General features: G+C 33.9%; 4 protein-coding genes across 5 annotated transcripts; all 4 read right to left on the bottom strand.

Annotated features, from left to right (window-relative positions):
* Nucleotides 1-28,929: 28,929 nt before the first annotated feature.
* LOC132281004 (uncharacterized) lies at nt 28,930-34,082 on the bottom strand. Its single transcript, XM_059782746.1, has 3 exons — nt 33,527-34,082; nt 32,338-33,100; nt 28,930-30,522 (listed from the first exon to the last, which is right to left on the bottom strand). Exons 1-3 carry the CDS (start codon nt 33,628-33,630, stop codon nt 29,218-29,220), a joined length of 2,172 nt encoding a protein of 723 aa, XP_059638729.1. The 5' UTR covers nt 33,631-34,082; the 3' UTR covers nt 28,930-29,217.
* A 7,361-nt stretch (nt 34,083-41,443) lies between these two features.
* On the bottom strand, nt 41,444-48,151 carry LOC132285918 (glyceraldehyde-3-phosphate dehydrogenase 2, cytosolic). Its single transcript, XM_059788155.1, has 11 exons — nt 47,795-48,151; nt 47,584-47,684; nt 46,624-46,739; nt 46,437-46,536; nt 46,208-46,354; nt 46,041-46,101; nt 45,864-45,961; nt 44,112-44,254; nt 43,735-43,818; nt 43,309-43,398; nt 41,444-41,731 (listed from the first exon to the last, which is right to left on the bottom strand). The coding sequence occupies exons 1-11, from the start codon at nt 47,820-47,822 to the stop codon at nt 41,686-41,688; spliced, it is 1,014 nt and encodes a 337-aa protein (XP_059644138.1). The 5' UTR covers nt 47,823-48,151; the 3' UTR covers nt 41,444-41,685.
* An 800-nt stretch (nt 48,152-48,951) lies between these two features.
* On the bottom strand, nt 48,952-55,806 carry LOC132285917 (trihelix transcription factor GT-1-like). The gene is made up of 5 exons (XM_059788154.1): nt 54,942-55,806; nt 53,953-53,991; nt 51,651-51,782; nt 49,547-49,774; nt 48,952-49,435 (listed from the first exon to the last, which is right to left on the bottom strand). Exons 1-5 carry the CDS (start codon nt 55,468-55,470, stop codon nt 49,221-49,223), a joined length of 1,143 nt encoding a protein of 380 aa, XP_059644137.1. The 5' UTR covers nt 55,471-55,806; the 3' UTR covers nt 48,952-49,220.
* A 4,991-nt stretch (nt 55,807-60,797) lies between these two features.
* Nucleotides 60,798-70,647, bottom strand: LOC132282763 (plant UBX domain-containing protein 1). Of its 2 annotated transcripts, none has more exons than XM_059784546.1 (8): nt 70,464-70,647; nt 68,155-68,251; nt 67,975-68,043; nt 67,767-67,834; nt 66,061-66,190; nt 65,817-65,921; nt 61,128-61,360; nt 60,798-61,031 (listed from the first exon to the last, which is right to left on the bottom strand). In XM_059784546.1, the coding sequence occupies exons 1-7, from the start codon at nt 70,539-70,541 to the stop codon at nt 61,143-61,145; spliced, it is 765 nt and encodes a 254-aa protein (XP_059640529.1). In that variant the 5' UTR covers nt 70,542-70,647; the 3' UTR covers nt 60,798-61,031; nt 61,128-61,142. The 2 variants fall into 2 exon arrangements, with proteins under 2 accessions (XP_059640529.1, XP_059640530.1); XM_059784547.1 differs by having other exon boundaries at nt 61,128-61,348.
* Nucleotides 70,648-72,089: the final 1,442 nt, after the last annotated feature.

Genomic DNA, 72,089 nt, shown 5'->3' with positions numbered 1-72,089 from the left:
AGTAATAAAAGTTCTTTAAACAACATTATTACCAAATAAATTTAAAAACGCTTCAAATATAAAAAGTACTTTATACAATGTGTCACCAAATGCTCACCTACGTTTTATTGACAATACTTTTATAACAGTTCTACTATTAAAAGCACTGTTAACATTCTAACAGCAATCCCAAACTAACTCTTAGTATCAAAGACAATTAAGAAGGATTATTGCATCCGCCCACCCGTTAATTTGGTTTACGTAACAAATTATTCCTATGCCTAAAATTAACATTGTTTTTGCTTCACCTACACTCTACTTATTTGTCAAATCAATTACTCTTATATTATATTATTTTATTTTATTTTATTTATAAGAAGAAAGAACAACGCTAATCTTATATTTTATATCCACAGTTTTAAAACTGAAAAAAAAAAAAATAATAAAAAAAATTTATTTGCAGAACACAAAAAATAGGTTATTATCTAATTAGCAAGTGGAGTCTATCAACTCATCATTCTCACTCCATATTTTTTTTAAAATGGTAATTAAATTACTGTGTTTAATGTTTAGTGATTCATTACAATAATGACATGTGCGTAGACATTGCATATGCTTAATTAATTCCATAAACCTAGGGGTTACAAACAGTTGGCAACTTGGCATATATATATATATATACCAAATAACATTTCGACAATCAATACTCCACATGCGCTCATGAGTTAAAAGAAATCTAATTCTAATTATACTACTACTTGAGAAGTTTTCTAAGTCTTTTTGAATGAATAAGACAATACTAGGAATCATGTGTACTGCGTAACACACATAGCTACATTATATATATATATTTAAAAAGACTTAGAAAACTTCTCAAGTAGTAGTATAATTAGAATTAGATTTCTTTTAGGGAAAATTATATATAAATGGAGTCAAAGTTCCATATTTACTTAGAGGCTGAGTCAAAGTTCCATATTTCTCTAAAATGGATTGCTGAGGTGGCACATGGTTTTTTACTGTTTAGAAATTGTGGTACCTAAAATACCCTTCCACGAAGGTACTACTTTTTCTTCGAAGGTACTACTTTTTTGAACTGAAGGTACTACTTTTTGGCGTCCAGGTACCATGTTTTTTAAACACCCGCGAAGGTACTACTTTTTCTCCGAAGGTACTACTTTTTTGAACTGAAGGTACTACTTTTTTACACTGAAGGTACTACTTTTTCGTTAGGGAAGGGCATTTTAGGCACCACAATTTTCTAAACAGTAAAAAACCATGTGCCACCTCAGCAATCCATTTTAGAGAAATATGAAACTTTGACTCAGTCTCTAAGTAAATATGGAACTTTGACTCCATGTATATGTAATTTTCCCTTTCTTTTAACTCATGAGCGCATGTGGAGTATTGACTGTCGAAATATTATTTGGCTACAAGGCACGTTATATCCTACCCCGTAGTTTTCAATTTACCTTTCCAACCAAATATTAGAATTGCAGAGTGAGATAAGTTAAAAAGTGAATATTATTTTATATGAATCGAGTTAAGAGAAAGAATAGTATTTTGATTGATGTAAAATAATAATACTAAAATCTTATTTTTTAGAACTGATCTATAGTCCAAATTAGTCCGTAAATAAATCCGTCCCTATTAATATTGAATGATTTAGTATTTATATTGAATGATTTAGTATTCTAAAGTCCGATAATTCAAAATGATTTATTTAAATATGAACTAACATATAATATTTCTTACATCAATCAGTTCATAGTTCATACATGATAACACATAATTAATATGATTTATCCCACTGTCATTACTATCATTACTTCTTTTCTTTCAAAAACAACAGGCTTCCTTGATTCTCTCTCTCTTTCTTTTTTATTTTTTTTTATTTTTTTTTTATGTAAAAATACTCCCTATTCCTTTCTTATTTTTCTACATTGTGACAGAAAAATTTAATTTCAAATAATCTTTTCTAAACTGCAAACTCAAGTTGCCAATAATTCTGTAAAAATAATGATAAATATTAATTGATTTGTATTTAATTTATCTCGACAGCGCCTTCAAATTGCCATTATTTTGATAGCCTTATTAAATTATTACTCCGTATATACATTGTTTGACAAAAAGACTTTGGGCTAGCAGTTCATTTTTAGAGGTCATTCTTTCTCCTGCTAAGCTTATTAATGAACAGGGACCCCAAAAATCCATGTTAGGGGTGACCTTTAACAATAATAAGACAAAAAAATTGAAACTATTCTAATAAGTAAAAACAAATTAAACATTCATTCATACATTTACAATTGTGCTCGACGACTTTTCATATGCTCCTGATACTTCTTTTCAATATAGTTTCGATTTTCTCAACCCCACTTCCAGTTTCCATTTCTTGGATATATTCAATTTCTAATTTTTTTTTCAGTGGATTAGTTTGCAGATTTAATTTTGCTAGTTCTCAAAAAGTCAAAAGATATTTTTCATTTGCTGCTTCACCCTTTTTGGCTTTGTTTTCAATATATTTATGTATGTGTTTGCAGATTTAATTTTGCTAGAGTTCTAAAACAGTCAAGTCAAAAGACGCGTGAGAAGAGGGAGGGGGCAACAATGTTTTTTTGTTTTAACTCCAGAGGGCAAGTATTAAATTTAAAGCTAAATAATTTAATTTATTATAAAAAATAAAATATTAATATTGAAAAAATATTTATGTCGCAGATTTTTACTGGTGAGGATGTAAATATTGTACATCCTTATTTATCAAATCAAAGATGATGGTTATATCACAATTTTTGATTTGATAATGAAAAAAAACATGTTCATTTTTTATTAGTCTACGTCAATAGTGTGAATATGTACAATCTCACCGATGAGAAACTTAGTATTGTCATTAATTAAATATCAATACAATATATTTTGTTTTTGTCTTGCATTTTTGGTTTATGGAATGTTGTCCAAGTCAACGTTTATTTTCACATAAAGAGCATCAAATATGAACAGAAAGCTGCGTATATTTGGGTTGCGATATGTAAGGAATCACAATGATCGTTTCTATGAAAATGACTCAATTTTTTATTTATTTTTATTAAATTACATTTTTATGCATTACTAAGTAATTTCCAAGATAACGACTCAAACCCTTTAATAGACTAATAAATTCTACCTACACTTTGGACGTTTGGTAATATTTTACTTACACTTATTTTAAGTTTTAATATTTCATCTACTTCTTTTAAAATTTTGATTTACGTAACAAATTATTCCTATGCTAAGCAATTCACGCTATAAAATAAAATTAACCTTGTTCTTGCTTTACGTAACAAATTATTCCTATGGCTAAAATTAACCTTGTTTTTGCTTCATCTACACTCTACTTATTTGTCAAATCAATTACTCTTATATTATACGTAGTATTATTTTATTTTATTTTATTTATATGAAGCAAGAACAATGGTTAATTTTATATTTTATATCCACAGTTTTAAAACTGAAAAAATAAAAAAAATTATTTGCAGAACACAAAAAATAGGTTATTATCTAATTAGCAAGTGGAGTCTATCAACTCATCATTCTCACTCCATAATTTTTAAAAAAATGGTAATTAAGTTACTGTGTTTAAAGTTTAGTGATTCATTACGATAATGATGTTGCAGATTCAAATTTCACACAGGGCCGTCCATCTATATTGAACATGTTTGAGTTTGAGTTTGATTTTGATTTTGATACCCATTTCTCTTTTTAGGTAAAGTATCCATAGAATCTCCATATACCTTACAAGATTCTACATTATATATATATATATATTTTTTTTTTTCGCTTTTTGAAATTTTTTAAATATATATATATTAAGTGGTCAAATAGAGATGATAAGGCACGTGTGTGAGTAAGATTATTAATTGTGGTTAAAGTGTTTAGTTTTATTTTATGAAATGTTGTCTATATTGTAAAATATTATATTATTAAAATTTATTATTAGATAGCCATATGAACAAATTTGCTTATTTTATTACTAGAAGATCCCAAATCAGATACAAATTATCATCATTAAAATATATTTAACTCATTTATATTTTAGCACTCAATACAAATTCGATATCATAAACAAAATACCTGATATTAAAAAAAAAAAAAAAAAAAACCAATACAAATTGATCTTTATAAATTATTGAACTCAATGAAATTTTATAATATTTAATATTAGGGAATTAGTATATGTTTAGTGTAAGGGTAATATAATAAAATTAGTAATAAAAGTTCTTTAAACAACATTATTACCAAATAAATTTAAAAACGCTTCAAGTATAAAAAGTGAAGATTAGTTCCGTATCATTCAATGAGCATCTTGTATTTCATAAAAATTGGGGGAAATATAATCCTTACGTAAGGGCCACCCTATCCAACTTTCCGGCATTAAGATACCTTTCAAGCGTGGATGATTATCATAAAAGTACTTTATACAATGTGTCACCAAACGCTTAAGCACTGTTAACATTCTAACAGATTCTAATAGCAATAGATAAGCGTTTTACTGACAACAATTTTATAACAACTCTACTATTAAAAGCACTGTTAACATTCTAACACTACTATTAAAAGCACTGTTAACATTCTAACAGCAATCCCAAACTGATTCTTAGTATCAAAGACAAGTAGGAAGGATTATTGCATCCGCCCACCCGTTAATTTGATTTACGTAACAAATTATTCCTATGGCTAAAATTAACATTGTTCTTACTTCATCTACACTCTACTTATTTGTCAAATCAATTACTCTTATATTATATTATATTATTTTATTTTATTTATGTTGAGGCTGAAATTCGCGCAGTCCGAAGTCCGATACGATACCGTTTTCCTGCAAGGAAGAGAGGAGAAGATCGATGAGAGGAGCGGGGTACTTCCATGATAGTAGGAGAGTGAAGGGTAGCGACCCCCTCCTCTAAACAGCGTAGGCACGTAGAAAGAAGCCCGTCCTTGACGGCACCGGTGTGGTGCCTGCCAAGAGCTCTCCGACGATTAAATTAGTCACGGAGGTTTAAAAAGAATACAGGGATTAATAATAGTTTTTATGTCGTACCTTCTTTAATGGCTTGATGCCCTATTTATGGCTGTCGATTGGAATCAAAATCGTTCCGTTGATATCGATGGTTGACCTTATCTTCCTCTTGTGCGAAATCATAGGAGATTTATTACCAAATTTGTCGGGATATGATTTAATTCTTTTGACCTCCTCCAGTTATAGTAGGATTATTCTTACTTGTTGAATCACGTCAAATTTTATATTTTTCCCTATCAATTTATATGAAGAAAGAACAACACTAATCTTATATTTTATATCCACAGTTTTAAAACTGAAAAAAAAAAAAAAAAAAAAAAAAAAAAAAAAAAAAAAAAAATTTATTTGCAGAACACAAAAAAATAGGTTATTATCTAATTAGCAAGTGGAGTCTATCAACTCATCATTCTCACTCCATAATTTTTAAAAAAATGGTAATTAAATTACTGTGTTTAATGTTTAGTGATTCATTACAATAATGACGTTGTGGATTCAAATTTCACACATGGCGCGTCCATCTATATTGAACATGTTTGATTTTGATTTTGATACCCACTAATTTTTTTAGGTAAAGTATCCATAGAATCTCCACATACCTTACAAGATTCTACATTTTTTTTTTTTTTTTTGAAAATTTTGAAATATAGATATATGAAGTGGTCAAATAGAGATGATAAGGCACGTGTGCGACCATTAAATTAAAGTTGCACTTGTTCCGAATTTGAACGAGTGTGGGACTCATCATCTTAGACTAATCATAAAGTTTTTGGGACCTGTTTGGTCGTCTCTTCACCAGCAAGTGGGCTTAGAACATCTGCGCTTTGATTCGTGCTTGAGGCTATATCCTATCACTTATTTACCCACCCACTAAAGGCATTCCCCTCTTTTCTCACTCCTCCTCTCTTTCTCTCACTAAAAAGTCCGAATGTCTATATCTATCCCTCCCCCTAAGTCAATAAAGTGTACTCAATAGAATTGGCCAAACAACACACAATTGTGGAAGATTCATAGTAAGTACACAAGGACTTGGACTATATAAAAAAAAAATTAAATAAATGGTCAACACTATCTGCCATACGTCACCGTTAACTTTATTTGCAATTTTGTCGATTGTTAATATAGCGGCTTAAATCCGTCGACTCGCCCGAGCACGCCCATATTGACTCACTACACACCACCACCTCTGTCTGTGTGTTTAAAGTGTGATACGATTGGAACCACAACCCACTAGCTCTCATTCACGCATGTGTTCTTCCAAACTTATATCTGATTTTCACTTTTGCAATCATCACCCATATATGTGGAGTCAGTGGGTTCTTTGATTTTATAATTCATGTTATAGTTCTTTACTTTCACTTTAAATTCACCAATTCATTTGTCAGTTTGTTAAATAATTAATTAAACCTTTAATTAATTACTTGTATAATGAGAGATGATGATGTGTGAACTGTGAACAAATAATTTATACCCTACAACCGGTGAGAGAATCTGTAATTTAGTCAACAATTAATCCCATAGGCTTCATTTTCCATCAACTGACGTTCTTAGTTTGAAAATTTAGGATTTTTTTAATGCCACCTATAAGAATCTGAATGCTCAAATGTTCTCTATAACGGCTAGTCGACTAAAAATAAAAAAGCTATATAATGTAATTCTTTTGGGAAGTTGGTTATATATAACATAGACCAATTTGTATTAAACTCTCTATACTATTAAAAAGTTACAAAATACTCCCTCTACTCTATATATATATATATTTAGAATCAAACACCTTTAATTTATTGAAAAAGGTACAAATTATCCCCCTTTGACATACGAAAATTGATATTTTTGATGTTAAAGTAATCGGGTACCGTATACATGACACATGGGCTGATTATTTGACAACAATACATTTACGCATGACTATTTTATCCTTTACAAATTATTTTACAAATAAGGAGTTTAGAGTGTAAGTTGTATATGTAGGGGCATTTCCGCCTGTGTTGAACCACTTTAATAATGGGATAATTTCAATTTCCGTGGGCCAGTGGGGCGTAACTTGCAGCTTTTTATAAATTGAGAGTGTTTTATAACTTTTTGATAATACAGGAGTTTAATGCAATTTCGCCTATAATATATTATAATACATAGACATTTATATGTGTATTAGTTTAAGCAAAAATTATTGAAACAAAGCTAAGTTAAAAGAAGATAATGTTTTCAGAAGCTTGAGAAGAAATTTGAAGCCTGCAAGTCAATCTAACCTGTTTAAATAGTCCATAGATTATAGTATCGATATAAGTCACATCCTCCCTATATTTAAATTAGGAACATAGTTTTGTCTCCTCCAATTGGCAGTGATAGTCAACTAGAGAAATTAAACTGCTATAATCGAAACCGCTAGGAAACTACATTCAACTCTTCCCAGAAAAGGTACAAGAAGAAATTTGGTTGTTCTCAAGACACTGCTATAATAATAATTCAACCTTCTCTCAGAGCAGGTACAAATATTTCAAAATAATCTTTATCTCATGGATTAATTGGAGTATAGTACTACTAGTCTATATCATAGAAAATTAGGTCGGAAAATATCATATTTAAATGGGGCCACACCATTAATTGTATATGGAAGATTGTGATTGGATTTACCCTGATGATGTTTGCATAAAAGAATTTGATTATATATGGGGATGGTTGGTTTGGAAGTTTGTACCATACGCACATACAAATTTCCGGCCAATGGTCTAAACTATTGACCTCATGAAAATGACTTCTTATAGAGTGTTGCGAGGGGTAGAATGAAAGCTGAAAAGAATTTCCGTTTCCCTCTCCCTCTCCCTTTCCCTTTCCATTGGACATTAAAAACAGAAGTAGAAGTATGGAACAAAAATTATTTTGACATTATTTGTATGAAGTATAAATAATTTAAACTCAAACCAATATTTTCACACTTATTGTCTTCATCATTTTTTTGGTCGCATCAAACCATGTTGCATAGATTTAAGTGTGCTAGAGCAGTTAAATTTATTAGAGGAATTCTAAGGGAGAATAAAAAGTTACAAACAAATATTTAGATCTTTATGGGTGAGGACTTACATTATCCTCATCACACATCTGAACACAATTTTCTTTTGACACATCATTCTTGATTGTGAATTAGAAAAATCAAAAAGAAAAAGCAACGGAAGTCATGTGAATCAATTTTATCTTTGTATGACATTATTCCTTTTTATTTTTTATTCATCATCACATATTATAATAAGATTGTGCTACATATGTAGTGAGAATAGTGTAAATCGTCACCGATGAAAATTTAAGTATTTTTTTAAAATTACACTAATGTCTCCTCATATTTAATAAAAATACATAAACCCTCCATATCAGTCAATTTCGTGGGGAGTTGTAAGAATTAAAATATTGTCTTATGAAGATAACAATTATGCAAACAACATAATATTATTGTTACTAATATTGTTTTGTTGTCATTTGTTAGATGACAAATGCAATAGCTACTCATTGTATGTATTATTAAAGTACTTTTTTTATATCTAATATTTTGTTTACTTAAAATGTTTTATATATATATATATATATATATATATATATCTAATATTTGACCGAAGCAATGATGATTTATCTTTTTCAAAGTGGAAACAAAATAATCAAATTTATGTTTTTAAAAAATTGTTGAAGAAAATATAATTCTCGAACAATGTTTTTCCTTACAATTTTATTTTATTTTCATATCAGTTTTAACTACTTATTTAGCAAGGTTCATTTTTCTAATTTTTGAATTGTATTTTGCTCAATACATATACATAGTGATAAGGATAAAAATAATAGCCAGTTCAAAGTCAAAAGAGAAATAAGATAAGGGTAAGGGATTTATCTTACCCAAAATCTCTATGGAATCATAATACCACGTGTAACTAGAGTTACCATTCCTGTAAGAAGGGAACTATATCATCTTGGATCAGGGAGAATCTCGCTTGAAAAACTACTACCATTAATACTTCTATAAAAGAAAGGATCAGTCAACCTAAAAAGGTACGCCATAAATTTCATATTGAATCCTTATCGGATATTTAATCGTCGAGTACTAACTTGACTGTCGGAGTGCACCCGGTCGGCACCACGCCGGTCATCACTTCTCTTGTCTTGCAAGAATTGTCACAGCCTCCGGAGCGTGTAAATTTTTTGCAAGAACGAAAATTATATTATGATTGATTTATAAGTTTTTCAAATTTTAATTACATAGGGCTAGACCATTTTTTTTAAAAGTTGGATCCCCCAAATCAAAATTTCTAATTCCACCCCTTAATTTATCAAACTCAACTTACAGTAAGACATAGTTGAGTAACTTTTATTTTTCTTATATACAAAGTGATAACTTTCTTGTAATGTAGAGCATTTTCCTTCACTCTTTTTGCAAAACAATAAAATAGTAAAGAAAAATGTAATAAGACAACTTTATTGAATTATTAAATAGATACCAGTTAAATAGTGTCCAACTATATATGTCATGAACATATATATATTGTGTCCGACTTAAAAAGAGCGTCCTTTAAAAAACAAAAAAAATAAATAAATAATAAAAAAAGCATTTTTTTGGTTAATGGCTTATAGGATCTACTTTTTTATTATTATTTTTTTTTACATAATAATTTTTTATTTAAAAATTTCATTACGACAAATATCAGGAACCAAAAATAAATAAATAAATAAAAACTACTATTTTAAGCTAGGGTCACCATGATGCTATAGCCATGTCAAAAAAATCGACACGTGGAGGAAGCATAATACTAATTATGTATGATAGAGGGTATGCTTAGTTATCGGTACACTCTGGTTAGTTACTTTCCGTCTTCTATAAACCGTGTAAGTTGGGATGTGAACTCCACCAATTGTGTGGAAATTTATCTTCATATTATTATTATATGCCATTAAGGAGTAGACACGCAATCAATGAGTTGTGTGACATTTAAATAGCAAGACTTCATTTCCATTGGGAAATTTCAATGCAACTACATTCATCCATTCACATGCATTTGACTAAAGTTTTGCCGATGTTTTAAAACCCAAAAAAGTAAATAAATAAATTGATATTTTCATTTATGTTACTTTTGACTATTAATAATATAAAAATAGGACGTAATCGTCACTAATTCAGATGATATGATATTTTCTATTTAAGGAAAAAATTATTAAGAGTTCGAATATCTCAAGAGAAATGATAAATGCATGTATTTGTTTTAACTTTAGAAAAAACAAAAGAAGCTAATCTTACCTTTACAAGTAAATAATTATTACTTTTTAAATGACACAACTGCTCTTTCATTTTTTTCTCTCCTTATCTCTAATCTTTAATATTTTAAGTATTTTTGACAACACAAATAAAATAAAATAAAAATTAAATAATTTTTTTTTTTTCTTGTTATGTTGAATAAATAGCCTCTTTTGACCGGATAAAAAAATAAAAAGTAACCATTTAAAAAATTATTATCTCTTTTGACATGAAGAAAAAAAAATCCCAAAAAATATATTTATTGAATAAATTATCTTTGTTGCCAAGATTCCAAAAAATAATAATAATAAAAATTACAAAAGGAAGATGATTAAAAAAAAAGTATCTTTATTGAGTAAATTATCTATTGATAAGACTCAAAAACAAAAAAAGGTTATTTTTATCGAATAAATTATTTCTTTTGACAAGACGAATAAAAAATTACCAAAAAATAAAGTTGCCTCTTTTGACAAAAAAAAGTCAATTTTGTTGAATTAATATCTCTTTCGATTGTTAAAAAAAAGTTAGTGTGGAATAAATTATCTCTTTTGACTGCCAAAAATAAAATTATTAGTATAGAATAAATTATTTTCTTTGAGAAAACCTCCGAAAAAACAAAAAGAAAGTAAAAAAAAAAAATTTAAAGTTCTATAAAAGGTCGTTATGACATTATAAATTAAGAAATTATGTATTAATAAATTTAAGGACTTTCTTTCGATAAAGGTAGTACAATTAGAAAAAAATGGAATGCGAATACCGTCTCCCAAAACCAAAACAACATAAAAATAGGTGTTACAAACATGCATATTATAAATACATAAATATTTTCATAAGTGATCATTTTTATTTTTCAAATATATATATATATATATATCGGAGCTAGTATATGCCCAGGGAGGCACGTGCCCCTGGCCTCGCCCCGCTTATTATAATACATATACTAAATTTATATATTTTTACACGTATATATAAAAAAATTCATATAATCCCCCCGCGCCCCCTAAAATTTTTATTTTCTAAAATTATCTCTTAAATTTTTTATTCTCTTTTTTTACTCTTCAAATCATTTAATTTCCTTTAAAAAAAGTCAAATTTTCCTTTTTAAATCAAATTCCAATTTTTTTCCCTTTCAAAATTCTTTCATTTTTCATTCCTTTAAAATTTTTTTGTTAACTATTTATCTTTCTTAATTTACTCATTGGTTGACATATTATTTTGAGCAATTTTTCCTCTTTGTTTTCTGATTTATAGAATTTATATTTATCCCCCCCCCCCCCCCCCCCAAATTTAATTTTTGACTCCGCCCCTATATATATATATATATATTGTATATTTGTATGGAACCTAAGCTGTAAAAATGTTCAAAATCTCCTTCTTATTTACTGATTAATTAGTGTTATTAATATTTTTTATACAATAAGTATGTATTTTCTATAATATTAATTAAACTACAAAATCATGTTTCTAAATATATATTATTATTTTTTAAGTAATGGAATTATTAATTATCCATTACTCAACAAAGTTGCTTTTCCCAAAAAAAAAAATAAAATAAAATAAAATAAAAATAATTAATAGAGATTAATAAGTTTTAAAATATTAATTGTTGAAGGTAATGATTCATTATTCCATTTTTATTTATTTTTTAAAACCTGGTATCATCATTCCTCAAAAGCACTTTGTGTGATACATATATGCACGAAATTGCTACATGTTGGAGGACTAAGTTCAAAGCCCAAATTTCTTGCCCATGCAAATTGCATAGATTGGTCCATGCGTAATATTTATACGCCATACATAGATTGTTTTGGTTTGGTTCGAATTTAGAATGAACCGGAACCAAACTAGTTTTAATGGGTCCAAAAACATTAGAATCAAACCATTTGAACCAAACTTTGATTCTATGGTTTTGGGCTTTCTTATATAGTTATATACGGAGTATATACCAATGAAATGAAACACCAAGATGATTTCATGTCTTGTGGTGTATGGTAAGTTATATTCTCTATCAATCAAAATACATATAAATATTTATTATACGTATAAATATTATTAACAGTTTAATCGCCTATTTTTATACCATGTTATATGTATTCTTCAAAAGTAAGTGAAATGCTCACCACATGCACACAATATTCAGAAATGGACATGAGATATACTTAAAAAAACATATTTAGTAAATTAATTTTATTATATTATTGTTTCAAAATTGTTGAAATGCCTATAGGGTTGTATATTATGTTGAAATGCCTATAGGAATGATTGCCAGTATTTGAGAAGTAATGTAGAAGAATCAATGGAATGATGAGAGGCAGAGTCGTTAACATTACTATCAACAAACTGGTTCCATCAGGTTCAGGTTCAGTGTTCAAATGCTTCCCTAAAGCCTCAACTAAATCCTCTAAATGACCATCAAAAGACAAGCTAAGAGTATACCTGGCAGTTTCAGCAGTGCTTGGTAGATATGGATAATAATGGAAACGTGGATCAAAATTGTCTACCGCACAACAGTAAATCTGTTGCAGCCGGTGCACAGTACATGAACAGTAAATCGTAAATGAACAGTAAAACGCGTTAAAAAAATAATGAACAGTAAAAGCGTATAGTATATATATTTGCATACTGCCTGTTATAGATACTACCTGCTATATTATACGTATGGGCCCACCAAATAATAAGAAAAAAGGGTAAAACTTGAGTTGCATTTCAATTTCAAAAAGGCCCGCGATTTTTTTTCATTTTTTGATCTTCTTCGCCTCATTTCAGTTGCTTTCTGTCTCTCCCCTTCTCTCTCTCTCTCTCCACAATCCCAATAGAAAAGTGATCACAGAGCATATTGTGATTCATTTTTTTCTCATCACAAAATAGAAGGCTAACTTGTGAACCGGTTGAGGGGGTTCGTTTGGATTTGAAGGCAAAGTTGAGGCATGTTGTAAAGATGATCCATTTTTTTCTCTTCACGAAGTAGAAGCTTGTGGATTTGTTGATTCTCTTTTTTGGAAGTGAAGGCAAAGTTGAGGAATTTGGTAAAGACTTTAAAACAACACATTCTCTACAACTGATTGATATTGGGTATGTTTTTTGGTTTTAATTTTTGAAGTTTATTCAATGATATATCTGTTATTTTTCCCTAATAAAAGTTGAGTATAATATTTGCGATTGACTATTGATTCTAAATACTTGTATGAATTGATACAGTGAAATAAAGTAAAATATGAGATTTTGTATATATATATCATTGGGTAGGCATGTTAGAACAGAGTTGGAACATTGAAGTATTGGAAATAGGGATTGATTAGATTAACACATTGGGATGTGCAGTCAATATACTTTTTTGGATTATTCAATTCAAATTAGTTCTTTCTTTTTTGTTTTGTATAGTTATAAATGTTAGATTTTTTTTTGAAGAGGTACGTGTATCAATTTATATGTTGAAATATAAATTTCATTGATCAGGCATGTTAGAACAGAGTTGGGATTTTGTAGTGTTAGAGATTGGGATTATTCATATTGACATGTTGGGACGTGCACTTGAAACACATTTTGGGAATATTCAAGTCAAATCAATTATTCCTTTTTTTGCATTGTATAATGAAAAATGTTATAATTTATTTGAAGAGATAGGTGTATGAATTCCTATGTTGATATGAATTAAAAAAAAAAAGTGATTTTGTATATATTTCATTGCTCAGGCATGTTAGGATATAGTTGGGATCTAGTAATCTTAGAGATGGGGATTATTCACATCAGTTTTTGGAATTATTCAATTCAAATCAGTTCTTCCCTTTTTTGCATTGTATAATTTTAAATGTTAGATTTTATTTTAAGAAATACGTGTATCAATATTCATATGTTGAAATGAAGTTTAAAAAGAAAAAACACAAAAGTGATGTTGCATATATTTCATTGGTGAGGCATGTTAGAACATAGTTAGGATGTTGCTGTCTTAGACATGGAGATTATTCACATTAACCTATTGGAACGTGCTCTTCATATAGTTTTGGGGATTATTCAATTCAAATCAGTTGTTCCCTTTTTTGTATTGTATAGTTATAAATGTTATATTTTTGGAAGAGATGTTTTATGCAGTTCATTGGTGATATATGACCAAACTAAGTTGGGATGTGCAACTCTTAAGTGGTCATTGGTGTTCCTATATTTTAAATTTAAGCTCTTCCATTATTTTGTGTATTTTATATACGTACAACAAGTTAGAAAGAGGAAATTTTACTTGAATTATGTTGTAAGTTAAAAATTTTACTCCTTTCGATGGAAGATGAAATGATAGATATTGAAGACACAACAAATGTTGTAGTTATAAAGCTCCTAGTGAATCAATGGAAACTAAGGTTTAAGATGGAGTTTGATACGGAACAAGAGGCATACGAATTTTATAATGCATATGGGGGTAGAGTTGGATTTAGCATCCGGAGGGAGTATTTTAATAATAGCCGTAAAACTGGGAAACTTTTAACGAGGTTATTTACTTGTTGCAAGGAGGGTGTTAGGAAGAAGGATAGGAGGGGCAAATATACAAAGACTCCGTGAGTTGAAACAAGAACTGGTTGCGGTGCATGAATGCATATTAAATATGATGAAGCAAAGGGAAAGTACTTAGTTGATAATTTTGTAGAGAGTCACAACCATCCCTTGATAATTGATGAATGCACCCACATTATGCCGTCGCAGAGATGTATTTCTAGCGTCTAGGCCATTGATGTGGACTTGGCTTCAGATTCAAGAATTGCAGCTCGTTAATGGCAAGGCAAGCTGGTTGTAAAGAATCAGTTGGATACATTAAGCTGGACTAACAAAATTATATAAGGACCCACAGACAGAATGAGCTTCAATATGGTGAGGCAGCATGGCTCACCAATTATTTTGTCACTCATGCTTGTGATGATCCTTCATTTTTTTATGCCTTACAGTTGGATGCTGAACAAATGATAACTAATATATTCTGGGCAGTATCTAAAATGATAACTGATTATGGCCATTTTGGAGATGTTGTAACTTTCGACACTACGTACAAACGTGTACATGGCAATCATCCCTTTGCATTGTTTTTGGGCGTTAACCAACACCGGGAAACGACTGTATTCGAGGCAGCCCTTATGTATGATGAGACGGCAGATTCTTTTGTGTGGTTATCTGATACTTTTTTGAAAGCGATGTCCGAAAAGACACCAAAGACAATTTTGACTGATCAAGATGCAGCAATGGCGAAGGCTTTGATGCAGGTAACTTGAATTAAGATCTCCACTCCTTTTCATATACTGAAAATACCTGTAATGCCTAATTGATACAATCAAGTAAATAATGGAAAAATGTTTATTATTCTAATATGATTTTAGGGTTTATATTAAATGTCATGACTCAAACATGATTTTATGTTTTAGGTCATGCCTGGTACAAAACATCATCTATGTACGTGGCATCTAATGCAAAATGCACAAAAACATGTTAGGTTTTTGTTTAAACGTGATGAACGCATAAAAAATGTGATATCTAAATTAATGTTCGAAATTAAGGAGGAGGAACAATTTATGTCAGAATGGGATTCAATGCTAAGGGTGTATGATCTTGTTGGTAACACATGGCTTGAGCATTTGTTTAGCTTGAGACATGATGGGCCATAACATTCGTTAAATATATGTGGTGTGCGGGAATGCGCACTACGCAACTAAGTGAAAGTTTCAATGCTCGCTTGAAGGAATACTTATCGAGGCAACTTATTCTTCCTGATTTCTTCACCCATTTTGATAGGCTGTTGTCGGATAAGCGTTACAAGGAGTATGAAGCCGAGTACCGTTTGCTGCAGAGGCTTCCGCAAGTTAAATCAAAGTGTGACATATTACTTAAAGTGGGGGAGACATACACAAAAGTTATATTTCAGCTTTTCCAGGAAGAGTTTTTAACAGCTTGTGTGAGTGATAATGTTAATAGTTGCAGTGACATGGATAATAATGGACAACGTGTTTATAAAGTTACTAGTCGTAATGGGATGCAACGTTCTGTGACTAGAACAGTTGAGGATGAATTATCTTATTTCATGTGGTAAATTTGAAATGAATGAATTTTTGTGCAGTCATATTTTAAAAATCCTTAAGGATTGTATGAACATCACTGAATTGCCTTCTCAATATATATTAAGAAGGTGGACTAGGAAAGCTAGAGATGGGAACTTGGATGAGATTTTTGGCTGTGAAGTGTTGATGGATCCTAAACTTGAGGTAAGGCGACGACACAAGACACTTTGTTGTATTTTGACCGAAATATCTTCCATTGCATCGGAAGACAACGAGGGATACAATGATTTATTAGTAAAAGCAATGGAATGGAAAAAATCTGCCCAAAGAAGTTGTAGTCGTACTTTGGTTGGCAGTAGAAAGGCTGGTAAAATGCAGAATAATGGGGAGATAAAAAACAGTGGAATAATTCCCATGGGTATCAAGACGAAAGATACATCTAAAGGACAAATGCGTAGGCGCAAATCTCCCACTGAGAAAAATGCCAAGAAGAAGAGCAAGTGTATGAAAAGAATAGTTGAGGTATTTACCAAAAGTTTTTAGTTTACTTTTCATATTGTAGTTACATTATTGTGGTCCTTGTTTTACATTAATGTTGTGAATTTATTTGTCGTCTCTGGTTGTGTACTAAATCGAATAAAAATTGAATTTTATTGTGTTTTAGAAAGCGAATGATAGCATGGTCTCCGGAGTGGGAGGTGACAGTTGTAGTCAGACATATCGATTAGTCGATGTTAGTATTGTTACGACTATATCATATCCAACACTTAATTTTCGTGATAGTTGTGCAATTCGTTAATTTTGTTTACAAGTTTACTGTAACCTAACAGAAGTACACAATTTTTGTTGAAGGGCAATGAAAATCCAGGTCAATATGTACGTCATCAATGTTATATGCCACCGCCACCTATAATGCACAATAGGCAGGCTTCCCAACCTCCGTATAGCCCCAGTATTCATTTTCCGCAACCCATTACTCCATTAAGTAACCAGGTAATTATGTTGTTGAATCAATTGTATTGTATTAGTGGAACACGCTTTCTAGATTTAATTCCCATAATTTCTTTTCTTTTTTTTCTATAAGTAAAAATGAATTAGAAGGTGTTCAAAAGGGGAACGCATCCCAAGAGCTGTACAAGAACCACGAACAAAGACCAAAAAAGCCTAGGGATCCAAAGACCCTAAAAACTCCTCAACGGAAGAACAATCTCTCCCCATGCCCTAACTAAAAAGAGAACAAATAATAGAATACTTAAGAGCCCCAATAGGTAATTCTTCCCCAGCAAAAGATCTTCTATTGCGCTCTTTCCATAGACACCACCAAATGCATAGGGGAGTCGCCCTCCAAAAGTCACGAACTCGAGCCCCCACCATCTGTCCCCTCCAAATATCGATAAGATCTCGTGAGGTCCGAGGCATAACCCACTGAACGCCAAAAAGACCCATAATTTCTAATGAACGCTATGAAATGTTGCAGAGTTCTATTGGTGATTCAAGGTTGTTTTCATCTGAACTATTTAGTACTCCTTCTTCGTATGGCGAATCGTGCACGGCTAATTTGGGAAGTCAAATGGTATATATTTTAATATGATTTGTCAGCCAAATCAATATTATTATCTGTTATGAGTTATTTCTTTATTTTATCTAACAATTTCAATTTCTTTCCACAGTCATAAATAAAGACACCTGCTCCCAACCTCGGGCAATTGACTTCCACTGAAATGTCGCAGTTGCCAAACTCAGAGATTAGTCGTCCAATTCAACAACAATTGTTCAAATATTGAATAAGCAATGTTTATGTATTTTACTTTATCCATGTCGACTTCGTCTAATTCTCTGCCACTGTGTGGAAAAGATAATTTTAAATTACATACATCTCTAATTGGCCTAACCAGTGACTGTGGTATCTGCAGCAAGAAAACAAAGGAGGGAGCTTTTGGTTTTCTGAATTTTTGAATGAATTAGTCAGCCATAGTTAAGTGCAGTTTGGGGTTGGTACTACCTCCAAATGAGAATTGGGTTGTATGGATGAAGTTTGTATATACTTCCTAGTTTGGTAGGTTAGCATAGTTAAGTTGCATCGGAGGAATTTATATTTCTGTTATTTGCCAATTGTTGTAAACGATTTTATGTATTTGTGGATATATGCATTTGGCAATTATGATAAACTATTGGTTTTTTTGCTTTCACTTTTCACAAGTAAATGTATAGTTTTGCAAATGATGAATCCCAACATTTTCATACTGTGAATCTCAACACACAAACTTGCTGCAACCCAACATTTTCCCAAATTGTATCCCAATTTATCCCGACCAGTTGGGACAGATGTATTGTTGCATTTAATAGAATAAATGGGGGACTAAAATTTCGGCTGACTCACTATATTGTGAAATTAAGTCTTTAGTTTTGATGTTCATATATACTAAATTCAATATTCTCTCACCCACTATGATAATTACATACATCACTACTCAAACTGAATTGTGTAGATCAATGTTTTCCAGGTGGGTCATACAGATGTATTGTTGATAAGTGGTAGAGTAAAATTTCGGCCCTCTCAGTATACTGACATGGAAGTGTGACATTCATAGTTAAATCACTACTTAAACTAGATTCTCTAAAAATTTACTTGATTATAACATCACACTAACTAAACATTCGCAACAGTACATTCAATCAGGGGTTTGGTAAAAAACGAAAACACAAATTCTTCAGCAATACATAGGTGTATGAAGGTTTTCAAATATGATCCATTTTCATTATATCACAACTGTTAATGACATAATAATTTGAGTCAGTGCGTCACCAAAATTTACTAAAGTGCATCCCAAGTTTGTCCCTACTAGCATCCCAAAATTGGCAAACATTAGGACCCAAATAATTTCGTATGATGAATCCCAACATTTTCATACTGTGCATCTCAACACACAAACTTGCTGCATCCCAACACACAAACTTGCGGCATCCCAACATTTTCCCAAGTTGTATCCCAAATTATCCTGACCAGCTGGGACAGATGTATTGTTGCATTAAATAGAATAAGTGGTGGACTAAACTTTCGGCTGACTCACTATATTTTGAAATTAAGTCTTTAGTTTTGATGTTCATATATACTAAATTCAATATTCTCTTACCCACTATGATAATTACATACATCACTAGTCAATCAAACTGAATTGTGTAAATCAATGTTTTCCAGGTGGGTTATACAGATGTATTGTTAATAAGTGGCAGAGTAAACTTTCGGCCCTCTCAGTATACTGACATGGAACTCTGACGTTCATAGTTAAATCACTACTTAAACTAGATTCTCTACAAGTTTACTTGATCATAACATCACAGTAACTAAACATTTGCAACAGTACATTCAGTTAGGGGTTTGGTAAAAAACGAAAACACAAATTCATAAGAATACATAGGTGTATGAAAGTCTTCAAATATGATCCATTTTCATCATATCACAACTGTTAATGACATAATAATTTGATTCAGTGCGTCACCAAAATTTACTAAAGTGCATCCCAAGTTTGTCCATACTAGAATCCCAAAATTGGCAAACATTAGGATCCAAATAATTTCGTATGATGAATCCCAACATTTTCATACTGTGTATCTCAACACACAAAATTGTTGCATCCCAACATTTTCCCAAGTTGTATCCTAAATTATCCTCACCAGTTAGGACAGATGTATTGTTGCATTAAATAGAATAAGTGGCGGACTAATCATCAGAAGTTTCAACATTATAAAAAGATCACAATTACATCACTAATTGCTGGTCATATGTACATCGTTGGTAACATTTGCATTACATAAACCAACATGTCACACTTCCTTCAATATACATCCAAAACAGTAAAAATTAAAGTTCACAGTTAGCAAATACACCACCATAAATAACACTAAGTACTACGACAACACAGGAGTCGCCCGAGCATGAAAGCCTGAAAATGTTAGGGATAGAACTTTGTAAATGGTTAGAAATAGAAGAAAAAGTTATTAGCATGCAGTAAGTTAAAAGTAGGACAAATTCTGGACTGCAACGCAACTAACTCTGTCAAATTAAGAAAGTGTCAGTCTATACAATTCTGTTCGTCTTTCATTCAGTGAATTATCCAACAATTTCAACAGAAACTCCGAACGCATTAACTCTGGCTTTTTCTACATCATTAATTTAATTGGTATAATTATTTGTTTAATGTTCTTTCATTTAGGGGGTAAAAAAATATATTACATTATACTTACTTTCAACTTCTTGGATAATTTTTGGCATCCCATAATTCCATGAACTTCATTACGAATATACCACAAGATGTCCTAAAATATTCACAAAATGAAAAATATCTACTTAGGTAATAATAGTAAGATGCTGTGAATACTTTATAATTTAAATTTCTACTTTTGTGTAATTTAGTATACATACGCATTAGGTTGTTTCGGGATTTTCACAGGAATTCTCACTAAGTATTTTGACCACTCTTTGCCACAAGCAACCTCCACGAGCTCTTTCTGTCGTACAAACATATTCATTTTGTAAGTATAGTATATAACTATAAATAAATGATAAATGTAACACAAATATGAATGGGCGTTTACTACACATAAGGCATATTGCTTATATACGTGGGGTGTTCCTTTTGAACAAATGTAATTAATCGTCTTCTCCGAATGGTTTACCACCAACAAAAACCAGTATCTTTTTATACATGAAGGAAAACATACCTGCATCAAGGGGAACAAACGGTTAAGGGATTGTAAAAAAATTGGGGTTTTGTCACTCAATATAAAATAATACAAACAAAACCACTAACCATATCTGTACTGATAAATACAGCCGGATCAGTTTTAAAAATTATGTTGTAATCTTCCCACACCTTTTTTAGGACAACCTTGCGTTTTTCAGCTGATTTCAACACCACAACTCCATTGTTATCCATGAATTTTACAGCATTGCTATTCAGAGAGAATTTTTTGGCACATTCTCCTTGGATATTATTCAAATAATTTCCCCAAAAATTTATAACCTAATATAATAAAACAATAAATAATAGTTGCTAAAATTTTTTAAACAATAACCCTGTCATGGAGGGTAAAACAAAAATATTCAAACAAATCATCTACTCACCGCGCTAGAAACTAGGTTGGGTTCGAACAAAGTTACCATATCACATCAAAACAGGTCTTGGCCATACATCACCACCAATGTTTCACTGATAAAATGAATGACAAGTTGCTAATAAAATTTAAACATATAAGACACTTTATGCTGTCCAAAACAAATATATATATATATATATATATATATGATTTAATAATAAAATGAAACTAGTATTAAACATATAAGACACTTTATGCTGTACAAAACAATTTTTAACATTTACCAATCTTCATGGCCAGTAACTGCAACATAACTTAACATTTTGGTCTGGTCTTTTTTAAGCCGAATATTTTTACCATCTTGAATGGCCCAAGGAGAGAAGGAATATGGTCCGGGCTTTAATATCCTAGTGCCTCTTCCACACTTTTTAATATTTTCAGCAATTTCAGAGTCTGGTACTGCAACTGGAAAATGGGATGGTGTACCACTTCGCTCAAATTCTGTGTTGGGAGGGGATTCAGTTACTCTTTCATGTGCGGGAAATGTCACAGCAGGGATTGTCGCGACTGATACCTGAGTTATGATTTGAGTAGCAGTAGGAATTTGTATGAAAAAACAGTAGGTTTGAATAAAAAAAAAACCTTTTATTCTCAGTCAAATTACTAAAAAACTAATGGTCTACTGTGCCTTCTGCTGATTCTAATAGGTTAAAAAATCTTATAATGAGAAGTACGTAGTAAAAAATATCCAAAATAAATTGTTAATACGTTGAAGACCTGTCATGATCATAGGACTTTGACAGAAGGTTTCGTTATTATATAATGTCATTACTCTTACGTTTCTATTTTCTGCTATAATTTAAAAATTGGAATGATATAAACTATTTTTTAAGTTACCACAGCTAATATACAATAATAATCACAATTCAAGGTTAAATATACAATAATAATCACATAATAGGTAATAAAGAACTAAATCAAAGCAAATAAAAAGTAACGATCTTACAGGAACACTGGTGGAAACAACATCGTTCTGAACGGCCTCTTGATCCATAATTAATCTCTCTTCCTTGCTGGGCATATCGACTCCATACATCATCTTAAATAGTCCACTGATGGGTATATCCCATGTGTCGTCATCATTTAGAGGTACATGTTGTTGCTCACCAATTGTCTCCATCTCCTTCGGAACAATTTGTTCCCCCTCACATGTGTAAATGGGGGAGACAATGTTTCCTTCATGCATATATCTTCATTATTTAGAGGTGCATCTTGTTGCTCACCAATTCTGTCCATCTCCTCCCAAACCAATTGTTCTTCCTCACATGTGTCAATGGGGAAGGCAATGTTTTCCTTCGTGCATATGTCTCTTCAACATTTAGAGCTGTATCTTGTTCATCACCAATTGTGTCCATCTTCTCCCCAAGGAATTGTTCCCCCTCACATGTGTAAACGGGGGAAGCAATGTTTTCGTTCATGTATGTCTCTTTTTCATAGTCGGACGCGTCTTTCCCCTCAACTAAACCTTCCCCATCCCCATCAGCTAAACCTTCCCCATCCCATCAGCTATGCCCTCCACATTCTTCTTACCAAACACTCTTGCTCTTTTCTGTGTACGACGCTACCTCAACAAAGACTCTAGTCTGTGAAGCTTCTTTTTCGATTTCTTCGCATTTTGCATTATTTCCACCTGAATATCTTTAATGTAATGCTGCATAAAGAGACAATTGTATTAATTTTAAATTGCCAACAAAATGTATTAATAGTGCGTTAACATAATTGAATGTATTTTTACCTCCAACACGGTGTCCGAACAACTATCATTGCAAGACTCAGACTGAGAGGGGGATAACCGATGTCGAGATGGGCTAACATTAGTATTCCCACAATATGGTCTCGCCCGAATTGTGACCAACTTTTTGTATGTTATTAAAACAAAATAAATCAATCTTTAATCATGACCAAATAACATTGTCATATATTGAACTGTATATTGTACAATTAAATATACATAATACAAATTGTAGGTACATGCAAATAAATTAATTTTATTAATACCTGACCGTTTCCAAAACCTCCCATCTCATGCTCCCATCTTAATCGTTCACAGACAAGCTTTATGTCCCAAAATTCAAGGCTTTGGGTATCAATATTTTCATAATATGGGTATTGCACTTCACATCTCATTAAATACAGAAGTTGAATTTCATTTAACAAAACATATGAGACAGGATTAATATTAGCAAATAACATCACTCATAAAATGATCTAACTAGTGTAAATATATCTATTAATTTATACATGCAAGAAAATCACGCATCCAATGTACATTTGCTTCCCATCCCCATCTTCAGTAGTTTTAAACGATTTCACCAAACAATTACACACATAGGTGCACCAATTGTAAGATGTAATTGCATTCACATCGTTAACAGCTTTCCACAAGCCTACGTGTGCATGATATCATCCATTTGGAGACAGTACAACTGCACAAGTAAATAGTGCAAACGCTCTTTTGAAATCTTTGCCAGCCTCCAAATTCTTTACCCTATCCATCAGTTGGTCCACATGCATTTCTTTATCATTGCGATACCCACCTTCGTCTACCCAATCAGAATCAATATTTTTACAAATATGCACTGGGATAATGCCAACAGGTATGCGAAGAATGGACTGGACATCAATTGCATTAATGGGCAGATACACATTCTCCTCTTGAAGTCTAATCCGACATTTTTGCCTATCAAAATTTTCTACGAAGTAATTGAAGAGTTTAGTTGACAAAAATGAACATTTCAGGTTAAGCATGTTGCCAAAACCAATATCCTCAACATTTTTCCTCTTTTCCTCGTTCAGATTGGATACTACTTCAATGAATTTCGACAAAGAGCATCTATGCCACCCAGCTTTTAATTTGAATTCTTCATTCTAAATCAAAAAATTAATTATTATTAAGAATCAAATATTATATGTTTTCAAACAAAATCACATATCATATAAAATATTACCTTATCTTTTCGAATTATTTTCTTTCCCGTCTTCTTACCCATTACAACCCTAAAAGATATGGTTTTTCAATTTGCAATAAGAGGTAAAGTAAGATTAAATTTTTTTTGATGGATTGAAATTAGTCAACAGTGTCCTGCCTAAAACATTTTTCAATTACTCCAATCCTGAAACACAATGCAAAGCAAAGAAGAAATAAGTTAAGCAACAAGAATTGATTGCAAACAGTGGAATATTACAGTAGAAGTATCCTATAATTTTATAATTTTATATACATAATTTAAAACTTAATAACTGTGTCATTATTGCAGGAATTCATAAATACAATTAAAGATATGAGTGTGTGCATAAAATGTAAACGTTGCATTCTGGTCTCCTACATCGAAATTGAAAGTAAAAGTAAGGGCGGGCTACAAATGCACTCTCACAACTCACTAATTACCTTCTTAAAGAATGATATCACATAAATTCGCATTAATAATTACCTTCACATAAAGCTTGCATTTGACTTCATGTACTACCTTAATACCCTCCTCTTCAGTATTTTTTTACAGATGGGCTGGTAGGTCGTTCCCTATCATCTTCTGATAATCCAAGAGAATGTAAGTAAATAAATAAATAAATACACAAGTAAACAACAGTCGCCTATTGCAAACAATATTTTCTTATCATTTAAATATTTTACCTAAGTTTTCTAAAGTAGATCAAATCTGAATAAGTTCTCAAAACATTGCAGCTTTCAGAATTCTATGAATGTAAGGACAAAGGAATAGTCTTATAAATGTGAGGAAAAAAGGAATACTCTTCTAAAATGTGAGGAAAAAAGGAATGGTCATTTCACTAAAACGAAGTAAACTTTTACTAGTGTACATGCCACGAACCAGCATGGAGTACCACCATAAGTTTCACATTAAACTAAAAGTTACAATCAAGATCTACAAATAGGCAACAAACTAACAACCAAGGTCCAAGAGGTTACCACCCTAACAACATAGTAATTCAACAGCAAAAAAATAAATAAATAGACCAACGACCACCATTAGGTCCAGGGAAAGATTTTTCAACCCCATGTTCTGTTAAGACAAGCAAGTTTCCTGCTATATGTTAATTGTGTGTTTTTCTTTCTTTCTTTTTTCCACTGAATAATTTATAACAATTTCTAGACAAAACAATTTAGAAGTTAGTTTCTACCTTAGTTCCTTTTTTTTTTTCTTTTTTCTTTTTTACCCCTTAATTCTAAGAGATTCCCAAACTTGAATCGTTCACAAGGAGGCTTGTGCACTACAATTAAGACTAGTAAGTTCAAAACTACTTTCACTTGTTAATGGAATCCAACTACTTAGGTTTAGTGGTATATACTTATGATGTATATTAGGTTTAGTGGTGTCAGACCATTTTTTTGTCCAATTAATAAACGCATAACAAATAAGCTAATTAACAATAGAAAGAAATTGATGCTGCAGAAATCAAAACGAAAAACCAAGAATTATGAAAGTTCAATATTGTTTCACTTGTAGAAGAGAACATCATCTGAGAAAAAGTTTTTTATGTGCGTTCAATCAGACCACAAAATGTCTTTTACTAACGGATCTTGCATAAAAACACAGCAAATACGATAAACATATATATATATATATATAATCAAGACTAGTAAGTTCAAACACTACTTTCACTTGTTAATGGAATTCAACTATTTAGGTTTAGTGGGGTCAGACACTTTTTTTGTCCAATTAATAAACGCAGAACAAATAAGGTAATTAATAGTATAAAGAAATTGATGCTTCAGAAATCAAAACGAAAAGCCAAGAATGATGAAAGTGCAATACTGCTTCACTTGTAGAAACTAATTAACAATAGAAAGACAAATTACACCCAAATGACATAGCAAATACGATGTGATGAACATAAATATATATATATATATATATATATATATATATATATATATATATATAATTAATTAATTAAGAGGCATTTCAAACGAAGAAGACAGCTGGGACACCCAAATGACTCACACGACACACGTCAATTTTGGTCCCACAACACACACTATAACTGAGTTGGGATGTGGTAATCTTAGAGATGGGGATTTTCCAGACTGACATATTGGGACGTTTACTTCATACAGTTTTTGGGATTATTCAATTCAAATTTGTTTTTCCCTTTTTTGCATTGTATAATTATAAATATTAGATTTTATTTTAAGAGATACATGTATCAATATTCATATGTTGAAATGGAATCCAACTACTTGAAAGTGATATATACTTATGATGTATATTAGGTTTAGTGGGGTCAGACCCTTTTTTTGTCCAATTAATAAACGCAGAACAAATAACAGTCGAAAGAAGAAATTGATGCTTCAGAAATCAAAAGGAAAAGCCAAGAATGATGAAAGTGCAATATTGTTTCACTTGTAGAAGAGAACAGTATCTGAGAGATCTGAGAAACAGTTTTTTATGTGCATTCAAACAGACCACAAAATGTCTTTTACTAACGGATCTTGCATAAAAACACATCAAAGACGATAAACATAAATATATATATATATATATATATATATATGGCATTTCAAACAAAAAAGACAAATTACATCCAAGTGACTCACACGGCACACAACAATTTTGGTCCCACGATTTGATTTTGGTCCCCCGCAACACACACTCTCATTTTCTTATTACACTTATAAATATTGGAGTGCTTTCAACATCCCACGACCTTTACACCCTGGATCTCCAAAATTTTCTTCATCCTTTCCTTATCTCTGCAACTCCACTCTTCAATTATTTCTCTCTCTCTCTCCCCTCCATCTCTTTATATTCACACTCTCTCTCTTTCTAAATTAGATTTTGGGTTTCATAGAAATATCTGTTCGAATTAGGGTTTCTGACTGGAGATTTTGGGGATTGGAGAGCTAATTTGAGAGGGTTTCGATCTTTTTCTTTGCTGGTTTTATACAGCTTCAAGATTGGGAACAAAATACAATAGATTTAAGCTTACTCTCTCTCTGTAAACGAAACCCTAACACCACTCAGAATACAAATTTTGATACAAATCATACCTTGTGGGTTTCATACGGCTTCAAGATTGGAAACAAATTCCTCACGATCGAAGGATTCTTCAGTTTATCCACCTTCAGTTGCTTCAAAATCAGACATTTCTTCTTCACTTCATACACCACCTTCGGTCGCTTCAAAAATCGTCTCAATATCCGAAGACGAGAACGAACAAATACAAATAGTGCACTTTGTCTGTGTATGTATGGCTTGTAATACGTGTCCAACAGATTTGTCTGTGTATATTTACTTATAATACGTATTTGGTAAAAATGATTTACCCAATTTTTGTCTCTTATTAGTAAGTGACATGGCACAATCTCCACCGCACATTGCTCGCCGGCTGCAACAGATTTATTGTTGCGCCGGAGACGATTTTGATCCATGGAAACGTACAAGAAGAAGGTCTTTAAGCTATGAATGGGGGTATCTGACTCCTAGCCCTAGCCCTAGCCCTAGGAGGGGTAATTTTAGAATGAATAATTCACTCATGATTTTGTTTGTTGGTATATGAATGTCACTTCTGCTATGATTGTAAAGGGTGGTGTTGTGTTGGTTGAGCCTTAATTTGTCCGTTGGGTTGGTTGAGCCTTAATTTGTCCTTCTGGATTGCATAACATCTCCTGTCCTGTCTCTGTTGTACATTCTCTACTTTTACTTTTGGAGACTATAATTTACAAACTTCAACTAGTATTTTGTTTGACCTCGATCACGCATATATGATTATGGGACACTTGGTTAGTGAGAAAGAAGGGAAATTGGCTGCTCAAAGGAATGTTAGACACACCCATGTCCTACCAACAAGCCCAATACAAGGCTCAGGATACCTCAACAACTTCTGTACAACAGTATTAATATAAATGCAATTTAATGCTTTCTGTTTTGAAGTGGAATTTATACAAGACCCAAATGAGGATGAAATACTATATAACATGTATGCCAAAATACCGCAGCAGCAACACAGACTCACACACTGTCTTGGATGAAGGATATTAGGTCAACTCTTTGATTAGTATTTTCTCACCTTTCAAAAGTGAACGGTTGACGGTTCAAATCCTCCTCCTAGTGGCTCAATGGGTGCGTGAGTAATATTACCCAAGAGAATATATATAATTGATTCATGTACCATCTTGAGCTGATAATGCAAACAATATGATCCTCTTATCCGACACCCAACCACTGAATTTTCGGCTTCCAATTAGAAAGCCATGCACTTTTTTGTTCAGCTCAAGACGGAAATCTCACAACTCATTTACACAAATAATTCACTAACATCTATGATCATGTAAACAAAATAATCATACAAATCATCTATAACAGTATTACTATAAGTTTTTCCTATATCTCATTTTATGTTTAAGAAATCTGATAAAACCATGACACACTTCTATTTTTTATGGCATCTCTAAACTATCAGATATGTTAATAATAGAAAGATGATCACAGTTGCAAGATAAAAATTAACCATCTCAGATCATTGCATCTTTCTTCTAGGCAAATGTCTCATAATATCAGATGAAAACATTGTTAAGACAAACAGTTATAGCTACAAAATACATAATCTACACAAGTTGAACAGGCAAACTTGTCATAGAAGCAAGAAAGCCAGGAACCAGTAACCAAACTCACCAATATTCTACTGAATTAGTCGGGCTTCATGGATCTAGACAGCTTCTCTCCTTGCACTTGTGATATTCAAATCATAATCTTGAAAGATATATCTTATCATTAGAATCAAGCCACCGAAAGAGTGGCACACTTGGAACTCTGGTTTGGCTGCTGCCTACTCATTGGATCTCCCATGGATGAGCCTGGTCCGCCAAAACAGAAATACTGGTTCATCGACCTCTTATTAACTGAGCCTCGTTTTTGAATGAAATTTGCTGCTCCTTCATCGAGTACTTGATTGGAACAAGATGGCCCTGCAGTATCATTTTCCATATAGACACCTTTTTGCTTATTCAGTGGAGGAGGAGAAGAAACCGATGATTTTGAAAATGAACTTGAACGTGATCGACGTGGCACTGTTAAAGTTGGCATGGCCTGCATAACACCGTGCACCAGCCCTGAAGCAAGTTTCTTCTTTGCAGTTGGACTTGGAAGGTTACTTCTAACAGAAAGTGTCCGCTTGTTGTTTGGAAGTGATGCAGATTTTGAACATCTTTGCCGAAGTGGGATTGGAGTTCCATCCGAGTTGCTTACTGCATTATTATCTACCAATTTCTTCAATCTTTTGGATTTTTTGTCTTTCATCCTGGGCCAGTGGAGGAGGCCTTTCAAACGTTGTGCTGCATAATTTACAGAATGTGGTTTTTTATCATTGGATGGACTACGGTTCTCAACAGTTGGGTCATGTTGGCTCAATTCTGTTGAATACGTGCTCGGTCCTGCACTACCACTGGCATCTGATGCATTCTCAATGCCTGTGTACAAGAATATCTCTGTGTCAGAGATTCTGAAAGAAGTTCCGGGACTGCTTCCAATACTCCGCATTCTTAAGTGGGAGGCAATGGTTCTTCTTGCTGTATAGTCCTCACAACTGAAGATTCCCCCAGCTGAAATCAACTGTCTGGTCAGTATATCAGATGATGCAGAATGTGGCCGGTGCCTAAGAAGATCAAGAGGGGTCATGCCATTTATATCACGTTTGTTAACATCAATTGAACGAACACTCATCAGCAGTTCCACCAGATTAGAATGAATGTTCCCAACGATGGCCACATGAAGAGCAGTTCTACCTTCGTTATTTTTGACATTTATGATGTCTTCCATGTTGAACATATTTCCACATACTAACTGCTTCATAAGCTCAATCTGGCGATCCAATCTATGGAAACTAGGAGTTTGAAGACCAGAAACAGCCATATGTAGAAAAGTTTCTCCAGCATTGTTTCTCATATAGATGGATGAGGGAGATGCAAGAATTAGTGCTTCAACCACAGCTAATTGGCCCCTATAAGCAGCTACATGCAATCCCGTGTTGCCATGATTGTCTGTTGAGTTGATGATATCAAAGTGTGCTACGAGATCTTTAACTACCTGCATCCATGGCAAGATTAGTTATAAGATCTGACTAAAAATTAAATAGAAATTAGGCTAGAATTTTTAAAATTAAGCTGTTCAAGTAAATTAAATCAAGATAAAGAAAGCCTCAAAGGAGCATCTATATGAGCCTTAATATGTTTACTAAATATGATAATGACCTGTAATGAATCAACTATTTAATGAAGATCCAACATGTAAAGCTCTTTAGAAAAAAAAGGTCATCCGAACTCAATAGAAGGATATTTTGAGCCATCAACTTATGCTCATGAAAAATTAGGGAAATCTATGGTTGCAGGGTTGCAACCTCCTGTTTGACATGAACAACCATCTTAGCAAAAGATGTGTTGTGTGTGGAACCACTAATTTATGAGTTTTTATGGATATAGACAGTCAACAATCGAATCAAGAGTTCAAAACTCTTAATAGGGACTATTTTACCATTTCCCAAAACCAATTCCAGCACCAAGGAGCAAAAGTTGTGATAAAGAGTTTTTATTTTAACCACCAGATAACCAGCCCCATGTATGTTGGACATCTTTGGATGAGCAGAAGGAAGGAGAAATGGATATGTTACTCAGATATTCCCAACTGGTAAACTTGTGTGATCCTACTACAATGTGTTGCAAGCCATTTATTCTGCCTTTCCTGACTGGAATTGTTATAGACCCTTTTGTGCGATGAATATGTAACAACCCTTAACCTAGTCAGACACAATATTGTCCGCTTTTGGCTCCCCCGGATCAGAGACTTCCCAGGGGATCACCCATCCTGATACTACTCAAGGTTAAGCACACTTAACTCTTGAGTTCTGATGGGTTCACGGTCATCAGAACTTTTAAACGTGTTGTGTCATAGAAAAGTGTTGATTCTACATGTAGCACTTGCCCATCTACACCCAGGCAATGTGAGATTGTACACCTGTAGTTCGCCCAGTGTGGTAGCCTAGCGGTGCCACCTGCATACGCTCACACACAACCACCCACAAGGTCGCTACAATCAACCCCCTTTGGGGCCCAACGTCCCCGTTGGCCACACTTCCGACTGGTCAGGCTTTGATACCATTTGTAACAACCCTCACCCTAGCCAGACACAATATTGTCCGTTTTTTGCTCCCTGAGACTTCCTGAGGGGTCACCCATCCTGGTACTACTTCAGGTTAAGTACGCTTCACTTTGGAGCTCTGATGGGCTCCGGCCATCACGGCTTTAAAACATGTTGTGCCATAGAAGAGTGTTGAATCTACATATAGCATTTGTCCCATCCACATCCAAGCGATGTGGAATTGTGCACCTGTAGCTCGCCCAATCTGATAGCCTACTGGTGCCACCTGCCCACGCTCACACACACCCACCCACAAGGTAGCCACAGAATACATGCATTTCATATCCTGTTACCCAAACCTCATAAGATGGGTATTGTAGATATCTAAAAATGACATACTAAAATGAAATTGCTAATCTTATTTCCAAAACAACAGAGGAAATTTGTTATATATAAATACTGAAAGCCACAAAATAGTTGGACTTATCTTAATTAGCTCCTCCAATATCAAACCTTACCATACAATTAGCCAGAATCATATTTCATATTTAATTTAGGATAACCTAAATTTGGGCTACAAGAAAGACTCAAATTTTAGAAATGACCAATCTCAACAGCATTCATGAGTGCAACTAGCAAATCTAATTAAACAGCTAGTTACCTAATCTGTGTAGCCAGATATGTAGAAGGTATAAAGAAAAGCAATATGAACATCTAAAGACTTTTGCAGCAGAACAGCAAATTGAAAGACTAGAACTTTAGCCTTACCTCAACTTGTCCTCTGCCAGCAGCTGCATGTAGGATAGTTGAGCCTTGAATATCTCGGTAAGCCAAGACATCAGAGCAATTACCAAGAAGCTCCTTCAAAATCTTCAAATTACCTCCTCTTGCTGCAGCATGAACAGCTCTATTCATCATCTCCCACTTATAAGCAGAAGGTATCTCCTCAATGTGCTCCTCAAACTCTCTGCCATTCCCCGCCAAAAACCTTGGAGAGACAGCAAAATCAAAAAGAAGCCTGAAAACCTGAGAGTTCTTACTCCTGGCAGCAGCATAAAGTATATCAGTGACACCATACTCTCCTTCCCCAAAAACAAGCAGAGGGTCTCTTTCAAGCAATTCTTGAACAAAACCCAAGTCTCCAGATGAGGCAGCAGTGTATAGAAGCCATCCACCATACCCAGCTCGGATAAGAGCATTTTTACCTTTCTTGTTTTCACACTCAAGAAGGAGCTTTCGTGCAACCTGAGAACGGCATTTCGCAACATCATCAAACTGTTCTTCATCATCCCAGACAGTCTCAAGGCGGCGAATTCGCCTGAGAGAGGTGAGTTTGATTAAGTGATTGCCATCAAGGCGAAGAAGCTCGCGGACCAAGTCAAAGTGGCCATTGGCAGCTGCCCAATCAATTGGGGAAGCATACCACCACTGGTCTCCGGTGCTCTCCCACCGAAGGGGAAAGTATGAAGGAGGCATTGACAATAGAAACTTAAGATTGGAGAAGCTTAATTTCAAAAGACAACACTTTTTTCTGCAAAATTTAGGCAAAATAGTTGGGACAGAATTCAACTAAACAGAGACATATTCTAATTTCTTGGTGTAAGCATCTGGCAACACAAATCCAAGTCCAGATAAAAATGCCCAATAATTTACAAAACCATTCAACAAGGTAATTGTACAAATTGCAAAAAAGAAAAGTGCAAAATAAAAATTCACCAATCAAAGTGCTTTTACTAATTGAATGTATTCTTCAATTGTTGAGAAGTAAATACAAGCAAGAGAAACCCTATTGAGATTCAAACAAATTATTCAAGACCCTTAAATAAAGCTAGACCTAACATGAAAGAGAAGAAAACTCACCAGGGGAAAGTAGCATGTCAAAAAAAATTAACAATCAAGATGTCTTTGAGTTAAACTCAAGGAGGAGAGAAAAGAAAAGAGAAAACAACATACTCACTTGGAGAAATAATGACACCTGTTCCACAAGTAGACAGCATAAGGGATTAAGGGTAACCCTAGAACATAATTACAAGCAGTTGAACTATCTGTAGTAATACCCATTAGAGCTCTGACAAAGTAGATGAAGAATAACAGAAGAATCACATGACAAAATAAAAAATACCCATTAATGCTTTGAGAGAAGAAAAGAAGGAAGCCATCATTAATCACAGGAAGTAAAACCCAGAAAGGGAAACATGCCCTACAAGGAAAAGTTGGGAATGAGTTAGAAGAAAATATTGGTAAAGCCAAGATTCCACTGTTTGTAGAATATTACTACAAGACAGGATGAAGAATGGTTTTTGATAGATTTTTGGGCGTTTTATGGTGAAGAAGGAGAAGAACCCATTCGAACATTTTACATAGACAGAAGTATATATAGAGATATACACACAAAAGTACTTTATTTGTCTAAAAAGGAGAGATTCCTTTTGAACAGTGAAAGTGCAGTTAAAAGTGTGTAGATAATGATGAAGATATCAGGGTGCTTGCAAGAGAGAGAGAATTTAGTGGGAAAATTTGGGGCGGGAATAGAGGTACCGGATCCTCTCCTGTAACACAGTGTGCAGTCACTGTGCCAAACAATTTTACATCCTTTCTATATTTAGTGTCAAAATTGTCTCAGTAAAACTAAATAAAATTTAAAAAGTTGCCTCCATATTCGTAAAATGACCAAATTTATTCTTACTATTTAATCTTAAATTAAAATAATGATAATAATTTTAGAAATTTTTTTTGTAATTTTAAAACAACAATGTCAATTTTGTAATTTTACATTAAATAATAATTTTGTAATTTAATATTATTTAATGGCCCTTTATTATTTTTATAATTTTAAAATAATAATTTTTAACATTTTAATTTAATATTAAAAAACAAAGTCAATTTTATCATTTGACAATCAAGTTAACACTTGGGTCACATATAACTTGATAATTTTTTTTTTAGTTAGTGAATTTTTTAATTCTGTTGAAGTTTTAGGTATAATTTTCAAAATATTAAGGGTTTTGATTTTAACCCATATATTAATTATGTGATCCAATTAAAATTGTTTAAAAATGTAATTACATAGAAATATTACTAAAAGTCAAAATTTTCTAATACAGATCATTTAGAGTTGAAGACCTTCAATTTTTTTTTTTTATAGTTAGTGTCTCAATTAACTGAGATTTGAACTCAGACCTCCATCTGAAAAGTAGAGACTTGGTGACTTGCTTAATAAAAAGTTATTTAATAAAATAAAATGACAAATTTTTTTTGTGTTGTATAACCACCCACGGACATAGGTCCAGTTGGGGCGGATGCCCCCACTAGATTTTTTATATTTTTATTTTAGACTTTAACTTTTTTAGAATTTATGAAGATGCCCCATTAAAATTACAATTCGCCCCACTGATTTTTTTTTTTTTTACATTTTATACTTGAATTTTTAAGAATTTATGAAGATACCCCAACTAAAATTACAATATACTCTTGTGAATTAATTTTTTTTGCATTTTATACTTTAAATTTTTTTAAAATTATGAAGAAAAACGTTATTAAAATTATAAAAATAGATCCACCATATAAATTTGCCTCACAAATTAAAAGACCATCCCCTTCACAAAATTTTTTAAATCCGAGTGTATAACTGATCTTTTGTGTTGCGTAAGTAAGTAGATGGAAACACGTTATACCGGCAGTGGAGGTGACTAATAGTGTTTAGAGTGCTTAAAAAGTCATCTGCTTTGAATTGTCAATTATTGAATGGTTCATGCTATATACTCCGTATTAATTTTATTTTAATAATATGGTCTATTTTGATCTTAGTTACTCTTCCAATAAACAATAGAAAAAGAGAAGGATGGTTAATTACTCAAACTAAAACAAATTTTATTTTGGTAATTACAACATATATGGACTATTTTGGTCTTTAGATTGTTAGTTACTCTTCAATTAAACAAGAGAAAAAGAGGAGGACCGTTAGTAGTTAAACTAAAACAAATGTGGCTCTAATTTATTGTGGGTTGCACATCAGCACCTGTTTTCCCCCAGTGAAAGCACCCAACCAATAATAAATTAATTTGCTTCCTTTTCCTAACACACAGATTTTTACACAAATAACATCAAAGTTTGTGTATCTAATTCATTTCTATCATTGCAATCATATTAGATAATAGATTTCATGGTTTACAAAATGTAAACTCCTATAATTTAGGTTAGCAAAATTTATAATTATGAGGAAGTTTGCTTCCAAAGGGATTAGGAGTTTCCGAAATAATTCATTCATAATACCTTTAATTTGTATTTGATGTGCCCGATCGGTACACCGTGCACCGAGTACATCAGAATCCTTCGTGCACAACACATGCAGAAAAAGACGACTCTGATAACCTGTGCACAATTTTTCATCCTATGATTAAATCGATTTATGCCATAATATTTCTACACATTTTACTTCCAAGTCATCCAGAATTTTTTATCAGTAATAATTGGCACAACATACTGTTCATGTACTTTCATTAATACCCACCTATTGCAATAAATTTTCCTGAAGTTCTCACTCACTCATGTTGCTACAAAAAGCCCAGCCAATTAGTGCCCTTAATTAGTTGGATGGTCCAATCCACCTCTCTTGGTCTTTAACTGTGCTAATGAGGACAACAATGGTGCTTTAGTTAGTTCAATCTGGTAGCATGGGTCTACCACAATTTAAGGCGCGCAATCCCTAACTCCTCCTCTTTTTATACCTACTAATTGCCATCTCAACCATTTCAAACTGTTTATAAATTAAGTAATCCCAGTTAATTATCTAGTCCCTCATATATAGTAGTATTATGTTTTTGTTCTTTTATGATAATTGATCCTTCTAACATGGTCCATTCACCAACTTGTCTACTTTGATTTAGTAAGCTTCATCATCATCATCAAATTAATATTTGTGATCTTGGGTGAACCAAACTAGTTCAATTCAGGTTGGGGCTTTGCTTGGGTGAACAGTTAGGTTCAGACTTACAAACAAGTCATATGGACCACACACACACATTCACACACACTGTAGTCTAAAAGAGGAGGAGGCCATGTGAGAAGCAGCTTTCACTTTTGAGTACTCAATTTAAAAGGCTGATGGAGAGAGGGTGGGTTGCCTAGCTTGCTTTTATCAATAATAATACGTGTTATGTCAAATTGCAGTACCTTCTTGCTTTAGTGAGAGCTATAAAGCAATTTCTTCACATGCCTCATAAACAAAATCATCACAATATCTACCATCCCATCCGCACCAGTCACTCCCAATCCCTCAAATGAATAAGAATAATTAAAAATAATTTCAAAACATTTAATGTAATATGACATATATGATATAGAGATATGAATGCTGACGATGATAATGATTTGTGAATTATGACGCATCATAAATAATATTTTTAAGATGGAGATACTGCTCAATTTAACACATAGTTTAGTACACATTGTCATATTTCTATGCACAATATTCTTAGTTCTTGCCTTTTAAAAAAAAAAAAAAAAACTACATATATATATATATAATAAAATAAAAATGAAATGAGATGTCCAACCATATTAAGTGGATTACACAAGGAGAATAAGGTGTTTCTCACACACTATTCAGTGAATCTCAAAAGAAGGATAAACTTTGACCCCACTCCCACTAAGTTGGGTAAGGGAACAAAAGGACGTGGGTTGCACCCTTTTTTAGTTCAATTGTGAGCATCGTCAAGACATTGGTCCCAACTCAATGGTCCCATTCAGCTTTTAATAATGCCAGAGGTGATATGTTTACTCAAAGCTACTTCCCATGCAATCACATGAGAAGATCGACAACATCTGAGAATGAGCTACCTCCATTAAGAAAATTCTTTTATATTTTCCTCTAAAACTAAGGTGTTATGTAGTACAAATTAACCATAAAAAGTATCAATATGATTAGATCATCTGAATTTTCTTTTGACTAATTTATCTTTATCCTAACAGCTTTGGATCTTAACCCTTGCGTCTTAAAAGTAGCTGGTATAAGGCCACGTTTGGGCAATTGGCCAACTATTTGGGGCTCACACAGCTGATGACGGAAGCACATGCCACAGTTAACATATGCTTTGGCCAACCAATGAGAGCCCCACCTCATTAAAAAAAAAAAATGCAATGACTAGCTCAACCAGCACCATACCGACCGTCCTAAGTTATGGTTTTAGACTAATAGGGAGAGGAGGGGAAATATATATATATATATATAACTTGAGCTATATTACAATTTGGAATGGTGCCCAAGCCTTAATGTGTTGTAACAAGAGTTGCCACATAATAGATGCTTTAGTTTAGAACACTGTATATGGTCAAATTTGGTACATGCTAAGGAACAACTAGTCAATAATCATTTTTTGACCATCATCTAAATAACACAAGGAATCTTATCAAGAAAGGAGGGAAAAAAAAGGTATTATATGATGACTCTTTAAATTGTTTGATCATTGTAGAAGGATCTTGTAGATGAAGTTAAATAGTCTTGGCTTGCAATTATTATTACTAATGCATTCTTTTAATTTGTTCAGAGAAGAATTTTAAGGATCTGGCAAGATTTTGCAAAGTGCTCCTTTGAGTATATTGTCACCAAACAGAACAGTATCCTTCACTTGTTTTCGAGCATTATCTATTCATTGGACTCACTCAAAAACTTAAGCTGTTGGAGATCAAGTTCTAGCACCCTCAATCCCTTACAAGTATATAACCTTATCTTGCAGGGACAAGAATCAAGGCTCTCATTTCAGGATAGACTACCAATTGATCCGAAAAGTTTAAGCTGTTTGAGAATGATTTAACGATATATGTCAACCTCCAACACCACTCAAAAAACATTCTTTGCGAGTACCCCTAAAGTCTATAAAATACTGAGTGCCCCACCACCTCAACCACCTCCTTAGTGGTGGTGATCTTATACAGTTCACCATCATATCTTTACCCCTGCAACATCAATGATTATGATCATCAAATAAAAGGATTATAATATGGAAAAGGAATGTCACACTTTATATACCACAATTTAACCAATATATGAATTCACCCGTACACTTTCTCCTGTGCGTTTCTTTTTCTTTAATTATGGACAAATTTTCATTCCATTTTAATCCCGGCCTAGTAACACCACAGACCACAAATTTCAGCTGTAATTCAACACATCCTCTAAACAGATTGTGTGATGAACATTTTAAATATTAATGTTCTAATATAAACTATTAATGTTGTGTAAACCCAACCTCATGACACTACATCTACACAACCTCATGACACTACCTCTTGGTTGAACAACATTATGATATTAGTTGAGGGGGTTTACAAGTTTTCACTCTCTCTATATCCGGTGCACTGCATAATACAAATCACTGGAGAGGATTCTGACAAAATCCCACAAACACCCTAACTTTTCGAGAGTCATCTTAAGAACATGTCAAATTCCCAATGCCTGGTGTTATTAGAAGAGGCATGTCTTAAGAACAATTATCTAAGCTTATGAAGACACCTTGCACGTTCTGGTTGAAATTTTAGGGAAAAAAATTAATTTCTTGATTTTGGATCAGGCTGCAATATATATATATTTTTATTTATATAAATTCTGGATTACTAACAAATTTAAGGCTTGTAGGTTTTAATTAGTTTGACTGGGTTTGCTTTCTACCAACATAAAAAAGGACTTCCCAAATTCAAGTCTTTGTTGCAGCTGTTATGAATCCTAGAATCACAAAATCATGTAATTCACCCGTAATTTTTAATTCCTGAAAACTTTTTGCTCTTTTTTCTTTCTTATTTCTTTGTAAATGTGATTCTTTATTTTTATTTTTTTTCGGTAAATGTGATTCTTAATTTTTGTAATGTTCAATTTTAGTAAGTAGCCCACCGAAACTCATCCATTTAAACCAGCAATCCTCATCTTCTAATAATCATAACACATGCAAAGCAATACAAGCCTTACAACAATGTTGCAACCAGGGCAAGATCTTAGTATACATGGTATATTGTTAGACAATCATTATATCAATTTTGTTTCTCATAGAAAGTGTGTACACTTAACAACTTCCAATTTGAAGAATAATTGAAGAGTAAAGACAGAAAACAAATAAATAAAAGAGGTCTGTTATGTAACAAGTTAATAAAAATTACAATAAGACTTGAACTCGAACTCTAAGCTTCCACTCAACAAAAAGTAAAGAAGATACCATTAGATTATAACCTTAGTGATTTGACAAAAAAAAACATACTCATACATCCACTTGTCCCTATAGAGAAATGTATCCCCGATCGCCTCTACTTTGGAAGGTGAGAAACTATTACTAAACTAAAATGTACATTTGGTAATGTGCATAATGAAGATAGGTTTCACAATTAGTGGATGATGTTATTTAATTCTTTTTGTTTATTTTTCTTATTCGTAGTAAGAACTTTGGGTTATTCATATTCAGATCTACTTTTATTCAAGAACAAACATCATAATATATATTCCACTGGTAACTATTAGCGCAAACACAACAAAATCCAAACATATATATATATATATATATATATATATATAAAGGCACAAAAAGTTGCGGTTGTTAAATGGTTTTAGGAGATGGAGCAGGTGCAGGTGTATGTGACCCCATCAACATTGAGGCAAATAGAGGCAAGGGCTTAACACATGCATATATGCCCGCCATGTTTTAAAGTATACACAATGAATGAATTGTATTCTATATCATGAGATTTGGAAGTGGGGGAAAAAACAGATAAATTCTTTTTATCACAATTGGTTTCATGGTGTACTTAACCAACACATGATTCATTCCAACAAACTCTGTTCTCACAAATAACTCCCACACTAGAGCAAGTTATTGTATTTATAAAGAGTAATACATATATATAATATATATATATTTTTAACCATAAAAGAGTAATTCATATGATTCATTACAAAATAGATTTTATATATATATATATATATATATATAAAGTGACGTATTAATACAAGTTATCTCTTGTCCTTACAATTGCCCCAAAAAAACTGTTTATTTTACATTTTATGTCAATAAATTTTAAAATTCGAGTTAAGTTTTTAAAAAAATATTCACAAATTGATACCACCGGTCAAACTTTATATACAATTTAACCCATATTTGAATTCACCAGTACCTCTCCTGTGCCTTGTGGACTTTATGGTGAACAAATTTTCATTCCATTTTAAACCCCGGCCTGCCTAATAAGAACACGGAGCAAAATTTTCAGGTGTAATTAAACATATCCTATAAAGAGATTATATGATGTTCAACTGAAAAAAAACTTACTCAGTTTGTTTTCATAGTTTTCTGAAAACTGTTACTGTTTTCAGAGTTGCAAACCAAGCATTAATTTCTTGATTTTGTATCATCGTCAAATTTAAGGCTTGCAGGTTTTAAATATTTTGAAAGGGATTTGTTTTCATCTGCCAACAAAAAATGGTACTTCCAGTGCTAGCATTTTGAAGTTTTAGTTGCATCCGTTCTGAGCCCTAGTAAATTATACGTACAGAACAACTTCTTTTTTTCCTCGTGATTCTTAAGGCGAGAAGCACAAAATTTACATAAAATCATTCCCAAACCTTTATTACTATCAATAGGAACAAGAAGTTAAGGAATTTCTTCATAGCGAACATCTAATATCAAGCCAGAAGACCTGAATAATAATAATAATAATACTTTAGCTTCCAAATTGAGCCTATTTTTGTTACTAAAACTTCGTAAAGCTTAAAGACAACCCCTGAGTTGTGCACCCGAGCCCGAACACCTGAAACTTGGTTTAGTTTAAACAGCAAAAGCACAATCCAATTTCCACAATCACGACCACAGCACAAAATAAACCACTATTTCAAGAAATCTAACGAGGGGGGAACAACTAAAAAGATAGATTATTACTCAAATGACCTCAAGGTTGGCTTAACACCAAAAGTACAAGGCATAACAGAATCCCGATTTGCATGAACAAACAAAGGCTCAAAAACCTCATGCTTTTATAAACCAGTCTCAAATGGTATCATTCCAACACAAAATTATTCCAAACAGCATACTAAAGCCTAAGAGACGATGATGATCCGCAGCATTTGATTGGCACAAAAACAGCTTATTTAGTAGAGGCCATGTGACGTGCCAAGTCAACCACACGGTTACTGCAACACAGACGAACCATGTCAATGTATTACAGGGAAAAATAAATAAATAAATTTAGTGGAAACCAAACAACAATAACTTGCAACATATTGATCAACATCCCACCAAACAAGATCAAGTGTATGGGTGAAAAAAGCAGTCTTAGTTCCTATACTGTCAAGTGTCAACTTTAAAGGGAGCCACAACCATTTACAGCAGTACAATTAAAAATTCCTAAAAACCATTATAACTGTCACGACAGAGGTAATTATATGAAATACGATGAACCAATACTAACAATTAGGGCTGTAAATGAGCCGAGCCAAGTAGGGGACTGTTTGAGCTCAGGTTGGTCATATTACAAAGTGTTTGAACTCAACTTGAGCTCGAATCAAAATGACACAACTGCGTTCGAGCTCGCTCGACGAGCTCATTTGATTTCGCAAACCGAGTTCAAACTTGTGATCAAGCTCGGACTCAAGCTTGATTTCAAGATCAGGTTTGAGTCGATGTTAAATTCTGTGAACAAATTTCACTAAGACTTGAAAGACAGATCCTAGAAAGAAAATAGAAACCCTAACCTATCAAGAACATTTTGAGAGAAGGAGAGATGAAAAGAAAAGGAGTGAGGTAGAAAGAGGAAGTGAAGATAAACTCTTGGCAGTTGCACAGGAGATGGGTAAAATTGTTTGCAACCTTGTGGAAGCTATCTCGTTCAAGTTTGGAAGAGTCTCAAAGACTCACAAATTGTATAAATAGAAGAGGAGAATAAAAAAAGGTTCAGGGTTTTAGTTAAGTTTATAAGAATGGGATCGAGGAAAGTATTGGGCTAGGGCTGTTTTTTTTTTTTCCAAAGGGAGAACATAAATTGGGTTGGGTGGGGTAATTGGGCTTGGGATTTATCTGTGGTTAAATTTAATAGAAACTTACAGAAATATGAAATTGTGGTGTAAATATATGTTATATCTCAAAACAAGACTTTAAGCGAGCTTGTTCAAAAACAAACAAGCCAAGCAGGAAAATGTTTAAGCTCGGCTCATTTAATGAACAAGCCCAATTAATTATTTCACCTCGGTAAGTTTACTAAACAAACAACATGAACCAAACCATTGTCTGATAAGCCAGTGCCTTTGCAGCCCTAGATAGTTGGTACTTTACCAGGGGCAGTAGCTTGACTGACAGCCAGGGTCTTTTGTCAAGACCGATGAACATGAATCCTAAAGAGAAAAATGGAAAGGAAAAAAAGGATTCAAGTATCCTAAACCAAGTAGTTGGAGAAAGGCTTTGTTAAGTTGAGTTATAATCTATAAATGGTTGTGCCACAAAATAAGTTAAACAAATCGTACTTTTAAACTAAAATCATCATGACATAATCAAGATAAAGACGAGGTTATGAACAAGTGTTTGAGGTTGCTAAAATTAGAACACTTGAAAAGCTCCACGGAGGCGAATATGAAGTTCTGGTTGACACACATTAACTAACCAAAGGCAAATGATAAGGGACCTACTCTAATAACATAGACACTAATCTAAATTGATAATTAACTAAACTAAAATTCACAGTAAGTATTAAGAAAATCACACTCATAGTGCTTACCTGTAACCCCATTCATTGTCATACCAGGAGACAACCTTCACAAAGTTATCATTCAAAGCAATACCAGCCTTGGCATCAAAGATGCTTGACCTGCCAAAGTGCAAGAGAACACAAAGTGAATTTCTATGACACAAGAAAGAAAAAGGGTGCTATAACAGCATTGTAACCATATCTAATTGGAAGTTAAAAAAAAAAAAAAAAAGGAAAAACTTCAAAAAAGAAATAAAAAAAAAAAAAAAAAAAAAGAGAGATGAAATTTTGAGAGGCACATTTCGTAGTCAATGCTAAGCTAAACCAAACAAAAAGAAAAGCATCGACCACGGACGCTTATGAATAAAACTGCAAGTGATGACAGAAAACCAAATGAAATGAGAAGGAAATCATCTGCAAGAATTAAAAATAAAAATAAAAATAAAATTACCCCACCTGCTATCACCAACAAAGTCGGTTGAGACTACATCATCCTCAGTGTAACCAAGAATTCCCTTCAATTTACCCTCTGACTCCTCCCTACACGACAACAACAAAAAGAATTGGTGGATGAATCAGTACATGAAAAGGGGAATTATAATGCTACCAAACATGTCTTTTTCTTTTCCAATTGTTTCTTTTTCTTTTATTACTTTTTTTATCATCCAAACCTTATAACTAATATTCAAGAGCACCAAAGGAGTAAGCATCTACCTTATACCAAAATGCCACAAATATATTTAATTTTATACCAAAATGACACAAATTGAATATGGTAACATATCCTTGCTTATCTTACAAGAGAAGCTTTAATATTTAGTCGTGATACTTACTTGATAGCAGCTTTGATCTCATCATAAGAGGCCTTCTTCTCAAGCCTTGCAGTGAGATCCACCACTGAGACATCAACAGTGGGAACACGGAAAGCCATCCCAGTCAGCTTTCCGTTCAATGCGGGCAGAACTTTCCCCACAGCCTTCACAGTGACAGAAACAAACACTTGTTAATCATGTTGCATGGAAAACATAACTAAGTCATAAAAAACAAAATTCACTTAAAAAATAAAATTGATTATGTTATAACCAGTTAAAATTGGGAAGCCACCTACAGGAGTGCAGGGGTTGTTAGTACTGAGAGCACAATTTCTATTGCTAAAAAACTAAACTATACGAGGTGTTGTTTGATAATCAAATTCAGCACTTATGAATAATTTAAGTACTTATTTAATTCAGTGTGTTTAATAACGTAATATGGGTACCACTTACAAAATGTGTTCTTTAAGTATGAAGTAAATTTTTAAGTGAGGGAGACACTTACCACAAAACAATTAAAATAAAAAAAATAAAAAAATAAAACTATCAAGTTTAGGGGCTGTGTTGCTCCAACTGCCACAATTTTTAGTGGAACTTCTGCTGTGAGTCTAGTCAATCTCCAAAAAATGTGATGATTTTAGGACACATAATTATTTTTCTAAAAATTCGACAGTAACTGCTGTCCGAATTCTTCCACTGTTTGAATCAATACTTTTTCCCTTCTAAAGCATGATCCCCTCTCCTGCACTCCCCTTCTCTTGTTGTCTTACTCAAGTGGCTATTGGAAGTGTGTGTTAGCCACTTTGCTCACCCCTTAACATTTTCAGGTAACGGAAGGAAGTGGAGGAGACTCCAAAACCACAAATTTAGAGATGCTTGGGGTAGCTTTTGGACATCATTTTGCTACCTCTAGCATGTATAGTTGGCTATTTTGTCAAAATGTTCAATATATATCTATGCCAAACTTGATGTATATTTGTTCCAGAATGGGTTAGCTATTGTAACCATGTTCATATTGGTGGCTCTTATGTATTTTGGTATGTATCTATTGGAACTACTCTTTCATTTTTGTGCCCTTTGGTGTATGTGAGACTTGGGCATGTAAAAGGATGCAAATGTACCTCTAGCAGTTTTAGGTGACCATACTTGGGTCCAATGGGGTGCCTAAGGACTAGGTCTATTCATTTCCTGTTCACGGACCGCTATGGATTTGGATCGTGACAAAGTTCCAGAACAGGCAGCTAGTATACCACCATAATGAAACTGCCTTTTCTTTTATTTATTTGGATAGGGCTTAAGATGAGCCAAAACCAAACCGAACTGTTAGAACCAATGGAACCAAACCAAACTGTAAATGACTGGTTACAGTTCAGTTTGGTTCTACGGTTTTGGACTTATATACATATATATGTGTGTGTGAATGTGTGTGAGATTATCCTATGTATTGTGGTGTAAGGTAAGTAATGTTCTCAACCAATAAAAATGGAACATGTGTGTTATAAATTATATATATTTACACGTCACAAGCAGTTCAGTTCGGTCCCTTTTTATCTTAAATATCAATAGTTCTTTAATTTTTAGAACCAGAACCGAACCATTCCATCATAGGAACTAACCAAACCGTACGGTCCAGTTCGATCTGATTTGCCAGTTCCAAAAAAAACAGAAGGAAATGTTACATAAGTCGCAAAGTGAAATATTCAACAAATGTTACTACCAACAAACTAATAGAAAGCAAACATAAATTCAATCATTGAATGCAAGTTGTAATACCTTGGCAGCGCCAGTACTGCTAGGAATGATGTTGAAAGAAGCCGCTCTTCCACCTCTCCAGTCCTTCATGGATGGACCATCAACAGTCTTTTGTGTGGCTGAATGACATAAAACAATTAATCAAAAAAACATTTTAGATCTCACAACAGGAAGAATGAAAAATGATGATATAATTACCAGTAATAGAGTGGACAGTGGTCATAAGACCCTCAACAATGCCAAATCGATCATTGAGAACCTGTTAAAATATATATTCCAGAAGCATCAGATTATCAGTTCAAATTCTCCTTCAAGTAATAAAACTTAAATTTTCCCATAATGGCCTGAATCAACTCAATACAAACCTTTGCCAATGGAGCGAGACAATTGGTAGTGCAACTAGCATTCGAGACTATGTTAATATCTGGCTTATATTCCTTCTCGTTGACACCCATAACAAACATGGGAGCGTCCTTGCTTGGAGCAGAAATTATAACCTTCTTAGCACCACCCTGAAACAAACCAAATAGTCAGAATAGGAATAAATCGCATTAATCAATAGAAGAAGCAGCAAATATTCAATTTTACACAAACCTTCAAGTGAGCAGCAGCTTTGTCCTTATCAGTAAAAACTCCTGTGGATTCAATGACATATTCAGCTCCAGCCTCACCCCATGGGATCTCCTCGGGGTTCCTAAACAACAAACCAAATAATGTTAGTGATCAGGTATCTCCAATTTTCAGAAACAGTGAATTAGGAAGTAGAAGAATCAATTCATACCTCACACCAAAGACTGTAACAGCTTTCTCACCAAAGAGAAGGGTTTTAGAATCCTTAACCTTAATCTCATGTTTTTTCCATTGGCCATGAACACTGTCGTATTTAAACATGTAGGTCTGTATAGCACAACATCACAATCACAGTAAATAACAAATAAATAAGCATCATGCACTTGACATACAACATGAAATTCAAGATGCTTAACATCTGATAAAACATGCTTACTAAAAAGAAGAGCAAAAGGCATTTCATACAAGAATTTTCATAATTTTAATTAGTAACAAAAAAAAAAAAGATTTTTCATAATTATAATCCACAATTACAAGAGCAAAAATCTGCAATAAAGTAAAACTACTGTACAGTAACCTAGATAACTACTGAAAAAGAAAAAAAAAAAAAAAAACATTTAGTAAAGGTCCTTTGCTGTTTTGTACTACGTGTGTGTGTGTGTGTGTGTGTGTGTGTGTACACGCACATAGATAAAATACCAAAAACATAAAACTTAAATAGTTTAACAGAACTCTTCTTGCTCATTCATTTCCATTTCTTGGATGGATATTTTAATCAGAATATAAAAGGCATACATGCTCACTCTATGTAAGAGGCATGTGCATATATATACACACACAAACACATATATGTATGTATATAGCTATTTATACATATACATAGTACATACATCATGCATTATACACATCATCGCATATACATTCCTCAGAAACTTACTTCACTAATCACTAAACACCAACAGAAACAGATCATCACAAATCCGCACTAAGAAACAGATCAGATCAGATCAAAAGCAGTGTTTAAGTTCAAATCAGAAGTTCCAAAGCATAGGAATGATGCATTTCTAGAGAGTAAAACCAATCAAAAGTTCAAAAACAAGTAAACAAACAAGAAGGTGATATTTCAGTACACAGAATGTAATGCCATGCATACGAGATCAACAGGTTTTACCATGTAATCAGTGGTTATGAATGGATCATTAACAGCGACGAGTTCAACATCATCACTCTGGAGAGCAACCCTCGCCACCAAACGACCAATCCTTCCAAATCCTATACACCATCATCATAACAAACAAAAAAATATATCATGTCAAAAATGAAAAATCAGAACGATCAATAATAGTAAATAATCAAATGAGAACACTATATAGATCAAATACCATTGATTCCAATCTTGATTTTGCCCATTATGGTCTAATGAATGTGATACAGTTTGAGGAAGATAGAAGAGAGAACTAGTATACCGATGAAAATGGATCCAATACTAGGGTGTATATTTATATAACAATATATGTGTAATATACAGTAACATATATGTGTGGGACTAGGGACACATACAAGGGTTTGGTGGCGTTATGATCTGCAAAAAAATGTAGTACGGCGATTGGGGGCGGATTTTTCAATGTTTGAAGAAGTGGGACCACTTAGTCGATGAGGATGTATGGGGAGAAAGTTGGAAGCATCACCGTTGAATCCAATGACTTTGTGATATGATTGAAGTGGAATCACAAGATGGACAGCTTAGAATTGGTTAAAAAAAAAAAAAGGGTGAAGTGGGACCACTGAGTTGATGGCTGTGAGCATTTTAAGGGATCGGACCATGTGAGGAGTATGATTAGTGAGGTGGCTGCATCACCGTTGAATAAGATGACCGTGTCACGTGATTATTTATCCTAATATTGGTGGATTCACGGACGAGCGATCTAGATTTGGTGAAAAAGGTCAAATTACTTGGACACATGGGCTTGGTTTGGTTGAAAGGAAGGATAAGGAGAGGAGGGGGGAAGAGGAGAAAGGATGGATTAAATTTCCATTGTTTGGTACCAGAGAATGTTTAAAGAAAGGAAAGAATGACGAATGGCCATCTATCCTGACCACCGTTTTGCCTTCTTCACTCCAAAAATGATGAAATATAAATTGTTTTTGTTCAAGAATTACTCATCCATCTTTGCTTTGTTTCATTGTCTCTCCCTCTTGTACCAGATAATCCTTCTTCCTTTTCTCTGTCCCTATCTACCAAACAAAAATCTCTGAACTATTCTCCCTTCTTTCCTATTCCTCTCACCTACCAAACAAAGGCTTTGAGATGATCTCAGGTTGAAAGTTTGGTTGAGCTGGGGGTTTCATATAGTTGTAGTCCGTGACAGATGCATCTTTTAAGTAGCGATATCTTCACTGCTATTGTTACCAGCAGTTGAAATTCGAATCCAAATTAAACAACAGCACACTGATATAGGAGCTTTAACTTTGAAATATTTTAGGTTAAAACAATCTCCCCAAAAGGTGAACTATCTTTTCGCATCTATTCTCAAATATGTATTCAAACAATTAAGACAAGCATTTTGATTATATTTTGTCTACTGCAAACAATTTAACCCCTGTTTTTCCACCCTTTTTTCCCATTTTGTTCATGGCAAAATGCTAGAAAGAATACAACATAACCATGAATGGATGGTATTTTGGAACTTTGGACTATACAACTTTAGGAAAACAAAGTGAGCGACAGTTCATGCTTCGACTTTTCACTGATGGGGAAAAATCAAATGATAGTTTAAATTAAGCCTTAGGCTACTAGGAAACAAAACTCTACTCCCCCAGAAGTCTCACCCCCTGGTAGATTGCACTGGGGCGCAGATCGTCCAAATTATCAAAGCATCTGTAGCCCTTTATTTCTCTTAAACCTATCAAGCCATGGCGAGAGAGAAAATCACGAAAATCTTCTTCAGTATAAAACGTTTTGTCTTCAGCATGAACAGCCATGTGGTCAGGCTCATCATAGAGGCAAACTTTTATGGAGATCCCTGTCAAAGAAGTAAAAAAATAAAAAAAGGTCTTGCTTAAACAAAATCTCCAATAAACAAGGTCCAGATGTTCAGGTATGCAATAATATTTCATTTTACAGTTCCTTGTACCTTCATCGACCTGAAGAATGTAATTGCCCAAGGGCATGTCCCTGTCCAGACTCCGGATGATATTATCTTCATCCTCTAACCAAAATGCCCGTTTAGTTCGTAATCTAAAAGCTGACTTAATTGCCTCCTTAATTGCATCCGCAGTTCCATCAATACCAATCCTTCTAGTGTATTGCCCCCACTTGACTGTTATGACCCTCCCAACATAAGAAGAGTGGCCCTCACCACCTGCCATGAAAAATTAAAAAATATAATTACATATTCAAATGAAAGAAGTGAATTTGGAAAAGCAAGATTAAAAGTCGCACATCCAATAATCGCTCCAAATTTATAGAGAGTAGAAGGGAGTATGGAATAAACAATTGCCAAATAATCCAGTGAACTGCTGCAGACAACCAGGGTGTTCAATTTTAGCCATGTGATAGGGAATGTAAGGAAATAATAGCTCAAGTTTTACTACCTGTGGTTTCTATATATACTAAGCATGCAAATGAAATAACCAACCTAATGAACTTCAAAATTTCACTGATAAAGTTTTTCATCAATGATAAAGGTTGCCCAAGAATTGAGTTCCTTAAATCTATAGCCTTTATATTAAAAAAAATAATGTAACATAGTGATATATACAAGAGGAATAAAATGTCTTCTTTCAAGGAATAATGTCTTCTATTGGTTGCTACAGCCTACAATTCAGTATGGGATTCGCTTTGTTCATGACAATTCAGTACACAATTTGCTTGGTTATCGCAACATCATTTACAATTTGAATGGTACCGCTGTCAAAACACCAAGAGAAAAGAAGGCTGACACATTCAGTAATGAGAACATGTATCATATACATAATCCATCCTCAGGACCGACTGGAGCCTTAGGCGACTTAGGCGTGGCCTTAGGCCCCAGCTAATAGAAGGCCCCTAAAATTTTATTCCTTATATTATTGAACTGCCTAAATTTTTTATTTTCTTATATTATTAGACCCCTTTTATATCCTTATATTATTAGACCGCATCCAATAGTAGAGATTTAATAGTGGCCAAAGTATTTAATTCATTCTAAAAATTTTCATTCCACTTTCTATTAAAATTCCTAATTTCTATCTTTTATCTCACCTCCATTCCACGTTTTTCACTCCTCTATCATTACCCAAAATTTCTATCTTCCATCTTCTCCCATTAACTTTTTCCCCCCCTATTCCTCACTCGTTACAATGTCTGTTTCTATCCTCCACTCATAATCTCATTACAAACTCTCCATCTTTCTCCTCTTTCATTAAAAGGCTTTTCCTCTTCTCCACTCATTACAATCTCACTATCTTACTTGATTTTAACTCACTTTTATTCTCTCATATATTTTGGTATTTTGAGACTCTTCAAGGATGAAACAATTTTTTACTATTAAATCTCTATTATTGGGAGGGGTCTAACATTTATTATTTGGAAATTTTACTAGAATTTTATTATAGCAATTTATCTCCTTTTCAATTAAAAAACCAGAAGAATAATTTTCAAATAAACATTATTAACTATTAATTGATATTAATATATTACATATTAAAAGGCCACTTTTATATAAAAATAAAAAATAAAAATAAAAAATTGCCCAAGGCCTCAAACTATTTTGAGCAGCCCGTCCTTCCTATATTGTTACTGAAATTACCACATCTATTTTGGGCAGAATGCAATTACGTATCAGAGAACAGTACCTTCTGAGAGTATTCTTTGTTTTAAATTTAAATCTTGATAACTTCCAAAGTAGTACTGCAAAGTGCCATGTTAGATATTGTAAGACACACAGAAGATATGAGCAAAAGATTCCAAAAATTATGTGTGCCTCATCTGGAAGGATATCATGTTTGGAATTGAGAGTTCAAGCCCAAAAGATTTAATGTCAAAAATTAAAGAACTCAGTAGCTGTTCTCAAATAAACCCCAAAAAGAAAAAGAAAATACAAAAGAACTTTATGGTGATTAGTGAATATCAAAGTCATTCTCCCTTGAAATTGCATCCAAGAAGCACAACTCTATACATAAATATGTATAAATAGTGTTATAATTTACGTAAAAAATCTAATAAAATGAATGTCGCCATTTTTATTTCAAACATACCACTTCCAGGGGTCTCCCTCCAGTTCCAAGGGGGAACTCCACTAGCAGCAACTGCATCAGCTGCAGTAATGGCAAGAGGATCACCATCATGATCCAAAGGCCTTTCAGGGTTGACTGTTGACCGGCCACTAGCTGTATACCAACCAAAAGCTTAATTAGAAAGTTACATTTTTTCTATTTTTTTTTTGGAAAAAATAAAGGAACTAATGACTGGCTGACGAGAAGATGCTACGTAATAATCCAACGCCAAAGTTGCCTTCTTTAGAAAAAAATTGCAACTATTTTAATTTGGAAAATACACAACAATGTGAGTGAAAGGACTCACAAACACTGGTCCCCACAGGTATCTGCATTATAAAATCATTTTCCACCACCTCCCTTCTCAGAAAAAAATTTATCCAAACTGCCTCAGTTATACCCTCAACACAGAACATTGAACTAAAACTACTACATAAACTTCGGATCACCTATGTTAATCGTTCTGACTGACAAAGTGTGAACATTTGATGTTTCGATGGCAAGGAAGATTTTAGGAGAAGTTAAACAATTGTTTTTTGGTAGAATTTGTACAAGATCACACGCATACATACAGAAATTAAATAATAATAATAATAAATAAATAAAAACAAGTAATAGCTCTGGGACATATCCCCAAGAACAGTTTCAGATAATAGTGAAGTAACAATCAGAACACTTTAGGACAATGAAGAACACCCGAGTAATTGATTAAATAGTCCTTACTAATTAAGGTTTATTAACTTACCCAAAAGCCAAACATAAGTGCCTTAACAGAATATCATGTGTAGTTACAAACAGTTGGCAATAAAAGGGCAGATCTTATATGTCAAGTTCTGACCCTAAACAATAAGCATCAAAGCGAAGACAAACTTATTGTTAAACTGCTTGTGATCATTACTATCAACTAGATTCCACATGGGAAAAAAATGAATAAAGTAACAAAGAGATTCTTTTATTGACCATAAGAACCTACGCACGTATATTTTATATTATAGGAGGCATGATGAGTATGCCAACTCTTATGAAAGCCTCGTAGTTTCCAGATGATCTGATAAACTTCACAATAAGGCAACTAGAGCTAAAGACATCTCAGAGGTCTTGTTATGATCATAACACTTCTAGAATTTTATATTTTAGGAGGTACGAACCGTACGATGAGTATGCCAACTCTTACGAAGCCTCGTAATTTCCAGATGATCTGATTAAATATAATCTTCAAAATAAGGCACCTAGAGCTAAAGACATCTCAGAGGTGTTGTTACGATAATGACACTATTAGAATTTTTTTAAGTCGCATGAAAGAAAATCCAACATTGACTTCACATCTTTGGTGAAAAAAGAGCGGTTTTTTATTCCGATAGGATTTATGTTGGCTTCGTTGGGAGACCCGAATAGGGAAACTTCCCCGACTCGAATCACGAAAGTAGTTTCCAGATTATCTGATTATATATAAGCTTCACAATAAGGCTCCTAGAGCTAAAGACATCTCAGAGGCATTGTTATGATCATGACACTATTAGAAATTTTTAACTCGCATGAAAGAAAATCCAGCATTGATTTTTCTTTTTTCGAAAATAAAAAATCACATGTTTTCCTCAAATATGAGAATTAAAAATTTGTTGCCAATTATCAGCTGATGCTCAACATTATTGTGGTGTGACAATTGAACAACAAAGTAGAGAAAACTTAATTTAAGCAAATGATTTGTCAGAAGACTTGGCCAGATTCTTGAAATTAGCCCGAGAATTTGGCAACACAATTAATGAAGCTGTCCCACTGTTGACCAGATATTCCAATTTACACAAAGAAACCCTGAAATAACTGCCAGACTAGCTGTAAAAAAGGAGCAGGAAGGAAGTAGAATAGCATGCCAAAATGGATATGACGACTTGATTTGGTCCAAGTAAGAAACACGCACTACGTATAGCAGACCAAAGCCTCCTTTTTCTTCTATTTTTGAGCAGCATGTAATTTCCTTGTTGATGCTAAATTACTAATAGATGAACTGATACACCAAATATTTATTTGGATATACAAGTAGTTCATTAACATTTGCAACGAGCTGGTAAATAGAACTTGCACTACATATCATATCCGCACAGTTAATGATTCTGTAAAGTAGGAATTAAAAATATTTGTGGTGTCTTGGGATGACAGAGATCTAGCATATGTCAAATGGAAAAAAAATCACTCTAGAAGCAAACAATTGAACAAATCATGCATTCTTACTTGAAAATTTCCGATGGAAATGTTAGACTAAGTTACTACTCTAGTAGCAAAGTACCTTCCACGGATCCAAATGGGATACTGCCATCCTCAAGACCTGAAAATGAGTAACCAATCAATCAGTTATTATAATTAACGTCCATGCCATCACTATAGGAACAGAAAGCAGTTATGCTTGTTGCAAAGTTACTTGTTTTCTGCTATGAAGGAACCATACTATTCATAATTCGAATACCTATGAGAGCAGTTATGCTTGTTGCAAAAGAAATCTATTTTCACAAGTACAAATATGAGAAGTGATAAAATTAAGAGAAGCGGCATTTCGTGCTTCTTACAGTGTCAACAATTAAAGCATGAAATGAAATCAGGGAAAGCATCTGGTAGTTATGGGTTAAGTAGATAACAATTAGGTACCCATACATATTCATATCTGCAATGAGTAGAAGCTAGTGAGAGAATGAGTAGATTAGATGCAAGCTGAATTCAACTGAACACTTAAGCCCTCAAACTGGATAGGATGAGGGATAAAAGGATAGTGAAAAGTAAATGTTTCCCATGAAAGCTCAAGTTTTGAAGAAACGTGATGGGAGACAAACTAGAAAAAAGTCTACCAACTTTATGAGGAAAATCTAGCTTTATCGTGAGAAAGAAAACCCAAACCCCAACTAGAATTGTTCACACCAAAACCAGAATAGACACCTAAAGCAATCCACCATGCAAATCCATTGGACAACAAAATAAGAACAATAATAAGTCAATGTGGAATTTACCCAATAAAGTGAAATCTCAGTATTGCTTTGTTTGGAAAATGGTAGTTGGTTTTTCACCTTGAAAAGAAAAATATCGCTTTTTCTTGTGGCAACCAAAAAGAAAGAAATGCATCTCCAAAAAAGATAACCAAACAGTATCGAGTGTAATTCTAAACTCTTCATTTTGCAACCTAGCATTGTATCCTCAAATGGGAGGGTGTCAAAATATCACAATTCACAATCTATTAAAGAAAATAAAACCACAAACACAAAGCCAATTAAAAGTAGGAGCAACTACCTTTATCCGAGAACTGAATATAGGAATCGACCTTTGAAGAATTGGGGCTCTTATAAGAACAACCATTCTTGTCCCTATCTCTGAGCAACTCCGCAAGCTCCTTATAATACGACAATTTGGCACAACCACTGCCCCTATCTCGTTGCTTGGACTTCTTGAACTCCTTCAAAAGGTTTCTCCACTTGTCCGTACACATAGTCGGCGACCGATCAAACCCTCTCTCTCTCATCTTCCCGGAGATCTGTTCCCACAAATGCTTGTTCGACTTCGAAGTGTTGAAAAGTCCATCCACTTCGCGGCGAAAACTGATGAGACTTCGAATCTCTTCCTGAACCCAAGTCTCTGCTCTTCTCTTCGGTGCTTTCAGTTCGATGTCCTCACCACTGCTCTCTCCGAGAATAATCTGCTGCTGTTGCTGTTGATGATAAGGTGGCAGTTCGCCATTGGAGGAGACTTGGATCACCATGTCTCTCTCTCCTCCTATTCCTTTGTAGAAATCAATTGGACGAGGGTTCTCAGACAAATACATGTCTCGGTCACTCTCACCGCTCGGTGGATGCAATATGAGGTTGAGTGAGCATGTGAAACCTAGCAGTGAAGTGATGAACAAAAACCCTATTTTTCGAATTCACAGATTGATCCCGCCCACTGTCGTTTGCAGTTAAGACTGTTGATAATAAGATATGAAAGTGGATAAAGCAAGAAATCTCAATATGTGTGCATATGAAATGTGTGTGTATAAATTATAACATAAATAGATAGAAAGAGAGAGAGGTTGAGGGATGAGGACGGAGAAGAAGAGGGAGGACGTTTATGCGGACTAATGGACTTCCAGTGAGATGTGGGTCTTGAGGGATGAGGAGAGATTCGAGATACAACGAATGGTTGCGGTACACGTGGTGGCGAGAATTTATAGATGGGTTTGATTGTGCAATGCTAACCATCGATTTGTTGAAAAAATGACTCTTATTTGTGGGCTGTCGACGAGTATGGTGATTTCATTATGCCACGTGTAACATTCAGCAAGACATTGATCCAAACTTTTACATGTGAAAGGACAAATTTACCCATTCATTTTTTTTTTTTTTTGGTTAACTTGATAGAACTCAATTGTTCACCTAATTCAATCCGAATATGGTTAGACCCGCTGGTGGAATGGGGATCCTTAAAGTGGATATTGCCATTACAGCAATAACATATCAAGTTAGGAAATTGCATGATTACACTTATCCAATTCTTTAAAAAGAAGATTTATCTTGTTAAGAGGGCATATATACAGAAATATATTTGATCCCAATAAAATACAATAAAATAAAATAAAAAATTGATCGTTTGAAGAAAATGCAAAATATAATTCTTCCATCTTAAAAACATTTTGAAATTTCAATGGCAAATTTTATTACCATACTTTATCATTTTAAAATTCAAAAATCTATATGTAAATGGCACTAATTTATCATTAAAATTGAAAAAAAAAATTAAAGTATATTATTGATAAAATTGTATGCAAGAACCTAGAATCTCATACTGTTAAAAGAGTACTTCTACTAACTGAACTATCTAACTCATCAACAAACTAATGTATTTTATATTATATTAATATACGATTTTTTATAATATAATAATATATTATATTCATATATGATAAAATTATAAAATAAAATAACAAAGAAACCCTTCTTATGGAGTATTTCATAATGATTCCTTTTCCATCCTATATTTCAGTAATGTCTTCAACCTAATGTAACTTGAATGTCACCTTCCTCGAGCACTTACACCCACGGGTTTAGACTCAGACAAACAACTTCTTGTGATCCTTTTAGAGGTGTAAGATTGAATTCAATATTATGCCAAGGTTCCTTCTTCTTGCTATTGATATTTGATTATATTTTTTGGAAATAATCTCTAAATTATAAATTATCACTTTAAACTATAGATTTATTGTAATTAAAAATAAATATATGGCAAAATAGGACTTAAATTATAAAACTCTCATTATTTTCAATTTTTTATTATAAAACTTCAATATTTTTAAAAAGTTATTACATTGGCTCAATATTTGTGCCTGACCCGTTAACCGAGTTGTGAAATGACAAATTTCACCTTACTATTAAAAATTATTTTTAAATTTATAAAAATACCCTTTTATTTTTACTATTCTTCTTCCTTGCCGACAACTTGTTGCCGAAGTCTTTACCCCGGCGTGGAGTTACCGTACTGAATATAATCTGTTGTTGCATAAGGCAGTGACCTGGAACCATGAATCGACCACCTTGAACCATGAATCAACCACTTGGAACCATGAATCGACCCGAAATGGGTCGCTGCCCATCTGTTCGCTGCCACTAAATCGCTAGACAGCGATCTGGATTCTCTGACAGGGACCATCCCCGTCCTTCTCTCAAGCCTTATGTTGCAGTTTGCGACTCAAGATTTCCACCGAAGTGACCCATAGTCCAAACGCAGCGCTATATCAATGGTTATTCAGACCATAATCCAATTTCACAAATTAGGAAAAAATAATTCATTTTTTGATACCAGAAAGGGTTTGGAATTTAAGGATATAGAACCTCTTCTCAAAGCCAAAAAATAACTTTGTTGAGATAAGAAAAATAGAATTCTCATAGAAATGCATATTAAGAAGTTCTTTCATTTTAATGGGCTAGTAAATAAGGCAATTCCCTTTTCAATTCCCAGGTCGTAAGCCTTTTCATCAAGATTGTGTAATCGTTCAGCGTACTAGGTCAGCTCGTAAGTATACTAGGATAGGGGGTACAATATTGAAATCTAACAGAGAAGCTTTCTTTTCTACATACCTGTTCCCCTGTTCTTCTTTTCAAGAAGGCAAAAGTGCAAACAACTCTTCTGAACTATCACAAATCGACATTTTATCCTCTGAATTACAAAAATGAACAAATCAGTACCACAACTATCCAAATCCGTGCAAGTTAACCACTGAAGCTCAATTCCGGTGACTTTTCGACCGATTTCATTGTAGATTTACAAAACTACCCATTGTAATTAAGAAAAAAAAATACGAAAATAAATAATCAGAGTGAAATACCATGCCCCTCATGTGACCCAAACTTTGCCTAAGTGTTGTAACCCTCTCTATTCGTCAGCAAATCTGATCGGCTTCAGAGGATGGTCTCAATCGTATCGGAGGCTGCGGAAACAGAGATTGTTGATTGTTAGATTTGTTTCCGAGGGTGTCACCATAGCTGTGGATGATGGCCATCCGAGAAATATGTTGATTGCTGAGAATCCAGCGAAGAACGATGATAGTGACGGCGAGACTGAATCGGTGATGTGCAATTTCAAGCAAGGATTCTTGGTTCAACCGGCTGGTGCAGCGATGGCGATGACGACATGGGCTGGCGATAGGCTGTGGAGAGGACTGGTTCGGCCGGCTGGTGCAGCTATGACGATGGCAGCATGGGCTGGCGATGGGCTGTGGATAGGTCGGTTGTGACCTTACGGTGGGACACCAGCGAGCAAGGAGAACTCGGCTGTGGGTTTCTCGGTGGTGAGTTTGGCTGTGATGAACTCGCGTCGCGGCACCGGCAGGCAAGAATTGGTCGGCTGGCTTTATCGGTTTTGACCCAAGCGGCCGACAACCGATTCACTTACGGACCCTCCGACACGCCATGATCCAGACGGAGCCCCTCTGGATCGTCTTCGGCGACAATGGTGGCTGAAAATTGCACATATCAAATAAGAGATGATGTTTAGATGAGTGGGAGATTTTGGGGGTACCCAACATTAGAAGAAGCTAAATCAGAAATGTTCCCCCCCATACACGAGTTTGCTTTCATTTAGGAAGAAGATGATGAACAACCCACAACATCTCTCTCTCTCTAAAATCTCTCTCTTCTATAACCATCCATTCTTTTTTGCTTTTTTATTTTCTTTTCCTGAGCTTTTTAATTGTTATTTGTTATTACCCTCTGCAATCCTCCATTCTAATTTGTTTTATTATACGTAGTAATTGGGTTCTCCATTTGCTTTTTCTTTCTTGCATTCCTTGATTGAACCAACACTGGTCATCAGAGGCTTAAGACAACGAGAAATCTTTCGAGCTTGATGGACAACACTTTTGGATGAACTGAAGTAAAATGAAAGATCATCAGTAATGTTTCCATCTCAGATCATCAGTAATCTTCGACTCAGTTGCATCAACTACCATTTTAGTTTCACACATAAAGCTTGAAGAATATGGATTACAAAATCAACTCAATTGATTCGGAGATTGAAAAAATAGAAGTTTGGGTGTTGAGTAATTGGGGCAAATGAAAAAGACAGGTCACTGTGCTGCACTTCCGGCCGACTTCATTGTAAAAATGAAAATGAATAAATAAATAATAGTATTAATGAGTATTCCAGGGCAATTTTGGAATTAAAAGAGAAGGACTGCACTTGTGGCCCGGAAAGTGGCCAGAATTGAGCTTCAGGGGTTAACTTGCACGGATTTGGATAGTTGTGGTACTGATTTATTCATTTTTGTAATCCAGTAGGGTAAAATGTCAATTCGTGATAGTTCAGGGGGGTTGTTTGCACTTTTGCCCTTCAGGAATCAGAAAGTGGATCGACAAACTCAAACTTACAGAGGATATATTAAGAATGCAAACACAGTAATAAAAATGATAGGGTATTTTTGTAATTTAAAAAATAATAATTTTTTATTTTTAATTTAACATTAAATGATAAGATCAAATTTGTCATTTCACAGCTTGGTTAACGAGTCAGACTTGAATATCGAGACAATGTGATAACTTTTTAAAAATATTAGGTTTATTTTTTTTTGATAAGTTAAAAATATTGGGATTTTTAGAAATAGATTGGAGTTTTTATGATCTAAAATTGAAAGTGGCCCTTTTTTAAAATGATTAACTTATTATTAAAATTTTATTATTTATAATAGAACTTATTATATTCAGTTTAAAAAAATTTATCATGGAAAAAGATTTTCTTTTTTATACAATATATTGATAAAAAAAAATTAATAAATTACTTAAATAAAAAAAACATCCGTTTTCCTGCAATATATTCATGAAAAGTTAAGAAAATAATTAAATTGTTTAAAATTTTCTACTTAAAATTTTTATTCATTTCAAAAATTAAAGGTACATTTATGCAAAAATAAAAAAACAATCATTTATTTCAATAAGAAAAATATATTAAGTGTACTTCAATAAGAAAGAGCATTATCATCATTTAATAAAATAAAATCTTTTTGCAACAAAATTTGATATTTCAGAAGATAACTTCAAGGGGATAATTTGCAAATTCAAACATGGAGGGGAATTTTTTTTTTTTTCGTACTTTACCCTTATATTTCGAGTTTTGACCATAACAAACGTTGGCGTCACTTTGGCGCACAAACTTTTCATGCTCCTAAATAACTTGAACTGGCTTAATCAGGAAATAACTCTCACTATCACACACAATTCATGAAGACAAAGGAAAACGCCACCGAGTTCAACCCACGAGGAAAAATAGCCAGAAGAAAATTCAACCAAACAGAACAATTATTTATGATTTCACACAACTCTATCAAGATTTGGGAATCATCTTATCCTTTCTGATAATATGTTCCGGAGGGTGGAAGGAAGGCGAGGGTTCGGGAAAGATTTTTAGAATAATAGATGAATATTGCAGTTCCAGTCCCCACAAAGCTTGTGCCGTATATTTTTTCCATTTTAAGGTTCTTAATAAGAATACCAATGACCAATAGATGTGAGATTGTATGTGACAGTGACTATAGTCGTGGGGTCACATACAAAAACTACAAAGATGTGAGTTTCAGCAGGTTTTAAACAAAACCACAGCACAAGAATCGCGATCAAACGTACAACAGAGAGAATAAAGCAATTTAATAAAAAAAGAATTTACGATACCATCCAGAAGATCGGTAATTCATACATATATATAATAAACATTGACTCATAGCATTAATAATACATGACGATTGCCAACTCTTGAAGCATTTTACCATATTCAAGCATAGATGTCTTCCTCCTGTTCCATCTGCCTTCAATCCACTTTTAAATACGAGACTGCACATAAGAGAAGGTTAATGTTGAAGTCCACCTGTACGACCAGAGAGATATCGGAATTAGCTGAAGGTCAAGAGAACTATACCAATACAACATGATAAAAATATCTAAAGAGGAAATAAGAGCTCACACGTAGTCATCCATATCACATTTTCAGCCACTTCGGCTTAACTGCTTTCTTATCAGCTGGCTTTCGCTCTTTTACAACAGGGGAGGGACTCGCTATTACAGTTTCTGGTGCAGGTTGGGCAGGTTCCACAGGTTCAGCCTGTTCAGTGATTAGTTCCAAGCCTTTCAAAGACAAGATCTCCTCTTGAAGGAAGGGACCTGGTGCAGCTTCATTATCATCACCTGAAGAGAAAACTGTCATATAATAAGCTTAGGGCAAGGCTAGAGCAGTAATGGTTGCGAGAGGTGGTTTATAAAGCAAGACACTATTTATAGAATAAAGTGGGAAGAAGGACTGGTTAATCCGGAGGCATAGAAGTGACATTTTTTTCTTCAATAAATAGCCACACAGATATTCACTTCAAGCACAGTTCTAATACCAGGCGATAAAATTTACCATCAGATAGACCATTATATCAAGCAGTTATGGTGAAAATACCAGACTCCTCCACTACACCACACAGAACTTCTATTTTGTGCACAAAATACTAGCTTAAAAACTGGTTAAGCCTACCAGAGGAATTATCATCCACCTATTCTTTTGCGCACCACCCCCCACAAACCCCCCCCCCCCCGCGCGTCCATGGTCACACCATGTCTCTGCACCTTCCATCCTATGTTACATAGACTCTTCCAAAGTAAGTGAAGTACCTGTGTTCGCACACACAATTACTTGGACGTGGGTATGGGATATGTGTCTGACACTTTCCCATGGACATGCACCTAAAAAACATATCCATTCATTCATTTTTAATATATTACTTCAAAACGAAAGAAAAACCTATATTGAACACTACATAACGTAAAAACATTACTTTCCAAAATAAACTTAAAATATTAATTAATATGAATATTAATCGATGTCCATGTGTCCTTTTAGTTGAGAATTTACCACGTTCGACGCTTGGATACATATATGCACCCGACACACGTACCCGAGTCCATATAACATAATTCCATCACAAAAATTATGAGAACCAAGATTTTCTAGCGAACATATGCAGATCATTAGAACTGACATGACTACTAGTTAGGTTCCCTTGATTTGTTTGTGAACTGTTTGTCATATCACTGTAGAATTCAAACTGTAATACACCGTACTCTAATTTCAATTGTAGCTGTGTGTGTGTGTGTGTGTGTGTGTGTGTGTGTGTGTGTGTGTGTAAAGTGTGCATTGATGCTATACCCATAGATATAGCACTAACAGTTTTTTAGCATCTTTCCTTTCTTTGAATTTTCTTCAAGACCACTTTAATCAAAACTTAATTCAAACTTCCAGAAATTACTTCACTTTTCAAGACCTGAAATTGAAATCAAATGTTCTTGTATACCTATCAACAAACCTACCTTGAGAGGCAACAGCCATGTAGAATTGCCCTAGAGAGAAGGAAACCCAACCTAGTAACTTATTATGTGCACCACAACCTAAACTAGTACCACAGAAGTTCTACTCTTGAATTAAAGTAACCCGATAAATATCAGCATTTACATTCTTATGATTTATCAGACTTCCAAATCGAAAAACATTCGTGCAAGCTTCGATTACCAGACAAAATTTAACATGTCATACGGTAATACCATAAGCCTCTAACCTGGAGAAGGCTACATGTCACAACTGTATTAGCAGTGTTGTCTTCTGACTATCCCAACATCTATAGCATGACCAGTGGTGTGGCCACATAGAGTTGAGTCAACTTTTGTTGTTTCTTACTTTTGTTGTATATAATCTTTCAAAATTATAAAAATGCCCCCACTTCAAATTTTAAAAGAAAAGGGCTTGGATCTTATCCCTTCCACACTTTTCTTATCTTTCTCTCAAAACCCTCTTTTTGTTTTTTTTTTTTTTTTTTTTGGATAAGTAAGAAATCTCAAAACCCTCTTTGGACAACACTTTTATACAACTCTCATCTAATTCCATCTCCTCAATGTTAGTCATCGATATTTTGTTAACATCAATAGCTTGGTCTTTTTAAGAATTGGTTTTTAAAAAAATTAAAACTATGATAATGTCTTGCAATTTACACGGAGTATTTCAAATCAAAAGAAATTATCATACAATGTTCAAAACATATTGGTCGAGGACAAAAATAAAAATTATATTGATATTGTTCAGCGTTGCCCCTACTAAATTAAATTCCTGACTGCCACTTAACAATGACCTACTATGTAAAGATGGATATGCCTCAACTAATAAGCTAAAACAAACCTATTCAAACCATTTGGACATGGTGACATAAATCTTGATTAACTAAGTCTGCAGTTTAGGGCCATATTTGAGATTACATCATGAAGTATCAGGCTTTCGATCGCCTTTCTCACTGCCTCAACATGTGTCCTATTAGGACTTCACTTCTACTTCATGAGGATGACGCAAAGTAGAGTGCCAAACCTCTCAAATATAATAATAGAAATGGAGAAGGTAGAAAAGGAAGACTTAGAAGAAAAGAAAGCACCACCAAACATTTAGCTCCAATGCTATCTCCTCCGACATGGGCGGCTGAGGGTTCAAGTCTCCATTGGCAATAAAGGGAAGTGCATTAACTACCAAAAAGAGAAGTGAAGAGAGAGAATATCTAGGAATGATAATAGGGCAGGTATGAGATGGGTCTCTCTCCCCCCAACCCTACCAAGAAAAGAAAACCCTTGCTTATGTCCCTGACCCCCACATGAGATAGGCTTCATTATCTTTATTCATCCCCAACCCATATAAATCCTATAAGCTTGACCTGCCCTACTTCGAATAAACAATAACCCTAACCAAATTAAAATGAACAAATCACAAGAAATATCTCAAATAAGTTTAAATATGCTCAGAATAAACAGATCGATCTAGAACCACTAAAAAAATAGTACGCATCTTAATTCACAAGCCAAAGTGGAAAAAAAGAAAGAAAATCAAAATGAAGACAAACATGAGTGGGCAAGACAATCAATTTCCTTGGAACGGTCTGATTTTAATGTGTTGTCGTCCGACATAGCCAAGACAAGAAAAATGGAGAAAAGAATGCTTTGGCTCATGAGGCACAAAATTATATATCCTGATAAACTTTATTAAAACGAGATCCATCTGGAATGTTTCCAGAGATCAGAATATTCATCTCATATGTCCCATGGTAAACCCCATAAATGGACAGTAAAAAGGACTATAGTTGTGTCAACCTCTGTGGGCGGGTGTGATGTGGCGGATGCGAGACACTGGACGAGTTACCATACTGGCAGACTACAGAGTGTCATGATCCCGCATCGCCTAGGAAAGGGTTAACGTGATGGCCGTGAATCCATCAAAACTCCAAAATTAAACGTGCTTACTATGGAGTAGTACCTGGGTGACCTCCTAGGAAGTGTCTGGTCTAGGAGAGCCAAAAGCAGACAATATTGTGTCTGGATAGGGTGAGAGTTGTTACAAATGGTATCAGAGCCGGAGCCCAGCCGGAAGTGCGGCCAACGAGAACATTGGGCCCCCACGGGGGTGATTGTGATGACCTCTGTGGGCGGGTGTGATGTGTGTGGGTGCGAGACACTGGACGAGCTACCACCACACTGGCAAGCTATAGGGTATCATGATCCCACATCGCCTAGGAAAGGTGAAGTGTTATACGTAGGTTCAACACCCTTCTATTACACAATGCATTTTAAAGTCGTGATGGTCGTAAACCCATCAAAACTCCAAAGTTAAGCGTGCTTACTCTGGAGTAGTACTAGGATAGGTGACCTCCTGAGAAGTCTCTAGTCTGGGGGAGCCAAAAGCGAACAATATTGTGTCTGGGTAGGGTGAGGGTTATTACAATAGTAGTGGCAACAAGCGTCAATGGAGAGCACATGATGGCAAGTGGCAACAACAACGGATAAATCTGAGATGGTGATGGCACTTGGTGTGTCAATGACAGAAACCCCGAGTGTCTAATTAGTTGAGGGTAAAAGGATGTGAACCCCTTTTCTCTTGGTAAGAGAGGATGTGTGACTCTATCAATTGAAGTCGAATTTTAAAAGAAACAGCTAATTATGGTAAAGTTAGCTGATTCTAACTAATATCACCATTAATACTGACCCACCCAAGTCTACTTGGTGCATGCATTTCTCTTCCCAAACCTATGCTGCCTCATTAATTGCTCCCTAAAACCCATTCCACCAAAGGCGGTGTGGAGTGGGTTACCCAAAATTTTGGACTTGTTGCCAGACGTAAGCATAACTCCACAAAGCTTGAGGCACGGAACCATTCTAAAACCTACCCAATATTATAAGATCATAGATCTAGTAAACCCCTTAAACTTGAAAAAATAGAAAACTACAACATGATGAAGCATGCCATGATCAGAAGGCATCAATACTACAATAGTATAATGTATCACTAATTATGCATGAAACCCTTAACAGTTCATTATTGTGCCCATGTTTCACCTTCTCCAACAAAAGAAAATAAAAATGTTCAGCATCACGGAGAAAACTATTTTGAGTATAGAAATGTGTTAATGTGATTCAAACTAAATCCATCAGATACAGGATATACTCAGGGACTGCCTCAAAGAACAACTCCTACAGCTACCTGCTCTCACAAAAAGTTTTTGAGCAGAAGAATCACCAATATCAATAACATAAAATGTAAACTAAAGCAAACGAGATGCCCTGAAAATTTGGTAAATTATGTACTAACCTTTTGGTAGATCATATGAAAAATACACAATTGCACCAGGAACAAAGCCAGCAGAGAAAAAATCTTGTGTCATGTCTTTTATTTGCTTCTTAGGAGGAGTAGTATCTGAAACGAAAGAAATGTCAAGCTTTACTTCTTTAGATTCACCTTTTCAAATGATTATTAAGTTATGCCTCTCAGATAATTATAATAAAAATGAAAATATGTATAGAAAGATGACTCTCTTGGTTTGCAATATGCTTACATATATAAAATGGTAGTTCTGGTCGAGTAACCACTTTGAGGAGGAGATCAACTATGCTTTGGATTGTCTCTGATGGATGAAACGTGGCCTCTAATGTGTAATTATCGGGAAAGCGGACTCTTATCACAGCCTGCATTATGAGAAATGTTTGAAATGAGCAGATAAACTTCATGATTTCATGTCAAATGAATGGATGAACAAATATGATAGGCATCGGAAACCCAAAATAAAGGTTGTGGTTCCACGAGATTCCAGCAGCATATTTAGTTCAAAATAAAGTGTACATGGAGCAGTCTTTAGGACCTTTACATATACTTATTTCATGTTAGCATGTTGCTAGAAGAGTAAATTATTCTTTTAGTAATTCTGGGAAATCAAGAGTATTTTGGTGATATCAAAACTTGCTGACAAGGCTGTAGTAATGGTTTGTGTGTATAATTCTGAGTCAAGTTATGATCTTGGGTTTATTATGGAGTTCTAGGTGGTCTAAAATAGTCCTAGTGCTCAAAATGTTCCAACCTTCCTATTTTTGGAGTCACTGTTCTAGTAGAGTATTAAAAAGGAAGCGGCCCAAAAAATGATATTATAATCTGTTTATTCATAGAAATCAAATTTGAGTTTGTGTAATGTAGCACAACCTATGAAGAATAGATATGGGTAGGGATAGGGACTCAGGTACGACTCGATACGAACAAAGGAATACAATGAATCGCAAAAAAAGACTATGACACAGCAGGAATACGTCAATAAAATAAAAATATAATATATTGTCGTATATAAAAATAATAATAATAAATTTTGCTCATTTCATTCATATTAGCATGAATGTAATCACTAATTTGGGGCCTAGAATGTTTATATTATTCTTTTTTTAACCCATAATATATTTTAAAGACGCCTTAAAATTCCTTTTATTTTTTCTAAATAATTGCAGAACTACCGCGTTGTGTCCTGAAAGTGTCCTAAACATGTTCTCGTCGTGTCCACCAGGGGAGGAAGAAGGGTGTGGGAGGGAAGTTTGCAAACTCCAGGGCACTCCTAGCTGTGTCTAACACCACCACAACAATCCTAGAGAAGGTGTTGGTACTTCTTAGAGCATAACCCCTAGAGAAGGTGTTGGTACTTCTTAGAGCATAACCCTTGCAAGGCTGAAGCATAAGTGACTCTAGGTAAGATTCTTTGACTTCTCTTCTTTTTCCACAGTTCTCCTTTTAGTTACTATTCTCAAGGTGATGTTCACTGTCCTATTTAAGCCCAAAATCCTACCATATTATGCATTAATAACCGCTCTTCTACAAAGAGGCCTTTGAATTTAATTCCCCAAATACTTTCTATCCAATAATTCCAGTACACTTTCTGTTTCCGACTACCTATGACAAAAAAATGAAACCAACTGGAGCCCCTTATCATCGACAAATCTTATACCTTTTTTTCCACCTTTTGAAGTCCTAACCCTGTAAGTTTCACATAACAAATGCCCATCACAGATCTAATATCTAATAGTAGAGCGCCATTATTCCAAGTTTACCATTGCTGTCCTACACTTCATGCATAAAAGTTCACCTCATGAAATTTACATTTGTTCTGAAATTATTATGCATAAACTTATCGGGAAAAAAACAAAACCAAACAAAAATAAATTTTTGTGCATATATATTTAAACTAGCTGAAAGAAAATCATTTACAAAGGATGATCCAATGCAAACCTTAGTTATCCTCGATCTGCGAGCAGCCTCTTCTGCTTCTCGGATTTTCCTTGTCTTCAAGAATTTATCTGCTTGAATACCGTTAAAAGAAATATCCAGCATTGTAAGATTACACACACGTGCATGCTCTTGTATACAAACATAAACTGCATTAAAACAAAAATATGATAACATCGTTGAAGGAGAATAGGGTTGTTTCATATATTACCTTCCTTTTTAGTAGCCAGAATTTTATAATAGTCCTCAGCAGTGAACTCATAGAAGGCATCATTCTCCTCTGCAAAAAAATGAATCAAACACTTCAATAGGGTATCACAACACATATTTCAAGCAATACTTTATAGGTAAATGATGAAGATAAAGGGCGTAAATTTAAAGTAGTATGTACCGCTATTGGACTCATCATTTGCCGATTGAGAAGTGATTGAAGTTTCAAACACACGGATTTCTCGTCCAAATTTTTGCTTTGCAGCTGCAAGCTTCGCCTGAAACCACGCAAGAATCATCAGTATAATAGCACAGCACCAGAGTACACCAGCAAGTAAGTTATATTAAACTTGCATCAAAGCAAACTAGGAGAAACCACTTGTTTCAGATACAGAAAATTGAAAAAAACCCACTAATTTTACCGAACAGATTAAATGAAAGTGTGGAAAAGCAGTGATTTGCAATGACGAAGTATATATAAATAATTTAAAGCTCATAATTAAAAGTTGGTATAGCCTCCCTTAACTTGTATAGAGACTCGGAACATCAGATCCAAGTTACTAAAAATGTCCAAGGAAGACTTTTAAGGGCTTTATGACTAACGTACGATCGTATCAGTAGAAATCTTGAAGCGTGATTGACCTACAGTATGGTTCACAAAAGGTATACAAACAGGCTGCTTGCTCAATGGGGATTTCGGGTCATGAAAAACTTGATTCATCATAACCTGCTGCCTACGATTCAGAGTACCTTCTTCTGTGAATCACAATAGGCCCTTTTTTTTTTTTTTTCCTTTTTTTTGGGATAAGCAATTATTAGATTTGACATTAACACTTTAGAAGAGAAGAAAATCACCAATACCCTTCAGTCGAAGATATAACTGATAATCAAATAGGAAAATTCAGTCAGTTTTGGACGTATGGTAGTGACAACAAGCACAGTCCTAAGGAGGGCATAGTTTATTGTATTCCAGTACAGGCGAAAGGCATCCTCCAGGCTCTAATCCGAGTTAACAAGGCACCAATTTAAAAATGAACGATACGTATACAATATGTAGAAGACTACTTATACCAAACTTAAACAATATAAACCCTCTCACCATTCAATACTTTAATAATCATTTAGCACTAATATGTTCTAACAATAACAAATGCTTAAACTAGTGAAATAAGCTAAAATGACTAAAATTTCAAAATATATTACATATACATCATTCAAACAGTTAATTATTTTGGTAATTGAGAAAAAGAATATAAAATTCCCACATAAAAGCCTATGTATATTAAAACTTCTGGAACATCAAAAGAAAAGGAAAAGAGAGAGAGAGAGAGAGAGAGAGAGAAATACATAATTGAACATCCAAAAGTAGTTGAAGTCATTTCATTATCATAGTCATTATGCAACTGCCATTACTTCATCAACTCCAGATCCATGACCTTTGAACTTCTTCTTGGTCTTTTTTTAATCAAATAGTGCTAAAAACCATTTTACTATATATTCAAACCCCTAAATTTCCTTTTGGATCATCTATTAAACCATTTTTTGTCTTCTTTTATTGTACTCTCAATCTGCTTGAAAATTTCAAATTTTAGATAATAATCAATAGGAATTGAGATGTATTTCACAGAAGGAATATAGGATAATAAATACCCCTTTGTAGAAGTCACGGGCTTTGTTCAGTTAAAGGAACTAAAATAGTTCAACAAAAAAAGAAAACTTTCAACTTTGGGGATTCATTCAAGCCAATTGCCTCACCTGAGCAACTAAGAGAGCAAGCAATTGCTCTCGACTACTCTGTTTCACATTTTATCAAAATTAAGGGGGGATTGAAGGGGAAAAGAAAAAAACGAAAACGAAAACATAATAACAAAACAAAAAGAAGCTGAACATAAGAATAAGATGCGGTGGTATTCTTCCCTCCCTCGCTCAAAACACAGATGGATACCCACACCACACACAACAAATACATTAACCTTTTTCCCCAACTAATTAGGGTTGGCTACATGAATCCTGAGTTTCCAATTTTAAGATCATTAGTCTAATTCAATCCACATGCTATCATGTGATTCATAATCTTCCATTTTAACCGTATTATTACCAACCCAACCAATCAATCAAATACATAAACATCATCTGAAGCTTTCAATTACCCTTAATCACAAATTAGCGAACCTAATCAACCAACAAACTCCAAAATCTTTTCTTTTTATTTTCAATCAAGCCCACAATTGCATTAAAGATTATCAGAATAAGTGATCAAAGAACAAACCAACTTGATCGGATTAAAGAGGCACCGCCATTAGGCCCATTACCCACTAGTCATGAATTCGAACATGGGACAGACCAGATTAAAGAATAAATAAATAAATAAACAAAGCATGTATATACATATAATCGAATCAACCCATCAATGATCAAAACAAAAGCAAACAAAATTGAAAAAATATATATATAGAAATCCGTAGATATGGGTTAAAAGTATAAGAAAACCTTTGCTAACTCCAAGTCCATCGGATCAACGATGGTGAATCTCCTTCTCTTCCAAGCTGGTGGAGAATCAAGTCTCATGAGCGAACAAAGAAATCCCAATCTCTGGTTTTTACTTCCACCTATGACTCTAGCAGCTTGAGTTGTGAGTCGTGTGACTCGTGGGTAAGATACGCTCACCTGATTTTTTTAATCTGCTTCCTAAACCGTTATTATGCTTCGAATAAGGGGTATTTCCGTCCAATGGCGATCTATATACCTAGACCCAAACACCCTCTCGAGCCAAACTCTCGTTTCCTATTCCTTCCGTACGCAGGTTATGTAACTGGCGATATATAGCAACGCCCAAACACCCTCTCGAGCCAAACTCTCGTTTCCTATTCCTTCCGTACGCAGGTTATGTAACTCGCGATATATAGCAACGCCCAAACACCCTTTCGAGCCAAACTCTTGTTTCCTATTCCTTCCATATGCAGGTTACTCTTGTTTCCTATTCCTTCACGTACGATTAGGTCATCTGTTCCAGTCTCTCCGAATTTTGACTCCCTAAAAAAGCCATCTCAGTTTTTTCAAGAGTCACATCAGCAATTTCAAGAGTTACGTCAGCAGTTTTCGCTCTTTAGAAACATGCACTCCATCAAGCTCTCTGAATTTTCACTATCCAAAAAAAATTATATTAAAAAATTAATATTAATATTTTAATTTTTTTAACTTTTCCTAAACGACTATATTTTTAACGGCTATATTTGCAACAGCTATATTTTCTCAACTGCAATATTTTTCAATCGAACAATATTTTTGTAAATTATTAAAAAAAAATTACGATTGATATTAGAACTTGAAACAATACAATATCCATTATGGATTAAAAAAAAAAAAAACAAATTAAACAAAACAATTAAAAATAACTTAAACAATAAAATATCCTAAATTGGAATAAGAAAATAAATAGACCAAGGATAACAAAATCCTATGAGAACTTTGGGGCGGACCGTGAATTCAAAGATGCCAATATCTCATTTTGTCGTGCGATAATCCAAGTTTTCCCCGCTTCTGTTGGTATCGAATTTGGATATGTTAACATGAGCTCCTTCTCTTCAAGTCTCTGTTTCTCTTTAATCTTTAGCTGCCTTGTCTTCTCTTTCTCCATTTTTCTTACCTCTCATACCACTTGGGCATCCTGCATTTTCTCCCGACGACTCTCAAAACGGGTGGTGATATTATTAAATTTCAAAACGAATGAAGTTTGCAATTCATTCGCTGAATTAATTTTTGCTCGACGCTGCTTCGCCGCTTTTCTTCCTGCTAGTCTTTATAATTGATATTCTTCCACACCGGGTGAATCATTTTCCTCTATGTGTGGTGATTTTTCAGTTGAAGCTCAATCTGTCGTGGCTGCATGACTTGACAGAGTAGATGGTAATGAGTGCCCAACAGACTCATTAATGTCAAAGTCAAATCCACTCCTCTTCTTCGGCTCTTTTTTCTTTTTTTCCTTTTCCTACTTGTTCGGCACAATGTGAATTCCATTTATTGCCATGCTTCAAGATCTCCCAACAACTTTCTAACTTAAATGTGAATTCCATTTATTGCCATGCTTCAAAATCTCCCAACAACTTTCTAACTTAA

Source organism: Cornus florida, unplaced genomic scaffold, assembly GCF_030987335.1.
Source record: "Cornus florida cultivar Cherokee Brave unplaced genomic scaffold, ASM3098733v1 CherokeeBrave_3.0.0_Hap2_Chr11, whole genome shotgun sequence".
Lineage (NCBI taxonomy): Eukaryota > Viridiplantae > Streptophyta > Magnoliopsida > Cornales > Cornaceae > Cornus > Cornus florida.
Note: the sequence above shows the minus strand (reverse complement) of the source record. Positions and strands in the feature narration are given on the sequence as shown.

Coding starts and splice junctions, on each gene's coding strand:
- LOC132281004 (XM_059782746.1), bottom strand. CDS start 33,630: ATGGGTATTACTACAGATAGTTCAACTGCTTGTAATTATGTTCTAGGG. Junction 33,101..33,526: donor AGGTGTCATTATTTCTCCAA/GTGAGTATGTTG, acceptor TAAATTTTGCAG/AAAAAAGTGTTGTCTTTTGA. Junction 30,523..32,337: donor CTGGCAGAGGACAAGTTGAG/GTAAGGCTAAAG, acceptor CCATGGATGCAG/GTAGTTAAAGATCTCGTAGC.
- LOC132285918 (XM_059788155.1), bottom strand. CDS start 47,822: ATGGGCAAAATCAAGATTGGAATCAATG. Junction 46,740..47,583: donor TCATAACCACTGATTACATG/GTAAAACCTGTT, acceptor TGTGCTATACAG/ACCTACATGTTTAAATACGA. Junction 43,399..43,734: donor GACTTTGTTGGTGATAGCAG/GTGGGGTAATTT, acceptor GCACTTTGGCAG/GTCAAGCATCTTTGATGCCA.
- LOC132285917 (XM_059788154.1), bottom strand. CDS start 55,470: ATGTATTTGTCTGAGAACCCTCGTCCAATTGATTTCTACAAAGGAATA. Junction 49,775..51,650: donor GAGGGAGACCCCTGGAAGTG/GTATGTTTGAAA, acceptor TTTTCATGGCAG/GTGGTGAGGGCCACTCTTCT. Junction 49,436..49,546: donor CATTCTTCAGGTCGATGAAG/GTACAAGGAACT, acceptor CTTCTTTGACAG/GGATCTCCATAAAAGTTTGC.
- LOC132282763 (XM_059784546.1), bottom strand. CDS start 70,541: ATGAGACTTGATTCTCCACCAGCTTGGAAGAGAAGGAGATTCACCATC. Junction 67,835..67,974: donor TCTGGCTACTAAAAAGGAAG/GTAATATATGAA, acceptor GTATTCAAGCAG/ATAAATTCTTGAAGACAAGG. Junction 61,361..65,816: donor TTCATATGATCTACCAAAAG/GTTAGTACATAA, acceptor ATTATATGACAG/TTTTCTCTTCAGGTGATGAT.